The following is a 72,089-nucleotide window of genomic DNA, read 5'->3' as shown; positions in this document are numbered from 1 at the left end:
TACCACACACCCCATACACAATGTTCAGGGGACCATGTACCACATACCCCATATACAATGTTCAGGGGACCATGTGCCACACACCATCCCATCACGCAACATGGTCTAAATCATGTAATAGCTCTGAGAGCCTTCATCAGAAAACCTAATGCCCAAATCCGCTATTACATGGGAACAGGAGCAGCCCATTCAGCCCCTGTCCCACAATTCAATTAAATCACACACGGCTGATCTGCTTCTTAACTCCATCTACGGTACTTGGTTCTATATCCCTTGATACCCTTGCCTAACAAAAATCTATCAATCCCAGTGTTGAAGTTTTCAGTTGACCTCCCTCAACAGCTTTTTGGGGGAAGAGAGTTCCAGATTTCCACTACCCTTTGTGTGAAGAAGTTCTTCCTGACATCACCCCTGAATGACCTAGCTCTAATTTTAAGGTTATGCCCCCTTGTTCTGTACTCCCCCCACCAACCAAAGGAAATAGTTTCTCTCTATCTATCCTATCAAATCCTTTAATCATCTTAAACACCTTAATTAGATCCCCTCTTAATCTTCTATATTTAAGGCAATACAAGCCTAGTCTATGCAAACTGTCCTCATAATTTATCCCTTTTGGCCCCGGTTTCATACTGGTGAATCTGCGCTGTACCTCCTCTTAGGCCAATATATCCTTACTGCAGTATCCAGACCTGACTGCAGTACTCCAGATGGGGTCTCTCCAGAGTTCTGTACAGCTGTAACATATCTTCCCTCCCTTTGTATTCCAGACCTCGAGATAAAGGCCAACATTCCATTAGCCTTTTTAATTGCTTTTTGTACCTGCCCGCTAGCTTTTAGTGATTGCTGTATGGAACCCTAAATCTCTCTGCTCCTCCACAGTTCCCAGCTTCTCGTCATTTAGAAAATACTCTAATCTATCTTTCTTTGGTACAATGTGGATGACCTCACACTTTCAGGTTTTAATGTGTCTGAGCGTGAGTTCTGATATCCGTTTTGTCTGTTTGACTGTGGCAGAGAGTTTCAACGTTCAACCATTATGGAAAGAATTGAGTGAAATTATAGGTTCGATGTATGCGCTGTTCAACATCCTAGAAGACAGCAGTGTATTGACCCTTAAAGAAAGTGTATTGGCCGGGGTGTGGGAGAGAGTAGGGCTGCGATTTTACGAACCTCGGTGACTCCGTGGCGGGCGACGTCAAGCTTTGCACAGATGTGCACCCAGGCTCTCCCATGACTCCCTCCATATGCTTATGGAGGGAGTCACAGCACGCAGGGAGGTCCTCTTCCCTTCCAATGGGCGGAAGAGACCTCCCCAGGACAACAACGCAGCCTGGTTGCACATTGCACAGGAGGGCACAAGCAGGGATGTCGTCAGGAGGACCAGGCTGCCGTGGCGCAATCCTTTCAATGATCTCAGTAGATCACGAAATGTTACTGCAAAGCCACACTCAACCTCATCCTGCTGTGCCACTCATCACATCCCCAGCACTCTGCCTTCCTTACCCTACTCCTGCACATCCTTACTCACACCAACATACCTTGCACCTCCACCCATCCCTCTCTATCTACATTATCACATCCCCATGTCACTAGCCACCCCTCACACTCACCCTCGTCCTAGTGCAATCATACCAACTAATAACACACAAGGGTAGTTACTTGGGTGTTTTATGCAATGTTCATGTAAAGGTTTTGTTAATGTGCTGTCAAACATTGAAATCTTTATTTTCAACACTTTGCGTTCTTGGACAGATCTGTGTGCACCATTGGAAGTGGCTTAGTGAGTTGCAGTGAAAGGTGAGACATAACGGTACCGCCCCACAATGGTGATGAGTGTGGAAGGAATGGCTTGGTCATTGTAGGGATGCTTTATGTTGTTGGTGTGGAGTGGTGCCAACCTGGTGCATCATGTGGCAGCCAGGGTGTACAGCATCAAGTGAAGTAAATGTGGCCATGCTGAGGCCATCCCTGGCCTCCCAGGCAGCAATGTGGTCGGGTGCTGATGCCCTCTGTCCTGTGCAGCATCAGATAATTGTGGTGAAGGTTGGTGTTGTTGTTGGTGCTGCTGGTGTGCCTGGTACTGCTGCTGTTGGGGCTGATCGTGGTGGGATTCTGAGGACCAAGGTGAGAGAGTATAAAGGGTACCCATGCTGATGAAATAGATGGCAGGTGAAGTAGAAATGACAGAAGTGATCTGTCAATGGGGGGAGAGGTAATGAGGTCAGACTGGATGGAGACTTATACAAAGACTTGCACCACCCTGAATCTGTAGTGGAAATGCAGTTTAGAGAAGCTAATGATTAAGGGAGCATATCACAATCAGCTAGGAGCTTTGACTTGACATTTGAAGCTGTCAACTCATCAGCTGATTCAATGGCCACTGACCTCCCGCCTCAGCTTCACTGAAGAGGTCTAGGCACAGCGGGAAACCAGTGGGCGAGCTGTCAAATCCAAAAAGCTGGGAAAAAACCATTGATGAGTGGCTATAAACAAGCCACTAATGATTTTAATTGCCTCCCCCGCCGCTGCCTGTCGGGTCTATTCAGTGCTGGCAGACCCGACACTGGGAAAGTCCAGTGTGCGCGTTTTGATAGTGGGTTCCCGACCCGCTGTCATCTTAAATTTAACAGCTGACCCGCCACCCAGCCCCTCCACTAAGTGCCGGTAAAATTCCGGCCTAGGTGATTGGGGTGGAGGACTGTTGACTGGGAGGATGTAAGTGGAGAGTTGGTCAACAGTTGGTAGGTGGGCGTAGGTTAGGGCTGTAGTGTGCAATTTGTCAGCCATGTAGATTGGGGAGCCTGAGATTAGGGAGTTTCAAGAGAGTAATTTAAGGCCAGAAGCATATTCAAAATAGGAAATATTAGAAATGAGGACACTTGGATCAGACTGGATTTTGGGAACAGTCATGGTGCATTTGGGGAATGTTCCAGGTCTGGGGGTCTGGAAGAACTTGTGCAGAGGATTTTGGGACCTGGACCAGGACAGCGGGCATTCACATTGAGGATTCACTGTATGTGATCGCGCACCAACTGCACATTAAATGAGTGGTAGCCTTTGCGGTTATGGAAGATATGAGGATTGTTAGGCAGTGCCCGCAAAGCCACGTGGGTGCAGTCAATGATGCCCTGCAACATGGGGAATCCTGCTATCCTAGCAAAGCCACATGCACATTCATCCTGCTTCTCTCTGGTGATGGGAAAGGAAATGTAGTCCCTTCTCCTACTGTAGAGAGTCTCTGTGACCTCCCAGATGCAGCGATGGATGGTGAACTGCGAAATGTTAGCTATGTCTCCTGTTGCAGACTGGAAGGATCCCCTGGCGAAGAAATTGAGGGCGACGGTGACCTTGACTGCCATTGAGAGAGCTGTGGTCGCCCTGATCTGAGGCTGGAGGTCTGGTTGCAGGAGGTGGTAGAGTTCTGTGACTACCTCCTTGGTGAAGTGGAGCCTTCTAATAAACTGCTCCTCGCTTAATTGGAGACAGGAGAAGTGCTCTTGGAATACCCTCGGAGGGTAAGGCCTCCTGTTGAGAGCCCTGATGGTCTTCCTCCTCCCTCTGGCCACATGTTCCAGTCTTTCTCGCTGCCTCCACTCCCTCCGCCATAGATCCTGGAGGGCAAGATCGACTGCCAGTACAGCCCCCATTAATGTAACCAAGTGTAGAAGTTTGATTTTTTAAAGAATAAATGTAGCTACTGTTTAGTTGCCACAACACTGCTGATACTAAAAAACCTTGAAATTACAGAATTAGACTGTTGGGCTATTTGAAACTGACAAGAAAGCACTGAAACTCCACTAACCTACAGCTGCGACTCATTACTGATGATCCCTTTAAATAACGTCCTTGGAGCCGGCTTCCTGGTGCCTCAGGCCAGCTCTCCCTGTCGCTGTTTACTCCAGGTGCTAAGGTAGGTGGCGACAATCAATTTTGCTGATTGGGCGGTCAGTGAGCGTTGCACACTCACTGACGTCACGATCCCCCTGACATTGAGGCACCCAGCAATAACTGTTAGCGGCGGCACTGCATGGGGTGGGTGGTGCAGGATTTGGCGTGTGGCATTGGATTCACCTCGCCCTGGCGATAATGCTCTAGCACCCCGTTAGTGCCATCTGCTGGCGCTAATGGGAGGTGCTAAGGTACCGAATTTCTTCCCCATTATTCTTAGCAGTGGGTGGGCAACAAACATGGCCAGTCAAAGGATTTTGCCTCTTTTTGTTGTGTATCTTGGTTACTTTTTATTGAATGGAAGGTATTTTTAAAGCATAATAAAATAAATGTAACTATATAATAAAATAACCAAGTTTTGAAATGTTAACGTGTTAACAAAAGAGAACTCCCACATCTCCATTGCTAAAGTTGCCTTACAAAAAGCTTGGTTTCCACTTTCAACTCAAACGTTTCTTTTCCACCCAACAACTGTTAACTTTCTATGAAGCCTAAAGTGCTTCCAATACTTGAATAGTCCCTAGCTGGCAGATTAACTGCCTGCTCTCTGTACACAAAACCTAAACTCACAAACCAGCTCTTCCAACACCTCTCAGGATAGAATACAAGAAAACAATTTATCATTTGATATGTACTGTAATCCTTCCCTCGCTCTAGCCTTTAACTTTCCTATTATAATGTTCCCTGCCTTTATTTTTATTGATAGCACTGGAGCTAGTGCTCCTCTTCACTTTCCTCTCCTCTGCCTTGTAAGTTTCACTTCCTCCGCCCTTGTATCCCCATTGTGTTGAAATCAAGACTCATCACACATTCTTCCACTGTAACTCATTGATTCCCGGGTTCTCAAAACTCTGCAACTCCTCAACAGCAAGGCAACATAGTTAAAAACCTGACTAAATAGGTACATTGTGGTGTCAGCCACGGCTCAGTGGCAGCACTCTCACCTCTGAGTCAGAAGGTCGTGGCTTCAAGGCCCACACAAGATACTTAAGCACATTATCTAGGCTGACACTTCCGTGCAGTGCTGAGGGCGTGCTGCACTGTCGGAGGTGCCGTCTTCCGGATGAGACGTTAAACCGAGGCCCTGTCTGCCCTCTCAGCTGGAGGTAAAAGATCCCATGGCATTACTTCAAAGAAGAGCAGGGGAGTTCTCCCAGTGCCCTGGTCAATATGTATCCCTCAACCCACACCTAAAAACAGATGACCTGGTCATTATCACATTGGCCCAGAAATTCGGGTCCCAATGCGTGAGTACGGACGGAGTACTCACGCGTGGACCTGATGGAAGTGCCGGAATCTTGCATGCACTACGCATGCACGGGAAACCGGCACTTCCGATCCTCTGAACCAAGGGGTTCAGAGGTCGAATGCGTGCGCGTGGGAGTCTGCGTGTGCGCGTTGAACTTCCTTTTTTTTTTACAGGTTTTAACGTGCGGGTAAGTCTGTACATTTTAGAAATGTAAAAAGCAGCCGTAAGGACTTCATTTTCAAAGGTAAGTGGTCAATTATTTAAAATTAAAACATTTTTTCCACAGGTTTTTTACTTTTAAATACTTTAAAGCAAGGTAAGTTTATTTTTAGCCCCGTTTTTTTATAAAATTATTTTTTTCAAAAATTTAAATTTTTGTTGAAAATAGTTATTTAATGTCATTTATAGTTTATTTACAAAGTGTGATTTAAATTTTTTTTTATTTGAAGGTAAAGTACAGTTTTACAGCCTCAGCATTTATACGTTTTGTCAGGTCTATCTGTCAAGACTTATGAATGGAGCATTCCCTGCTCCGATTGGCTGCCTGTTGCTCACGTGATCCCAGGGGACGCATCGCACTAACTACGCCCCTGGGACACGCCAGCATAGCGCGCCGGCCTCTGGGACAGGCCTCGGAGAGGAATTCCACGCAGGCCAAGAGGTCAACTGCCGGCACGCTAGGTAAGTGTAGGTCGGGGGCTTGCACCCGCGGGAAGCCCCCGACCCGAATTTCTGGGCCATTATGTTTGTAGGATCTTGCTTTGTGCAAATTGGCTGCCGTGTTTCCCACATTACATCAGTGACTACACTGCAAAAGTACTTCATTGGCTGTGAAGCACTTTAAGACGTCCTGAACTCGTGAAAGGCGCGATATAAATACAAGCCTTTCTTCCTCTACTGTTTACTCTTTTCAGCCTTGATTGTGTCCTACAGTTTGAGACTTGGCAGCTTGCTCATCTTAGTTTCTCAATAAACAGATACTTTCAGTAATCATTCATATGATCAAATGTTGGCGACATTCGGAAATGTTTCTACTAAAACGCCCATGCCCAGTTTATATTGGCCCAGAAATTCAGGTCGAGGGCTTCCCGCGGGTGTAAGCCCCCGACCTGCGCTTACCTTGCGCACCGGCCGTTGTGCTGTGGGCCCCCGTGGAATTCTGATCCTGGGCCTGCTCCAACTGCCGGCGCGCAGTGCTTGCGTATCCCAGGGGCGCAGTTAGTTTGATGCGTCCCCTGGGATCACGTGGGCCATGGAGAGCCAATCAGAGCAGGGAATGCTTCATTCATAAGTTTGACAGGAAGAGCTGTCAAAACTTATAAATACTACGGGCCCCAAAACATCACTAAATCTTCAAATAAATTTTTAAAAAACATCACATTTTTTAAATAAACTATAAATTACATGAAATAACTATTTTAAACAATAATTTAAATTTTTGAAAAAAATAATTTTATTTTCTAACGGGGCTAAAAATAAACTTACCTTTCTTTAAAGTATTTAAAAATAATAAACCCGTGGAAAAAATGTTTTAATTTTAATTAATTCACCACTTACTTTGTAAAAAGCAGGCCTTGCGACTGCTTTTTAAATGTCTAACTTCTGGAGACTTACCTTCCCGGGAAAACCTGCAAAAAAACGCAAGTTCGATGCGCACGCGCTGCCTCTCCTGCGCACGCGTTCGAACTCTGAACCCCTTCTTTCAGGGGAACGGAAGTGCCAGTTTCCCACGCATGCGCAGTGCATGCAGGAAACCGGCACTTCCATTGGGCCTACGGGTGAGTACTCCGTGCGTACTCACCCGTGGAGACCCGAAATTCTGGGCCAATGTATTTCCCCCATGCCATGCACTGTTTCCTAGCTGAAAACCCCCCAGCAGCACTGCACCCCCAACCTCTGACACTCTTGAGGTGGAGGGTCGATGCTGGGTAAGAGTGGTCTAGGGGAACATATCTGATTTTCCCTTTTCCACCTAGCACTGTGACCAAGGTTGGATGCTTGCAGTGTGGGAATCATGAGCATAAGCTCACATCTTACTAATACACGATGCCACTACACAGGCTGATTTTTAAAAAAAGGAATTGATGTGCTAATGAGACCTTAATTACACTTGTTTTTTCCTAGTTATCATAGTATTATACAAACAATTTCACTTAGTTAAAATATAGGGAACACGACTACTCTAATATAAAAAACTGTGACAATCAAGATTGAGGTATTGGAAGTGTTAAAGCTCCCATTTAATTGATTTGAGTCCCAGGTGTACATTAACAGAAACAAGCAGATGAAGTGCAGATGCTTTACCCAAATTAAGTTTAAGGTTGACTTCCATCAAATGCTAATTCACTCTGCAGTACTGCTCCCTCCAGTTACCTGAAAGCCACAGGGTTTTGATGCACCCGGCTGGAGAGTTTGGATTTGGGGTACTGAGGGCAGGCAGTTAGCCTGCTCCTGGACTAATACCAATAAACCCCCTCCACCCCATAGCTGGCTCTTAGAAGGGGCTTAATGCTGTTGGGTGTGACTTGCCCTCTCCCTGGACGAAAGATGCTGCCGCCCCCCTACAGTTAACAATGAAAAGTGAGTGGAGTGGTGAGCAAAGATATGGTCGCTCATCCCTTACCCCATAGCTCGAAGCATTTGAGATATAACGCTCAGCCTCACTGTCTGATACTTGAAAAAATGGTGGCAAAATTACTCTCTGAAGGAATGCATCACCATTTCCTTCTGAGACCAACTCCCAAAGAATTGTGACTATCATCACTATTTTGCAGAACAAATATATTAGTTCTCATTTTAAACTGGACTCTATTCATGCTTTCAGGTTGTAACCTGCATGGTCTTGACTATATTACATCCTGGGACAAAATTTCAATTTTGAAAGCTTGTGTTGTACTAAAATTACACACTTAGTTAATTGCCATACAGATGTAAACTAGTTCTAACCTGGTCCCTGACAAACAGTTAAGCATGTTTTAATGGATTGGTTAATCTAAGAGTAAGCAGAGAAAATGATTTAGAACATAAGAACATAAGAAATAGAAGCAGGAGCAGGCCATTCGGCCCCTCGAGCCTGCTCCGCCATTTAATGAGATCGTGGCTGATGCGATTTTGGCCTCAACTCCACTTTCCTGCCTGCTCCCCATAACCCTTGACTCCCCTGTTGCTCAAAAATCTATCTCAGCCTTGAATATATTCAATGACTCAGCTTCCACAGCTCTCTGGGGTAAAGAATTCCAAAGATTCACGACCCTCTGAGAGAAGAAATTCCTCCTCATCTCCATCTTAAATGGGCGACACCTTATTCTGAAACTATGCCCCCTCGTTCTAGATTCCCCCACGAGGGGAAACATCCTCCCTGCATCTACCCTGTCCAACCCCCTCAGAATCTTATATGTTTCAATAAGATCACCTCTCATTCTTCTAAACTCCAATGAGTATAGGCCCAACAAAAGTAAAACAGAGTACAGGACTGTATCCTATTTTCCGGGCGGAAAACGTGGGCAATATTGTGAAGGAATAAGCCATATAACCTATTCAGAAAAATACACTATCTTATGAAAGAACTCTGGCCTTATTAAAACAAGACAAACTGGGTTTGAAAATTTAGAAACCTAACTATGAAATAGCTATGAAAGCATTCTGGCTATTGAGATAAGACAGTTGTTGACCCTGAATAAATAACCTTATTGAAACAGAGGGTGCATGGCTCTGACAAGGTGACCTTTTGGGAACAAAACAATGGTTCACCCTGGATAAGGTGTTCTAATTAAACTTCATAAAGATGGCACATAAGATAAGGAACATCTGCCCTCATAAAGATGACATAAAATAAGGAACACCTGCCTTTCACACCATTCTATAGTGTGACCCTAGAACACCTGGAGATGAGACAAGATTCTGGCTGATGTAACAGTAAGAATTGCAGAGGTCGGCAGAAAGATGAATAGGGATAATTAACTTGCATCAGCAGAAAACCTTAAAGGAATTACCACTGGAAAAGGGTATAAATATTGAAGTTTCAAATGGGATATCAGACTCCCTTTAATCGGGCTAAATGATTCTCGACTACAAAGGCAGGCTCTGTAGTCTCCAACTCTTTGTACCTCGGGGATCAAAGGTATTTGATATTGATGGATATCCTGTCTAAGAAACCTTTAAGAACTGTAATACTGTAGCGAAGTTAAGATTTAAAAGTAAGATTCTCTGTAAAAAAGATCATGGGGGAGAAATTCAGTTGTTAGCGCCAGCCGGTAGCGTCTTAAGAGGGCAATAAGTGGGGCGCGAAGCGGCTAGCGCCCGGGCGCAGCGAGACCTGCGCCTCTCGCGAAATTGAGCGGACATTTAGCAGCGGCGCAAAACCGCAATGCCCGCTTAGCTGCGCGCGCAGATCCTTACGTCATTTCATGGTGCAACGCCCTTGGTGCGCCCTGAACCAGAACTTCAGTGGTGCCCCCCTTCTTTCTGCCTGGCGCTTCCAGCGACTGGCTGACTGGAACGGTTCCCAGTCGCTGTGGGGTTGGGGGGGCGCTATTTAAAGGGGGCTCTTCCTGGCTTCTTAGTGGTAGCCATTTTGGATCACTCCTTTTGTGTGAGAGAGAGAGAGATTTGCAGAGAGACAAAGGGAGAGAGCTTTCTGCATTGAGGCTGCGCTCGTTCCCTGGCCCTCTCCATGGTTCTAGGCGTTAGAATGTGGCAGCAGCTCTGTCCAGGCCAAGAATCAGGGCTCCAATGTGCAGGGCGTGGCTGCAGTCCAAATTGACCCTCCCCCTTTAAGAGCTGACCGGTGCCAGCGTGTCTGCCTGCAATCAATAATTGGCCGCACCTGCGCTGCTCCCGCCCTCAGTGGTAGCACCTCACTTCTCCGGCTTAGCGCCTTAGGACAGTCGTGCAGCGCCTGCTTTAGCGCTCCAAGCACCTCTTGGGGCGAAGCAGGTCAATTTCGCTGAAGGTGGCGATAATTTGCACCGGGCGCTAAACTTAGCGCCCGCTCGACTATAACGCCCCAAACGTGGCGATACTGAATTTCTAGGCCCATATGTTTTCTCTTTTTAGAACTGTTGATGTTGCAATTGACTGATTCACCAACTGTAAATTGCATGTCGGTTCTTTTAATAAATCTCTATATATTTTTAGAATTGTCTCACATAAGTCTTCTGTATCAAAAACTCGTGAACTCAATCTCTGTACACTCTTTGATGAAGAGTTACATTTCTGGGGGAGTTTTCCGGACCCTCGTAATATCCGGGATGTTACAGTCAAGCTAAACTTATTAAAAGCGCTATCTGGAGGATGGTAACATTCTCGGGTTGTTCCTTTCCTTTAGGGAGAGCCCGGACCTTTAGACCCAATTAAGCGTCTTTTTAGGATTCGGCTGCCTCAAACTTTAGTTGAAAGTGAATGTCTGAGAAATACGTCTGATCCAGGGTAGCCCTAAAGGGGCTAGGACTAGTAAATATCCCTTCAATATTACCAATTTCACAGATCTTTGCCTTGTGCCCCAAGGATACTTGAAATACGTTGGACGCCATATTGGCATCAAGCGATTTTCAGGCATCGCGGAAAGCCACCTGAAATATGCATTAGGCCCCTTACGTATGCTACAGTGGGACCTATGGACTGTGTAAGGATTCCTCAGCAAAGTTCTTCAGCCCTGAGCGGAGCAGGCGCCAGGCCTGCTTTGCTGAGGTTTTGGTGGGATTGCTGCAGCTTAACAAGCACCTGCCACCAAAAAGTAAGTTGTTATTTTACGTTATCTTCCTGTGGAACCAGGGAGAGAAGGAAAGCTCCTTCCAGCTCCACTGCACTCCTGAGGGTCGCTGCCGGCATGTGATCACCCCTCCCTGCTCCCGTTCTTCTTCCCTCCCTCCACCTTGTAGGACTTACCTGAGAGACACTGCCGGCGAGGCAGAAGTCGCAGATTGGAGCACTACACTGTGAAAATTGGGGCGAGCCTCAGATGTACCTTCAGAGGCAGATTGCCCCCATTATTAGAGTGAGGCCCAAGGCCCAATTTCAGGTGAGACTTGGACCTTCCAGTTTGGGTGCGCGCTGTGTGCATGCCATCAGCCATGCACCCGAGAATGAGCCATAATTACTTTCCACACCCCTCAGTGTTTACCTACAAAAATCATTGGTTAGGCCTCAGTTAAGATAACGGGACAGGTTTTGCTGAAAAAATAATGGTGTGTGAACAATGCATGCTGTTATTAATGTGCAAATCGTCCAGAAACTTTTGGCGAGGAAGGGATACCCCGTGAATTGCGAATCACCACAAGTTGCTGGCTGATTTGCGCCACTCCGCTGTTAACCTCGCGAAAACGGCATCTTGGGCTTAACCGCCCCGTGATTTTCATGAAGCTACTGCATCTACACCTTAATTGCCCACTAAACTCAGCACAGAAATTTAAGTTTAGTAATTAATAGCGTAAGTATTCTTTCAACAATGTGATAATTGTTAATGACTGCCAATCAACCTCTCCGACCCAGAAAGTAAACAATTTTAAATGTGGAGTCTCATTCCTTCAGTTTATGAATTGTTTTTTAAATGTTTTTTCTTACTTGTCCGTTTTGTCTGTTTTCTCTCTCTCTCTTAATCCAATCTTTCTTTCCCTCTCTTTGGCTGTGATTTCGCCGACCGAGGTGGATCTGGGGTGGCCGGTGTCGCAGTCCCAGCCGGCTGCCTACTGCAGCCCACACTCTCAAAGTGATTTTTTGTTTATTGGGCTTGTTAAGCCTGCCCTGCGAGGTTCCCGGCCAATTAATAGGAAGCGGGTCTGATGACATCATTTGATGATGCACCATCAGTCGGTTTCCTTAAAGGGGCCACATCCAAATTGATCTTGACAGTTCTGCTGTCAGTGTTCTACAGCATTGAGGTGCTGCAAACACTGACAATGACTGCACAGAGGTGCACGGCTGCACCCAGGCTCTCCCATGACTCCCTCCATATGCTTATGGAGGGAGTGACAGCACGCAGGGAGGCTCTCTTCCCTTCCCATGGGCAGAAGAGACCTCCCCAGGAGATCAATGCAGCCTGGTTGCACATTGCACAGGAGGGCAGAAGCAGGGATATCGTCAGGAGGACCAGGCTGCAGTGGCTCAAGCCTTTGAATGATCTGAGCAGATCTCAAAACGTTACTGCCAAGCCACACTCAACCTCATCCTGCTGTGCCACTCATCACATCCCCATCACTCTGCTTTCCCTACCCTACTCCTGCACAATTTTACTCACACCAACTTACCTTGCACCTCCACCCATCCCTCTCTATCTACATTATCATTTCCCTATCTCACTAGCCACCCCTCACACTCACCCTCAACCTACTGCAAGCATACAAACTAACAAAACACAAGGGTAGGCACCTGGGTGGTTTAGCCAATGTCCATGTGAAGTTTCTGTTAATGTGGTGTCAAACATTGAAATCTTTATTTTCAACACTTCACCTTATTAGGCAGATCTGTGCTCACCTTTGGAAGTGTCTCAGTGAGTTCCAGTGAATGTTGAAACATAACTTCCTCCTCCCCCCACCAATGGTGATGAGTGTGAAAGGAATGGCTTGGACATTGTAGGGCTGCTTTATGGTGATGGTGTGGGGTGGTGCCAACCTGGCGCATCATGTAGCAACCAGGGTGTACAGCGTCAAGTGAAGTAAATCTGGCCATGGTGATGCCATCGCTGGCCGACCAGGCAGCAATGTTGTCGGGTGCTGATGCCCTGTGTCCTGTGTAGAATCAGGTGATTGCGGAGAAGGTTGGTGTTGTTGTTGGTGATGTTGGTGTGCCTGGTGATGTTGGTGTTGGGGTTGATTATGGAGGGATTCAGAGGACCAAGGAGAGATTTATTCAAGGGCACCGATGTTGCTGGAATAGATGGCAGCTGAAGTTGAGATGACACAAGCGATCTGTCAATGGTGAGAGAGCTTGCTTCAAGGAGGTAACAGTGGATAGAGAGTTTACTCCAAACACTTCCAAACTGCATAAAGCTCAAAAGTGTCTTCCAAGTCCTGAAGGCTCAAGCTTCTGACATTGGAAAGTGAACAGCTGTGAAATGGTAGCTTTCATACCACTTTTGCAGCTGTCACCCATTCACAGCAATGGGGAGACATAGAGAACCCGACCTACTTACCTGACGTGATCTCCGAATGACGTGAACCCCATTAGGAAAGTGGAAAAATAGAAATAGGCTGGCAAAATCGTAGTTAACAAGCGTTTAACTATCTTAAATGCCACCCCCGCCGCTTAGTGTTGGGTCTGTTCTGAAATCACAGACCCGACACTTTGGAAACTTACATGGAGGCGGGTTCGAAGCGGGTTCCCAACCTGCTGTCAATCATTTTGATTTTGACAGCGGACCCGCCTCCGAAACCGCACTCTGAGTGCCGGTAAAACCGCGGCCTTTATGTTTCTTTCTGTGCCTGATTTGACATTGAATTCACCCACTCCAATTCACCCTCCTTCTCAGTCCTTCCGCTGTTTATTTCTCAATCCTTAAATCTTATTGGTTAAGGAGATGCGCTGTTTGTTCCATTATTCACTAAGGTCCCAGATGCCCTGTTTCCCTCATGGTGGCGTTACCAGCTCGCACTTTCAGCAAATTTGTGGGCAAAATATGGTAAAACCAAGACATGCACAAACAAGGGAGACACCCCGCTCCAGCAAAATCTGGCCCATTGTGTCCCATTTTCTTACTTTAAGAAGGATATCAAGGTCATGAAAAGGATGCAAAAGAGATTGACTACAGTAATACCAGAGATGATCGGCTTTGGTTGTGAGGTGAGACTAGAGAAACTGGGTCTCTTTTCATTACAACAAAGAAGAAGGTTAAGAGGCGATCTGGTAGAGATTTTCAAAATTATGAGAGGTTTTGATAAGATGCATGGGGAAAAACTATTGTCAGTAACTAGAAGGAATAAGTTTAAGATCATCACCAAAAGAATGAAGGTAGAGCTTAGGAGCTTTTTTTTATGCAGTCGGTTGTTCGGACATAAAATGCCCAAACATTTTGGCTGAGCTCGATAAAAATGTTAAATAGGTTCAACTTTTGTGGAAGTAGAATCCATAACAGCTTTTAAAATGGGTTGGGGAATGCACCTAAATGGATAGCTCTTTCAGAGAGCCAGTACGGATGCAATGGGCCGAATGGCCTCCATCTCTGCTGTACAATTCTATGATTCTGCAAAGAGCATAAGGTGTAGTATCTGGCTGCCCGTGTTCTAACTCGTACCAGTCCTGTTCACCCATCACCCCCTGTGCTCGCTGACCTACATTGGCTCCCAGTCCGGCAATGCCTCAATTTTAGAATTCTCATCCTGATTTTCAAATCCCTTCATGACCTCGCCCCCTCCCTATCTCTGTAATCTCCTCCAGTCCTACAACTGCACTCCTCCAATTCTGGCCTCTTACGCATCCCCTAATTTAATCGCTCCACTATAGGCGGCCATGCTATCAGCCGCCGAGGCTCTAAGCTCTGGAAATTCCCTCCCTAAACCTCTCCGCCTCTCCACTTCTCTCTCCTCCTTTAAGACATTCCTTAAAACCTACCTCTTTGTCATTTGTCCTAATGTCTCCTTCTGTGGCTCGGTGTCAAATTTTATTTGATAACTCCCCTGTGAAGCACCTTGAGGCGTTTAACTATGTTAAGAGGTGCTATATAACACAATTATTGTTAAAAGGCGCTATATAACACAAGTTATTGTTAAAAGGCACTATATAACACAAGTTATTGTCAAAAGACACTATATAACACAAGTTATTGTTAAAAGGCTCTATATAACACAAGTTATTGTTGCTGTAGTCAGATAAATGGGTCCTGCCTCACAAATGTATCAGAACATTTTTGAGGATGAAACTAAATCAGTGGAAATAATTCACTGGACTTTTTAGAAAGCATGTGATCAAGTTCATTAAAAGTATTCAGTCAACATGAACAAAGCTAATCGTGTCCTGGGGTGCATCTCAAAGGCATTTCAATGTAAGTAGAAGTGAATTAACAGGAGTGGGAATCCAGGTTGACTTTACCGTCCCTAATCTGAGCCAAACTGTAATTCCCTAACTGCTCCTACAGCTAACATCATTTGACTTAGCAAAGACTGTTGGCGTTTTGAATCCACCAAGACTGCGGGAAGCCATAATTTCCATCTGCCAGGCTGCACTATCCCTGAATAAAACAGCCAACTGATAATATAATAAAAGGATAAAAATTACAAACTGCTCCATGGGGTTTTTTGACACAAAAGATAAGCCTAAGTGGCATTTTTTTTTAAATGGCAGCCAACCACTTAACACTACTAAACTGTTGCTACAGACATTTAGAATAACATTTTACAAGTTAGCACTTCTGGTACAGAGCTTTGGGAATTTGGCCATGGAGGTCACTGCAACTGGTTAGAAACCTGCGTGATTTTCTCTTCATTAGCACTAATTGCATGCAACTCGACATCAGGAGGCGAAATCACAAAATCTACCCTTAGTTCCCTTTTCTCTGAACTCTGATCTCTGTTCTTGCAGGTGTGCTAGCATTGACAGATAATGGTGGCCTGGAATTTGCGGACAGGATGACGGCGAACTGGCAGCGTTCGCCGTCATTCCGCCTTTGAAACTGACCGCAACTTCGGGATTTGGTGCTTCCGGAAATCCTGAAGTTGCGGTCAGTCATTGACAGCTCCGAAACAGGCTGCGCCGTGCCCCCCACTTTCCCCCCCCCCCCGCCCCCGACCCCACAACACAGCCGGCAATCGGTTTAATCACCCAAATCAGGGAGACTGACAAAAACTTCGGCTCTTCCGCAGTAAGTACGCTGTTAAATTCCCCACTAATAGTTAGACCCAAAGGGATTAGGTGTAACTGGGGTTTTAACAGCGTTAGTACTGCTAAACAAATGTTAAGGATCTGGAAACTAATTTAAATTTTGTGCAGTGTGAAATTTGTCCATTTTTTTTTACATTGTTTTAAAGATTTTTCATCTTTATTTCAGGTTTGCCTTTCCCCCCCCATGTCAGAGCCCCAATCTTGTTTTGACGTCACAGCAGTTCGCACAAGGGAATCCTCACTAACTTCCGCTGATTTGAATTGAATGTCGGAAAACCTGAAGTTTTCGACACAGCGACCGCCCTCGCTTCGCTGCTGACTGCAAATTCCAGACCGATCAATGTGTTTACAAGTGTTACTCTTAACATTGTCCTAAAACAAGTGTTAGACCCCTCATTAGCAGATGCAAGGTGCCTAGCACCTGTTTCAGACAGCCGCCCCGGACACCTGAAAAATGGCCCAATATATCAGTCAGACGTCTTTCAGGCATCATAGAGTCATAGAGTTATACAGCACAGAAAGAGGCCCTTCGGCCCATCGCGTCCGCGCTGGCCATCAAGCCCTGTCTAATCTAATCCCATTTTCCAGCACTTGGTCCGTAGCCTTGTATGCTATGGTGTTTCAAGTGCTCATCCAAATGCTTCTTGAATGTTGTGAGGGTTCCTACCTCTACCACCCTTTCATGCAGTGAGTTCCAGATTCCAACCACCCTCTGGGTGAAAAAGTTCTTCCTCAAATCCCCTCTAAACCTCCTGCCCCTTACCTTGAATCTATGCCCCCTTGTTATTGACCCCTCTACTAAGGGAAAAGTTCCTTTCTATCTACCCTATCTATGCCCCTCATAATTTTGTACACCTCAATCAGGTCCCCCCCTCAGCCTTCTCTGCTCCAAGGAAAACAACCCCAGCCTGTCCAGTCTTTCTTCATAGCTGAAGCGCTCCAGCCCAGGTAACATCCTGGTGAATCTCCTCTGCACCCTCTCCAAAGCAATCACATCCTTCCTATAGTGTGGCGACCAGAACTGCACACAGTATTCCAGCTGTGGCCGAACCAGCGTTTTGTACAGCTCCATCATAACCTCCCTGCTCTTATATTCTATGCCTCGGCTAATGAAGGCAAGTATCCCATATGCCTTTTTAACCACCTTATCCACCTGTTCTGCTGCCTTCAGGGATCTATGTACATGCACACCAAGGTCCCTCTGATCCTCTGTCTTTCCTTGGTTCTTACCATTCATTGTGTATTCCCTTGCCTTGTTAGTCCCTCCAAAATGCATCACCTCACACTTTTCAGGGTTAAATTCCATTTGCCACTGTTCCGCCCATTTGACCAGCCCATCTATATCGTCCTGCAGACTGAGGCTACCCTCCTTGGGGTGCAGAAGGTTGGTCCTCGAAATTGGGCCTCGTTATGCCGCAATGAGGTCCAGTTTCTAGGCCGCTGTGTTTGCCAGCATTCATAAATATTACTTTAGTGTGCTTTTAAAAAAAAGTCAAAAGTGACTTCCAGAACAAATTATATTCCTGAAGGATAGATTAAAAAATTTGACACGCTGGTAACACACATACAAAGCTTGATGCAGCTGTTGATTTTAATGTGGTGCTATTACTGTGGTGAATGCTGGAAAAGGTTAGAATTCAGCAGAGTTTGCTTTTGTGAGTCTCATAATTAAGTCTTTGATTTTAGGGTTAAACCCTTAATTTCTACATCAAAAGGCGAATTCCAAAATTAGAGTAAAACCTCAATAAAACATGGATACGTCAACACTGACGTTATGTAATTCAGGGATGATGCACAAGGCAACATTCTCTGTTTGGTGCACGGAAAGGTTCATCTCCTCTCTGTATCGATGGGAAGCTGGGCGCAGAGCAACACTTTAATCACTTGCTTCACTTAAGGATAGCTGAACAATGTTCCCTCGCGCTGAAGAACCACATCAAATCTTTTCAAAATTCTACTTTCTGAATAGAGTTGTGTTTACTGTTTACTTAAAGAAACCTTTTCTTCCAAAATTGTTTTGCTGATTAAACCTGAATTCTTTTGAGTATAAAAACTTCGGTCCAGAAATTAGATGGCCACACGCCCATTTTTCAGGCGCAAAATCAGGCGTCTAGTCATCCAATATGGCGGGCAGGGAGCACACACTCATTAAGTGGCAGAAGTGGGGCACCCGCCATATTGGTAAAGGTAGAAACAGAGGTGTTCAGGGTCCAAGCCTGAAACAGGCATTGGGCTTATTGCATATGTTGGCTGTGTTCAGGAAAACCTGGTCTACGTGCGGTCTAAACGTACCAATGGGGGCCGCCACCAAAAATATGAGTTTAAAAAAAAAAATACTCGGCCACTGACTGACCCCCCTCCATCCCGCTCACGTGCTCCCTCTCCCAGTCCCCCTCTCCTTTCCAATCACTTCCACCCCGCTTCTGATTGCTTCCCCCCTCTGCTAGAAACTATTGGAGGGAAGCTGCCAGTGACACAGCGGCCCAAAATTGAAGTCCTCTTTGCCGGTGAGCTGCCTTGGGGATGCCCAGCAGGTGTCTGCAGCTGGCCGGCCTCATGTAGATGAGACCCAAGTCCAATATCGGGTGTGCCTTGGGCCTACCCGTTCCGGTGTAGGGAACAATCACTGGGCGTGAACTATTTTCTAGGTCCTTGTTTTATTTTTGCCCTGTAAGAAACACAAATCTGCTTCCAGTTGATTTATCTGATTTTTGCAACCAAATTCAGGAGAAAAACAATGAAACTCAGAATCAGGGGACCTACTCACGACCATGTTTGAAAATCTCATCTTCCTTAGGCAAAAATAGGATGCAGCCTCCCTGCCCATTTTCCCCCCCAAAGATGTCCGCCTTAATAATAGAAAGTGCCTGTGTAAACTTGTCACACTGTAATTACATCCTCTCACCAGTGGTGGTGCTATAATGCCTCGGTTTTGCAGCTCACACCTCCTCAGTCTGCACTGTAGAGAAACTCCTATGCTCCATCTTTGCTTCCTAAAATGTCATGCATTTTGCTATTTAACTGTAAATAATATGAAATCAATCAGCCAGAATTTGCGGCCAGCAGCGAAGCGAAGGCGTTCGCTGCTGACCACGGAGTACGCTTCGCACAAGGATCTCGCCATCCCCGTGTCGAGAACTTTGGGTATTCCGACCTTCAATTCAAATCAACGGAAGTTAATGGGGATCCCCTGGTGCGAACTGCTGCGACGTCAACAGGCTGTCTAAGCAGCCAATCAAAACGCAGAATTCTCGCAGACGGCGAACAAAGAAGTGAGCAAGCTCTTAAAATTCTAACTTTTTAAAAATGTCAGAGGGAGCAAAACAAAGATGGCGGCTCTCACATGGGGAATAAGCAAACCTGAAATAAAGATGGACACATTTTTTTTAAATGTAAAAATTATTTTTTTGAAAAATTACTTAAAAATTTAAATTTTTATTAAACTGAACAAATTTCACACTGCACAAAATTAAAATTTATTTTCCAAGCCCTTAACATTTGTTTAGCAATAATAATGCTGTCAAAACTCCAGTTACACCTTTGGGTCTATCTTTTAGTGGGGAATTTAACAGCGTACTTACTGAGGAAGGGACGAAGTTTTCATCCGTTTCAATGATTTGGCTGATTACACAGACCGCCGGCTCTGTGGTTTGGGGTGGGATGTCTGTTGGTGGACCGCACAGCCTGTTTCGGAGCTGCCAATGACTGACCGCAACTTCGGCATTTCTGCATGCGCCAAATCCCGAAGTTGCGGTCAGTTTCTAAGGCTGAATGACGGCGAATGCTGCCAGTCTGCTGTCATCCCAACCGCAAATTCCGGGCCGTTGTACAGGAAACTCATGGGTATCCAGCACCGACGGGACCGGGATGGTGCCGGTTGATTAAAAATTCCGGATGATGGAGAGGGTTATCTACCGAGGCTATTTTTAACAAACAAAAATAAAAAAAATCAAGAAATGTGCAGTATACAGTAATTGGGTACTCACCTACAGAATGTTGTGTTAAATGGATGGTGGAAGATGCTTGATTAAGTACAGTACTGCCAGTTGAGGGTAATCCGTAACTCTTTAATTACTTCCGGCAGCGCCAAGAAGCCGAGCAGTGGCAGTTTGGAGAACTACCCCCACTGACTAACTCGGCCACTGCGGGAGACTCGGACTCGGCAACATTTCCGGTTATTGAGGTGTTATTTTCGGAGTATGAATTTTGCCGGTTAATAGAGAATTCCGGATATTTAGGTGCCGTTTAAACGAGAGTTTCCTGTATTATATAAAAATAAAAAGGGCAAAATATGTGAGTTTAAAATGTGGCCTGAATTACCTCCAATTATACCCCAGCCTCTGACCCTGCTTCAACTGAAGACTACACTTAATCTATGTACAACGTCATGGGAGATGGGTGTGTTTTTTAATTTTAACCTTTTTAACCATCCTCTTCAGCCTTGAAATAGCTTAGGTAATATGACAAAAACCATTGTGTAGGGGCGCATGCCAGCTGTGGGAGGCTTGACAGCATAGTGCCAGTGCTTCGACACATACAAGAATGATTTTCCATTGTACACTTTAACCTCAAGTCTGATTTGGACAGGATAGTGATTTTAAAAAACTCAGTCCTATCGCTCAAGTAGCTCTGTGATATTTCCTGTAGAAAAGGTAAAATTGCACAAGATTCTGTTTCTCTTAAAAGATTACACTGGCACAATCATTTTGCTGTGGTAACCCTATCAAAAGTGATATGAATGAAACGGAAGTCCTTGACAGGATAAAAGGGATCAAAAGAAATTAATCACTGCAGCTAGAGAAACTAGGAAGGAGATTGGCACTGACAATCATTATGATAGAATCATAGGACACTGGGGAGCTACCAGTAGACTGGAAACCGGCTAACATGGTGCCTCCATTCAAAAGGATGACAAAGCAGATACAGACAACCAAAGACCCATTAGACATACTTCAATTCTGTGTGAAAAGACTTGCATTTATATAGCACCCTTAACGACCTCAGGATGTTCCAAAAGTGCTTTACAGCCAATGAAGTACTTTTGTAGTGCAGTTACTGTTGTGATGTATGAAACGCAGCAGCCAATTTTGGCACAGCAAGCTCCCACAAACAGCAATGCGATAACGACCCAGTTTCAGTAATGTTGATTGAGAGATCGATATTGTCCAGGACACCGGGGAGAGCCCTCCTGCTCTTCTTCAAAATAGCGGCATGGGATCTTTTACCGCCACCTGAGAGGGCAGATGGAGCCTTGATTTAATGTCTCAACTGAAAGACGGCACCTCCGACAGTGCAGCCCTCCCTCAGCACTGCACTGGAGTGTCAGCCTAGGTTTTGTGCTTAAGTCTCTGGAGTGGGACTATGAACCCACAACCTACTGACTCAGAGGCAAGAGTGATACCAACTGAGCCATGGCTAACATCTAAAGTAATGGAATAGATTATCAGAAGTAAACTTTAGGATTATGTGTACAACAATAATCTATTAAACTGCAGTCAGCTTGGCTTCACTTCTTTGAGGAAGTGACACCCCATTATTCAACAACAACAACTTGCATTTCTATAGCGCCTTTAACGTAGTAAAACATCCCAAGGCGCTTCACAGGAGTGATTATCAAACAAAATTTGACACTGAGCCACATAAGGAGATATTGGGACAGATGACCAAGGAGGTGGATTTCAAGGAGCATCTTAAAGGAGGAGAGAGAGGTAGAGAGAGGTTTAAGGAGGGAATTCCAGAGCTTAGGGCCAAGGCAGCTGATGGCATGACCGCCAATGGTTGAGCGATTAAAATCGGGGATGTGCAAGAGGCCAGAATTGGAGAAGCGCAGAGATCTCGGAGGGTTGTAGGGCTGCAGGAAGTTACAGAGATAGGGAGGGGCGAGACCATGGAGGGATTTGAAAACAAGGATGAAAATTTTAAAATCGAGGTGTTGCCGGACCAGGGGCCAATGTAGGTCAGCGAGCACAGTGGTGATGAGTGAACGGGACTTGGCACGAATTAGGATACGGGCAGCAGAGTTTTGGATGACCTCAAGTTTACGGAGGGTGGAAGATGTGAGGCCAGCCAAAAATAGCATTGGAACAGGCGAGTCTAGAGTGAACAAAGTCATGGATGAGGGTCTCAGCAGTAGATGAGCTGAGGCAGGATCGGAGTCAGGTGATGTTATGGAGGTGGAAGTAAGTTGTCTTGGTGATGGAGCTGGATGACGGAGGAGGATGGTTTGGTCAACTGTGTCAAAGGCAGTAGAGAGGTCGAGAGGATGAGAAGGGATAGTTTACCACGGTCACAGTCACAGTCACATAGGATGACGAGATCTATCAAGACTTCCAAAAGACATTTGACAAAGGTCCACAAGAAAGGCTATTAATTAAACTCAAAATTGTAGGACTTCAGAGTAAATCCTAGGAATGGAGGGGAAAAAGCAACTGAAAGGTAGGAAACGAGTACTTATTAGAGGAATTATGTCAGGGTGCGAGAAATTATTGAGTGGCCCAGGACCTGATTCAGAAAATCAATACAAAGTCATCAGGTTTGAAGAAGATACAAAAGTAAGATGGCATTGGATTTAGAGGAGGCAGCTCTGAAATGGCAGAATTAGTCAGATAAAATATTTAAGTAGGCAAAGTAATAGGAGATCAAATTTAATGCAGGCAAATGTAAAGTACTGCACAAATAAAGGAAAAATAAGGAATGATGTTGAAATAGCCAACGACAAAGACAAAAGAGAACTTGGAGTCAAAGTAGAGTTGATGCTTGACATGCCCAACCAATGCAGAGCAGCAATCAATGATGCCCATGTAATGGGGAACTACATAGCTAGAACAGTAGAATGCATTCCCATCGCCAAAACCCCCACCATCAACATCCTGGGGGTCACCATTGACCAGAAACTTAACTGGACCAGCCACATAAATAATGTGGCAACAAGAGCAGGTCAGAGGCTAGGTATTCTGCGGTGAGTGTCTCACCTCCTGACTCCCCAAAGCCTTTCTACCATCTACAAGGCACAAGTGTGATGGAATACTCTCCACTTGCCTGGATGAGTGCAGCTCCAACAACACTCAAGAAGCTCAACACCATCCAGGACAAAGCAGCCCGCTTGATTGGCACCCCCTCTACCACCTTAAACATTCACTCCCTCCACCACCGACGCACCGTGGCTGCAGTGTGTACCATCTACAGGATGCACTGCAGCAACTCGCCAAGGCTTCTTCGGCAGCACCTCCCAAACCCGTGACCTCTTCCACCAAGAAGAACAAGGGCAGCAGACGCATGGGAACGCCACCACCTCCACGTTCCCCTCCAAGTCACACGTCATCCTGACTTAGAAGTAAATCGACGATCCTTCATTGTCGCTGGGTCAAAATCCTGGAACTCCCTACCTAACAGCACTGTGGGAGTACCTTCACCACACGGACTGCAGCGGTTCAAGAAGGCAATTAGGGATGGGCAATAAATGCTGGCCTTGCCAGTGACGCCCACATCCCATAAAGACGAATTAAAAAAAAACAAGTCAGAGGACGTTGTAACCAGCTGTCCATTGCTCTGGTCAGACTGCACCTTGATCACGGCATCCAGTTCTGGTCACTGAGACAAAAGGGTGCTCTTGAAGCACTGGGCGCAGTACAGAGAAGACCTACGAGGCTGATTTCTCGTGTCAAAGGTCTGAGCTATCAGATGAGACTGGAGAGGTCTGGCGTCTCAGCCTGGAAAGGAGACATCTGCGAGGTGATCTGATAAAGGAATATAAGGTGAATGGAAAAGGTAACTGTGGATGTTACTTTAAATTAAATTGAGAGAGTAGGACAAGGGGGAAACAGGTTCAAGCTAGTAACAGTAAATTTAAGACTGTTAGGGAATTCTTCACACAAAGAGTGAACATATAGAAGAGATTTCCGGAAAGAATAGTAGAGGTGAAAACTCTGGATGCTTTTAAGAAACTATAACATCTCTCTGGATGGGTGTATTAAGATGGGCTGAATAGTGTTTCTCATCCATAATTATCCTGCAATCTGGTGAACAGGGAAAGAAGGGGGAATGAGAGTACATCGTGGAGCTGAGTGCTGGATAAGAGGCAATCCAAGCGCATCATTTAGCAGAAGCTGGTGGTGCAATTAGGAAACCATATTGTTCTGAATATGGGCTCCTATTCAGAACAATAACTAGACAACTAAGGTGATCAGGGTTAGGATATAGCTGGATGCTACAAAGTGGTTGACAGAACCTCTTGCAGTTCCCTCATATCTAAAATATTAAACCCTGTGTTTTGAAGTCTGCCTGTATTTACTGTAGCGTGGTTCTTTGGGCTCCAACCTCGTCACCTCCCCACATGCTGCATCTTAGAATGGTGAGGTTTTTGAAGACAGAAATGTCATGTTTACAGTCAATCTCAGACAGCTTTGATTTATGAACCCGCCTCAGACTAGATCCAGCATGATACCTCTGGCCACAAGCGTGCCATACCTAAGAAGATACAAACATGGCCGTAAACAGAAAGGTACGAACGATAAACACCCACAAGAAGCTGAATACAGGATCAGAAGTATGAGCTTTAGTTTCCCGTTAAAATTTCCCTGTCTAATTCTAATAGGAAAAGATATGAGAATGCATAAATGTTAATGAGGAACTAATCCCATTTTGATTAATGAGATGGCAAAAACCCATGGTTGGACACATAACTTTCCAGCACTGATTTAGGTGCAGGTAAAACAGAGTGCAAAAAATTAGAAATTTGGTATAAGCGCTTTCCCCAAATTATTATAAAATCATTTAATCAATCCCAACATATTAATTGGGTATAAAGTGCTGTCGACAAAATAGAAAAAGAACATACATCAAACACACCTTTAATGCTAACTCACGTAGAGTTGCACAGGAAGATTTGAAGTAATGAAGACATTAATGTAAAGCTTTGACAGTATTGATGTGACAATGTGCTTACAGTGTACTTTTTTATCCTGCAACATTAAACGATCACAGGCAGTTTACTCTCACCCGAAAGGCTGAAGGTAGCTGCTAATGAAGTTCAATTTAACTCTTTGTCAGGAGACAGAATTCCTGGGTTTTGAAGTGATTCCCAAAAGGAAGTCCCTAAGCATTTCAAAGCATGACAGCTGAGAAATAAATTTTGAAATTAAATAGTTAGAGGGTCACCTTGCTCCGTCTCCCTGGCATATCCAAATCAGTGCTTAGGGCAAGTGAACCAGACTGTGCATTGCAAGGATTAGCACAGAATTCATGAGAACATTCAGAACCTACCAAAACTCAGCCTCCTTTTTGCTTGGAATAACCTGCGATGACGAGAAGGCGAGCAAATGTAAATGAAACAAAAAAAAAACTCATGATGGCCCTCCTGATGTCTAGTGAGCAACAACACCATTTGGATGTAGAAATAAGCAATGTTGATTTTTTTTAAATTCGTTCATGGGATGTGGGCGTCGCTGGCAAGGCCAACATTTATTGCCCATCCCTAATTGCCCTTGAGAAGGTGGTGGTGAGCCGCCTTCTTGAACTGTTGCAGTCCGTGTGGTGAAGGTACGCCCACAGTGCTGTTAGGGAGGGAGTTCCTGGATTTTGACCCAGCGACGATGAAGGATAAGCGATATACTTCTAAGTCAGGATGGTGTGTGACTTGGAGGGGAACTTGGAGGTGGTGGTGTTCCCATGCGCCTGCTGCCCTTGTCCTCCTAGGTGCAAGAGGTCGCGGGTTTGGGAGGTGCTGCCGATAAAGCCTTGGCGAGTTGCTGCAGTGCATCTTGTGGATGTCAGATGGGGAACAGAATTTGGAGTTTGCTGTAATGACTTCTATAGATGAATAGCCTGCTGCTACTCATTGTTGAGACTCACATATGAAAAAAGACACCTTGGGTGAGCTGCCACAGGGCTGCCAGCACCTGTGGAACTATAATTCAGTAGAAGTCAAGCCTTTCAGAGGAAAAGAGAAGATTAAAAAAAAAGGAACGCTTGGATGGACGGCACTGCTAAGAGCACTTACGGAGATAATGGATAAATCTGCAATCCAGATTGCCCTGTCCTGTCAGCTGCAAGAGGAACGAGTGACAGTGCAAGTGCGCACGGGGGCAAAAACAGTAAAGTCTTAGGAAACAAATTCAAAAATAACTCGAACTTCATTCATAATTATAAAAGGAAGAAAAATAAACCTGTGTAGACTAATTCACAGAGAACAAGACAGTTTATATATTACGATTATGTTGTGCTTTTTACATACGCACAAAAACTATTTGAATATTCTGTGTCTACGGTGCTCATTCTTGATTAACTGTCATCTGGGTTACACTCTTGGGAAGTGTCATAGTCGCATGAGACCTTCCAAATACTTCTGTCTGAAGGTCAAAACCTGATTATGACTGATAAGGCAGCTGTTAAAAGTAATTAGACTGAAACAATCATTCTAACAAATTACACATGGAAATCAATTTTTATGATAATTCATCTATGCGGAACACATCCTTGAAGGTTATACCCAATCAAATCCATCTAATGTAATTGCAGTGTTTATAACCAAAATAATTTAGCTATTTGTCATAAAGCTCTATCTGTAAGTGGCTGCACCATACGAGATACCAAGGCACAATGGGATCATAAGGATTACTGAGCTTCAGCGCATTTGGCCTTGATCAACAGGACTTTCATAGTCCTGCAGTGGAGAAAGGCTGTTGTATTTTTAACAGTTCCAGGAAAAATGCACATGCTCCCTTACAATTGCTCTTGTCTGACTATCTCAAGCTCTATAAAAATGTTAAAACCAAACGGTATGTATTCGTTCTGCCACCATGTGACCCGCGATGAGTGTATTTCTTCTCACCCAACCCGAGCACGAACTGATAGTTCAAGAAAGTAATTGGCTTCAACCCACCATATCTGGTACGGTTATGGATCTACCAGTACTATACACCATTCCCTGGCTTAAAGACCAGCAAAGGCTTGTTACTAGCATGTAGTTAAAGTTGTTCTATAACTGACCACATCTTGGATTTTTCGGATTCAACCTAGCGGAAGATCCTGGCCTTTGCTTAACACCTTCCTCAGTTAACAAAACAGAGATTGGGAACTCCGCCTAATGGGAAGTCACAAGTTTCAACTCACACACCATTATTTTCAGGAAGCCTTTGATACAGTGCAGCATAGATGGCTATTGGGAAAGATTGCATCATGTGGTAATGTCAGCCAGATATTATGACATAGGAAACTGGTTGTAATCTCATTAGCAAAGGTTCCTCTTCAATAGCAATAGATCTACATGAGGCAAGGTTATAGGTGGAGTCTCTCAGGACTCCATGTTGGGATCATTGCAAATTATCTGGTCATTATCGCATTGCTGTTTGTGGGAGCTTGCTGTGCACAAATTGGCTGCTGCGTTTCTTACATTACAACAGTGACTACACTTCAAAAGTATTTCATTGGCTGTGAAGCGCTTTGAGATGTCCGGTGGTCGTGAAAGGTGCTATATAAATGTAAGTCTTTCTTTCTTATCATCTTCATTAATGATTTGGATGAGCACTAATTGAAGTATTCAGGTTTGCAGGTGAAATAAAAACAGGCATCGGAATTGAGAACTGAGATAAAATATGTACAGTAGGTTATAGGCGGATTTAGATAAGTCAGGGAAATGGGGCTTGTGTGTCAGATGTCCTTCGATCTAGATAAGTGCAATGTTTTGCATTTGAGTCTGGGAAATTCCAGCCATGGGAAAAGTGGACCCAAATTTTATGGAGCAGGAGAGGGATATGGCAGTCATAGGCCCTGATTTTAATTCCCCAAGCTTGGCGGAAACCAGATGGGGTGGGGGGGGGGAGAGGGGGAAGGAGGTAATTAAAATAAGGCCAGTCACTTATCCCTTCTGATCCCACTGCCTATGCACCATGCCCCAATCTTAATCTTCTCTTTTGAGGAAAGAAGCAGGGTCCTTCTTTAAATCTGCAGATCTAGCCCGATGTCATTAGGACCAGATCTGCAATTTTAGGTGAAGGCCTGAGCGGAGTGGGGGCAGTGATGGCTCCCCCTACAAAGCAAAAACCTGTCGGGAGATGGAGCGTGGGCCAGAAGAGGCACGGAAGTTAAGTTTTAAAGTTGAATTTTAGATTTCCTTATGGGCTAGGAAGGGCAGGTGTGCTCCTCCAGGCCTCACAGGGAAGCCTTCAGCCTCCCTGGGGGTGTATGTACACAAATCTTTGAAGGTGGCAGGACACGTTGAGAAGGCTGTTAAAAAGGCACACCGTATCCTTAGCTTTATAAACAGAGTATAAAAGCAAGGAAGTTATGCTAAATCTTTATAAAACATTGGTTAGGCTCCAGCTGGAGTACAGGGGGGGAATTTTAACATAGGTGAGCGGGTGGAAGTGGGCACGGGTCGGGGTTCAAATGGGGAAAAATTGGAAGTGTGTCGGGAAGCTGGTTCCAATTTGCCGACTTCCAGGTTTTACGCGAGGCGGGACGCGAGGCGGCAGCCAACCCACGCCCAGAAGTGGGGTTGGCACTTTAAATATGATAATGAGGCTGGAAGCTTTGGCTTTAACCTGCTTTGCATACAAACCCCCCCTCCCCCCGGGATCAAAATGCCCCTGGGGTCGGGGATCGGACCCCCCTCAACAGCGTGCGGGGAAACCCAGACTTCCGGGTTTCCCATGCGCTACCGGACTCCCCCCACCACGCTCCCAATGGGTCTGCAGGTAAAAATTCCGGTCATTGTGTCCAATTCTGGGCACTGCACTTCAGGAAGGATGTCAAGGCCTCAGAGAGGGTGCAGAGGAGATTTACTCGAATGGTACCAGGGATGAAAGACTTTAGTTACATGGAGAGGCTAGAGAAACCGGGGTTGTTCTCCTTAGAGCAGAGAAGGTTAAGAGGGGATTTGATAGAGGTGTTCAAAATCTTGAAGGGTTTTAATAGAGTAAATAAGGAGAAACAGTTTCTTCACAGAATCACAGAATCACAGAAACCCCACAGTGCAGATAGAGGCCATTTCGGCCCATCGAGCCTGCACCGACACATATCCCACCCGATCCCCGTAACCCCTACACCAACACATATCCCACCCTATCCCCGTAACCCCACGTATTTAATCCCCCTAACACTAAGGGTCAATTTATCATAGCCAATCATCCTAACCCGCACATTTTTGGACTTTTGGACATTCTTGTGGCAGAATGATCGGTAAGCGGAGGACACAGATTTAAGGTAATTGTCAAAAGAGCCAGAGGCATGATAAGGACATTCATTTTAATGCAGCAAGTTGTTATGATCTGGAATGCGCTGCAAGAAAGGGCGCTGGAAGCAGATTCAATAACTTTCAAGAGGAAATTGGATAAATACTTGAAGTGGAATAATTTGCATGGCTATGGGGAAAGCACAGGGGAGTGGGACTAATTGAATCGCTCTTTCAAAGAGACGGAACAGGCACGAGGGGCCATATGGCCTCCTTCTGTGCTGTATCATTCAATGATTCTAGAAAGGTGACCAAAATGATAGTCAGTATTAGGGCTCTTGGTAATTGTGATAGGCTCAAGGAGTTGGGGCTATTTTCATTTGAAAACATAGGAGATTTGATTGAGGCCTTTGAAATGGTGAAGGAATTAAATTATATCCAACTGGATAGGTTCTTTGCAATGGATAAATTTAGGAGAACTGGGGGCCTATATATAAAACACATAGGCAAAGAGTTAGGCTAGATGTTAGGAAATGTTTATTTTCACAGAGAGTCAAAGTATGGGGGAAGTATGGATTTCCTACCATCCTTCGGAAGGGAGCTGACAGTTCCTGAGAGAGGAGGTCATGTCAATATATAGAGGGCAAGATGTAGGGTAGCTGGGAATAATAGGACTCTTAAATTACAGCAGTCTCCTGGAGTTTGTTTGATTGCTTCAGGGGCTTGGAGAGACGTACTTCCCAGAGGTTTTTTTTCCTTATTTGGCCTCAGGTCTTTGCTTCCCCCCAGGAGATTTTGCGATTGGGAGTAGTTGGTGTGGGGTGGGGGTAGGGGTGGGAGGGGGTCAATGGTGTGTGTAGCTACATCATGTCTGGATGGAGCAGGCTTGATGGGCTGCATTCTGTTGTCCCATCCTTCCTTTTATATGAATGTTCATTCGTGTGTTCTACTACTTGTGCACCAAGTCTTCTAATGTATCGGGCTACCATCCTCATATAGGAAGGAAGAAAAATAAACTGGGAAAACCATGATTGGTAGAAGGGACCTTATGTAGTATAAAAGACCACATACTCCAGGTTTAGCCACATACATGTCAACCATCAATGTTTTAAGCTAACAGTCATTATTTCAACCCATGTGTCAAGATGGCACTGTTTTAAAAGAGAAATCAGCTTTTTTTTCATTGGAAGTTGAGAGTATCAACCAATCAGATCTTTTGAAGGGGAGGAGTGGAGCCTGTGAGAACCAGAGTGAATGGAGAGTGGTTTTTGAACCAATCACACATTGGGCCAGAAATTAGGATCGGGGGCTTGCCGCGCGTGCAAGTCCCCGATCTGCACTCACCCTGCGCGCTGACATCTGAAGCCTGGGTCTGCTTGCATTTCCTGTCACTGGCCCGGTTCAGATGTCGGCGCGATGTCCTTACCTGGTCCAGCGGCGTAGTTAGTGCGATGTGCCGGCTGGGATCAGGTGAGCACTCTGCAGCCAATCAGGGGAGGGGAAACTCATTCATGAGTTTGATAGTAAAGCCTGTCAAACTCATGAAAAGTACGGGCGCCCAAAAGACTAGTTTAACTTTAATTAAAATTTTAAAAAACATCCCAATAATTAAATAAACTATAAATAACTTTAAAAAACTATTTAAAACAATTAATAACATTTTGAAAATAAATTTTCTTTACGAAATCGGGTCTAAAAATAAACTTACCTTACTGTAAAGTCCTTAAAAACAATGAAGCTGTGGAAAAAATGTTCTAATTTTAAATAATAGACCACTTACCTTCAAGAATCCACTCCTTACGCCTCCTTTTTTCATTTCTAAAAAGTTCAGGCCCTTGCACACGCGCAAACCTGTCAAAACGAAGGAAGTTCAACGCGTGCGCGCAGAGTCCTGCGCGCGCGCGTTGGACCTCTTAACCCCTTGGTTCGATGGAGAGGAAATGCCGGTTTCCTGCGCATGCGCTGTGCATGCTGAAATCCGGCACTTCCAACGGGCCCATGCGTGAGTACACCGTCCATACTTGCGTTGGGACCGGAATTACTGGCCCATTACTTTCTGCTACTGTTGGCTTCCACAGGAACTTGAGACAGCAAAGCTTGGTGCGCTGATGGTTTGTGGAAGTCATTTACAAGTGTGTTTATTTATTGTTTTCCGCTCCTTAAAGAAGTTATACATAACAAATAAGCTGCTATCATACCGCTTTAAACAGCTTCTGAAATTGTCATTTTGGCAGGAAGAATAAAAAAGAAGCATATTATCTAAATGGTGGGAGATTTCAGAGCTCTGAGATGCAGAGGGATCTGGGTGTCCTAGTGCATGAATCGCAAAAGGTTAGTATGCAGGTACAGCAAGTAATTAGAAAAGCTAATAGAATGTTATCGTTTATTGCAAGGGGAATTGAATACAAAAGTAGGTAGGTTATAAGAAGTAGGAGCAGGAGTAGGCCATACGGCCCCTCGGGCCTGCTCCGCCATTCAAAAGGGTCATGGCTGATCCGAACCTAGACTCACGTCCACTTCCCTGCCCGCTCCCCGTAACCCCTAATTCCCTTATCAGCTAGGAAACTGTCTATCTCCGTTTTAAATTTATTTCAGTTATACAGGGCATTGGTGAGACCACATCTGGAGTACTGTGTACAGTATTGGTCTCCTTATTTAAGGAAGGATGTAAATGCGTTGGAAGCAGTTCAGAGAAGGTTTACTAGACTAATACCTGGAATGGGAGGGTTGTCTTATGAGGAAAGGTTGGACAGGCTAGGCTTGTATCCGCTGGAGTTTAGAACAGTAAGAGGTGACTTGATTGAAACATATAAGATCCTGAGGGGTCTTGATAGGGTGGATGTGGAGAGGATGTTTCCTCTTGTGGGAGAATCTAGAACTAGGGGTCACTGTTTAAAAATAAGGGGGCGCCCATTTAAGACAGAGATGAGGAGAAATTTTTTCTCACAGAATTCTTTGGAATTCTCTTCCTCAGAGGGCGGTGGAAGCAGAGTCTTTGAATATTTTTAAGGCAGAGGTAGATAGATTCTTGATAAGCAAGGGGGGTGAAAGGTTATCGGGGGTAGGCGGGAATGTGGAGTAATCAGATCAGCCATGATCTTATTGAATGGCGGAGCAGGCTCGAGGGGCCGAGTGGCCTACTCCTGCTCCTAATTCGTATGTTCGTAATTTTGCTCAAAGGAACTTTCTTGGCATGTCTGGCTGGTGCCTTACATAAAGGGTTATTTTCTTCAAGATGTGTTGCAGTTGTTTTTTATAATGAGGATGTTCCCTGCTGTGATTGCATTAACTGGCCTTAGTCACTGCACAGTGGAATTGCCACAGTTTGAAGCTAAATAGGGAGTGGCACTGGAGTGATGATGACTTTTACTTAATTTTTAAAAAAATATACAGATTCCCATATTTAGGGCTTTCTTGTAATGTACCACTGTGATGTAGACAGTTGGCCGATTTATGGGTTAGTTGTAGCGCCTGGTTACGTTCGGCAACATTGAAAGCTGTTTTCAGTTAGTTTACATGCTCGTGGCAGAGGTCTAGAGTTGCCAACGCTCCAGGATCTCATTGAAACTTATAAAATTCTAACAGGAATGGACAGGCTAGATGCAGGAAGGATGTTCCCGATGGCGGGGGAGTCCAGAACCAGGGGTCACAGTCTAAGGATAAGGAGTAAGCCATTTAGGACTGAGATGAGGAGGAATTTCTTCACCCAGAGAGTGGTGAACCTGTGGAATTCTCTACCACAGAAGGCAGTTGAGGCCAATTCATTAAGTATATTCAAGAAGGAGTTGGATATATTTCTTAAGGCTAAAGGGATCAAGGGGTATGGGGAGAAAGCAGGGACAGGGTACTGAACTTGGATGCTCAGCCATGATCTCATTGAATGGCAGAGCAGGCTCGAGGGGCCGAATGGCCTACTCCTGCTCCTGTCTTCTATGTTTCTATGTTTCTAGGATTGAACTGGAGTCTCCAGGACTTGTGGATTAATCTCCTGGATGCTGCTGCAAGCAACCCTGGAGAAAAAAACCACAGGGCCATTGAAAGAGTGGTGTGATTTTTTTTTCATTCTTTTGAACATTTCTGTTTATTGGTTATAATAATCTCGGAGACACAAAAGAAAAGATTGTTTGACGCTGGACGAGGCAGTTGGATACGGGAGGTCATGTGATCAAACTTCCATAAATACATCCAACCAGAGTTGGTGAGCCAAGTGTGTTACTGTGCAGCGGGGCTGTACCATATCTATTGGAGAGGTCAATACCTCAGGGAAAATGTGAGGATTGGCATTCAAAATCAATCAGTGCGTAAGCGATTAAATTGCAAACCCCAGACTGGAGGGGGTTAGTCAGGTCCACCTGACAGCACAGCATGCCGTTCCCCATACCTGTTCCTGCAACTCACATTTTCCTGCACTTAAAGTTTTTTTTTTAAATCATGGCGGTGTTCTGGTACAAGAAAATAATCTTTTTTGACAATCAAAGGAGCAATATAGACCAGACATTCATATGAGATGTCAAACCAAGGACCTGTCTGCCCTCTGAGGTGGGCGTAAAAGATCCCACATCACAAGTTGAAGAGCAGCATGGGAATTCTGCCAGAATCGTTCCTCAACCAACATCACTAAAAAAGATTATCTGGTCATTTATCTCATTTCTATTTGTGGGTCCTTGTTGTGCGCAAATTGGCTGCTGTATATCCCTATTCTTCTCCTCTTAGGCAGTCCTTCAGAACCGAGGATGACTTGCTTCCACATTAAAAATGAGTTCTCAGGTGACTGATGAGTCCAGTGCGGGACCTACAGTCTCTGTCACAGGTGGGGCAGACGGTGGTTGAAGGGGCGGGTGGGTGGGGGTGCTTGGGTTGACGTGCGCTCCTTCCGCTGTTTGCGCTTGGCTTCCGCTTGCTCCCGGCGAAGAGACTCGAGGTGTTCGGCGCCTTCCCGGATGCTTCTCCTCCACTTAGTGCGGTCTTGGACCAGGGATTCCCAGGTGTCGGTGGGGATGTTACACTTTTTCAAGGAGGCTTTGAGGGTGTCCTTGAAGCGTTTCCTCTGCCCACCTGGGGCTCTCTTGCTGTGCCGGAGCTCCGAGTAGAGCGCTTGTTTTGGGGGTCTCGTATAGGGCATGCGGACAATGTGACCCGTCTATCGGAGCTGATCGAGCGTGGTCAAAGCTTCGATGCTGGGGATGTTGGCCTGAGCAAGAACACTGACATTGGTGCGCCTATCCTGCCAATGTATATCCCTATATATATATTGCAACAGTGACTACACTTCAAAAGTACCTCATTGTCTGTGAAACACTTTGCTAAATAATGGAAGTTTATTCTTCATTCTTTTAACTGTTAATGGTCCAATGGTCTAGATCTAGACCTGGGAAAAGCCATAGCACTGTGTAGGGCTACAGAGACTGTGAAGTTGCAGGCAAAGCAGCTGTTCAGTGACAGTAGCTGCAACGTGGATGCAGTGAGAAAGAACGGATACAAACCGTTTAACAAAAAGAGCGCCAATGTGAAAAAAGAGGCGTGGCCAGCGAACGAAAATGAAAGGGACAATCGAAAGACATGCAGTCGATGCGGTACACAGCATCCACCAAGAAAGTGTCCAGCATATGGTAAAACATGCAATAGTTGCAACAAAAACAACCATTATGCCCGTTGCTGCAAGAACCAAGTGCAACAAAGCAAGGTCCATGCAGTAGATGAAAGCGACATAGAGGAGTTCTATGTAGATGTTGTGTCTGAAAACAAAAAAGAAGAAAGAGACTGGATGTTGACACTAAAAGTGAATGACATACACATTCCATTTAAATTGGATACTGGAGCACAAGTTAATGTGATATCAGAGACTGGTTTTAAGAAAATTAGACCCAGACCAAAGATACATGGAATAAAAGTGAAAGTGACAGGATACTCAGGTACTGATATACCAGTGAAAGGAAGATGCATTGTCAAAGTAACACACAAGGACAGAGAGCACATGCTAGCATTAATCGTGGTGCCAAAGGATGTGCAAGCCATACTAGGTTTAAAAGCCTGTGAGAGACTGAACCTGGTAAAGAGAGTCCTCGTTGTGGAAAGCGAAGGAGAGACAGTCTATGATGAACTCATGAAAGAGTACAATGACCTATTTAAGGGTCTAGGCTGCATTCCAGGAGAACACACGATCAGAGTAGATAAAAGTATGACACCGGTCATACATCCATGCAGAAAAGTTCCGTTTGCTCTTCAGAAGCAACTGAAGGCAGAGTTGGACAGGATGGAAAGCCTGAACGTGATTCGGAAGATAGATGAGCCAACTGAGTGGGTGAGTTCCCTCGTCGTAGTGGACAAAAAGAATGGAAAGCTCAGAATTTGCCTGGATCCAAGAGATCTAAACAGAGCAATAAAGAGAGAGCACTTCAAGCTTCCTACACGTGAGGAAATCATGGCACAGTTTGCAAATGCAAAGTTTTTCAGCAAGTTAGATGCATCATCAGGATTTTGGCAGATGAAATTGGACGAAGCAAGTTCAAGACTGTGCACGTTCAACAGTCCATTTGACAGATACAGATTCCTAAGGTTACCATTTGGCATTGCCTCAGCTCCTGAAGTGTATCACAAAACTATCCATATGATCTATGAGCACCTGGAGGGAGTTGATACATCAATGGATGACATCATAGTATGGGGAACCACGAGAACTGAGCATGACGAGAGACTGAAAAAAGTGCTGGAAGCAACAAGGAAAACAAACCTGAAGCTGAATAGAGAGAAATGCCAGCTCGGGGTGACAGAACTGACATTCGTGGGAGATATCCTTAGCAGTGAGGGCATCAGACCAGATCCCAGAAAGGTGTCCGCCATTGAGAATATGCCAAAGCCACAATGCAAAAAGGACGTGCAGAGGTTTAATGGAATGATCAACTACATGGGGAAATTCATATCCAACCTCTCAGAAAAGATGGCGCCACTGAGAGGATTAACTGAAAAGAACATAGAATGGGAATGGAATCATGAGCATGAGAAGTCATGGAGCGATCTAAAGAAACTGCTCACAGAGGAACCAGTTCTGAGGTTTTATGACCCAGCGAGACCCATCAAGATATCATCAGATGCATCACAGAGTGGGCTCTGTGCCGTTCTTCTGCAACAATATGACTACTGGCAACCTATTGCATATGCATCGCGCTCAATGACAGACGCGGAGACGCGATATGCTCAAATAGAAAAGGAGCTGCTCAGCATCACATACGCCTGTGAAAGATTTCACCAGTTTGTGGCAGGACAAGCAATCAGTGTAGAGACTGACTATAAGCCCTTGATTGCATTGTTCCAAAAGCCACTAAATAGCTGTCCGCTTAGAATACAAAGAATGATGATCAGGCTGCAACGCTATACACTGAATGTTGCGTACACACCGGGTAAACTGATGTATACAGCAGACACGTTGTCCAGAGCTGTTGACCCAAGTGAGCCCGCAAACACCACAATGGATGAAAAAGTGAACGCCTACGTGGACATGATCACAAGTGCACTGCCCATAGCAGATGCAAAAATGGAGCTCATAAAGACTGAGACAAACAAAGATGAAACAATGAGACGACTGAGAAAAAGCATCTTGGATGGATGGCCCAACATGAAGCAAGACTGCTCACCTGACATGGCAGAGTACTGGAACTGCAGGGCGGAACTATCAGTGGTCGAAGACATCATCTACAAAGGAAGTAAAATAGTTATCCCAAAGAGTCTGAGAAAAGAGATGTTAAAAAAGATCCATGGAGGACATCTGGGAATCGAAAAGTGTAAGAAAAGAGCACGAGAGGTGATGTACTGGCCACGAATCAACCAAGATGTGACAAATGAGGTGTCAAACTGCACAATATGCCTGAAATATCGAGCAAGCAATCTGGTAGAACCACTAAAGCCACACCCAGCGCCAGACAGACCTTACCAGAAGGTAGGCGCTGACCTATTCATATGTCAAGGGAAGGACTATCTTGTAGTCACAGACTATTACTCCCTGTATCCAGAGGTTTGTAGACTGTACACCACCACTGCAGATGCTGTGATAACATGTATGAAAGCCATATTCTCCAGACATGGCGTGGCAAGCGAGGTCTTCACAGACAACGGACCCCAGTTTTACAATGCAAGTTTCCGACACTTTGCCAAAGAGTGGGACTTTGTCCACACAACGTCAAGTCCTCACTTTCCACAGTCCAATGGTCTAGTGGAAAAATCGGTCCAGACAGTGAAAAGACTGATGTACAAGGCAAAAGACAGTGGAACTGACTTCTACCAGAGCATGCTTGTATACCGCACAACACCGCTCGAGTGTGGTATGTCACCAGCCCAACTCCTGATGGGACGTCGGCTAAGGTCAAACCTACCCATCCCGGACAACCTACTGAAAACAAAAGAGGGGGAGAAAGTGAGGAAGTTCAAAGAACAACAGAAAGAAAAGCAAAAGTACTACTATGACAGAGGAACACAAAACCTACCTGAACTCCACACTGGTGACCAAGTAAGGTTGAAAGACAAAACAAACACATGGACTCAGAAGGGAACTGTCCTGAGTGAAGTTCAACCAAGATCATACACCATTCAGACAGATGAGGGTGCTGTTCTGAGAAGAAATCATCGAGATCTTCTCATGGGACCAGCCACAGCAGGTCAAGAGACTGATACTGTTGAACAACCTGATCACACAGCTGAGAACACATCATCTGAGGCAACAACTCAGATTCAAGGACAATCAATCAGAAAATCCTCAAGACACGTGAAGCCTCCTGAGAGACTCATTGAGCAAATTTAAGGACTATTGTTATAGAAGGAAGTAATGTTATCTTATTCTTTCTTCAAGTTCTAGTGTATTGACATATTTCATGTGAACACACAAAGCAAGGTTAAAAAACCTTGATCATGATAATGATAATGTAAGTTTATTAAGTGTTACAGTTAAAATGCAGATTAATACAAAGAAAACATGTTGTTAGTTAAAAGTAAAATACTTTTGTTTTAAGAAAAGGAGATGTAATGATATCAGCAAATAGAGATGGTATTTGCCTGTTCGATTAGGATGCCTTAATAGCATGATTGCATGTATTGATTGCTTGTGCCTGACCAGCAGAGGGCATGTGACCGAGAGAAGCAAGGCAGTTAGTTTTAGTTTCAGTTTCGTTCTAGATGCATCACTAGCATAATGGTGTCTCCTGAATGCTGTATAAAGAGTTGAACAGACTTTAGATTAAAAGACATTGGGCTAGAAATTAGGTATAGCCCCGCCAGCTCGCTTGCGCCCAGAATTTACCGCTGGGCGCGGAGCCACTCGCGCCCATCCGATATTCAGTTTTAGCGCCCAAAGTCGAGGACGGCCGCTGTTCAAGGGTGTGGCCGCCCCCGCTTGGGGCGCTGAAACTGAATATTGGCGCGCTAGTTGCCGCAGCGCCACCCGCAGCGGAGCGGCAGGCTGCGGTACTGCAGGCCTTCCTCCCTCTCTTAAGGGGGAGGTGCCTGCAACAGCCGGAGCCCCGATCGCGAGTGCCGGCAAAAGAGCCCGGCACAACGGAGAAGTGCCGGGCTCCCGGAAACCAGCCGGCAATGCCGCGGGGGGGGGGGGGGTGGTGTGGAGGAGGCCGGGGAAGGAGGTGCGGGCAGGCGGCCGCCGAAAAAGCGGCCGGCCGCACCTCCACCTTAAAGCGCCCCACTAAGGCTGCAGTACGGACCCGGTCTCTGAATGTTATTAGCGGCCGCCACGGAAGAGGCGGCCGCTACTGAAGATGGGAGTCGGGCCAGTGTCAGGGCGGAACCGGGGCACTGCGCACACCGATGACGTCATTGGTGGTGGCGCAGCGCTACCGGCTACTGCCGCAATTAGCGCGTCACTGAATTTAGCCCGAAGTTTCCAGACTGGCGCAGAAGCCCTCTTTGGGCGGTAACTGGGCGCAAAGCCCACTGAATTTCTAGGCCATTCTCTTTCATAAATGTCTCGTCATTGAACCCACAAAGAAATCAATACAGATTTTAGAGACGGAAAATGTTTGAAAAGCACAGCAGGTTGATAAGGATCTAAAAGAAGAAAAGACAGGCTAATGTTTGGGTATGCTCCTTCATCGGAACATGATTCCAAAGTTTTGATTCAATGACTGGCTCACCCTTATGCCTTCTGAAGCTGCTAAACAAAATGCAAATTTAAAATAGTTAAATCAACATCCCCTGAATCCAGGAAATCCCCTGCCCGCCTCCAGGTTGCCATGGAGTGCAGACAGATGCGATAGTAAGCCAGTTTTGCCTTGTGAATGTAGAACGTACTGCAGGTTGAGGATATTGTGGGTGCATCATGTAAATAGGTTTCAGTTCACACATCAACATGTTGTATCTGAGGTTAGATCTGCAAAGAAAGGAACTGGACCCTTCAAAGTTGTACTGAAGTCCCGACAAATACTTTTATTTTCACTAGTCACAAGCAACGGCACTATAACAGATTATCTGGTCGTTATCACTTTACTGTTTGTGGGAGTTTGCTGTGCGCAAATTGGTTGCCACGTTTCGTACATTACAACAGCGACTACATTTCAAAAGTACTTCATTGGCAGTAAAGCGCTTTGGGATGTCCTGAGGTTGTGAAAGGCGCTATATAAATGCAAGTCTTTCTTTTAATCAATCTCCTGTGGCATTGCACAGGGAGAATTGTAGAATTTGGTCTATCTTGCCTGTCTTTGCGCAGTTTTGTTTTCTCTCGCTCTTCTCTCCTACTACTCTCCCTGTAACTCTTTTTGTTTCTCTCTCTGTCATTTTCTGCTTCTCTTTATCTTTTTCTTTTCTTCTTGCTTCCGCATAGGAGGTGGTGGCTGGTGCGTCACGGTGTAGCGGGAAACGTAGCCAGCAATGTCTGCGTTTGGGGTGGGGGTTGTAGGGAAAATGTGACCCTTTACAGCTTTCTCCCCATCTCCTCCCACAATCACTCTTGCTTCCTTCCACCCCCTCACTCCCATTATGTCCCCAACCTCTTCACCTTCCCACTGCTCCACGCCTTCACTCTGAACAAAGGCAGGTGGTAAACGGCCTCAGGCTCCCTCAATCAGTTTCCCTCCTCCCCTTCCTTCCCACTTCCGTTAAAGAGGGCTTATTTACTTTCAAATTCTTTTTTTAAATTAAGAAATTGCCTGTCAGACTTTGTCTTCCTCACCCTCTGTGTTACAAGGTAGAATCTCTCTCTCAAATGACGCTCCAGTGCAGTGCTGAGGGAGCACTGCACTGCTGGAGGTGCCGTCTTTTGGATGAGACGTTAAACCGAGGCCCCGTCTGCTCTCTCAGGTGGACGTAAAAGATCCCATGGCACTATTTCAAAGAAGAGCAGGGGGAGTTCTCCCCGGCGTCCTGGCTAATATTTATCCCTCAACCAACATTACAAAAACAGATTATCTGGTCATTATCACATTGCTGTTTGTGGGAGCTTGCTGTGTGCAAATTGGCTGCCGCGTTTCCCACATTACAACAGTGACTCCACTTCAAATAGTACTTCATTGGCTGTAAAGTGTTTTGAGACATCCGGTGGTCGTGAAAGGCACTATATAAATGCAAGTCTTTCTTTCTTTCAAATGTAAGCCATTAATGTAGACCTATTCTAATTGTCAGTAAGCCACTGGTGAGATAATCAGTTGGCTCCAAAATTTAGCTGGTGTTTTTTGAAAATTGAAATAACATACAATGGTGGAAGATCTCTCTCTGATACCGGTCTGTCTTTCTCGTTAAACATTCTGTATTTCTCTCTCTTGCCCCCTCTTTCATTCACACACTCTGAGTCCTGTCTCTCTCTCCCTTTCTCTCTCAAATGTAGGTGTAAGCAATAATTAGGAACTTTGGTTCCACCAGGTTTCCATCCCTTTCTCTCTCCGATCCCAACTTCCAATGACATCACAGAAAGAGGTGGGACTGGCAGGATGACATCCTGCACCAGAAATCCTATCACTCCCACCTTTCCTTCAGCTGAGGGAATTACTTTACAGCTGCGGAACTGGGTGTCTAATGCCAGACTCCTAATGAGCAATCGATTAATGTTAGGAAAGCAGCAGCAGGGACATTGCAGGCTTCAAAAAAAAAATTCTTCATACGTAACAGCCAGCCGCCCCAGCCCCCCAGTCCCAGTCCCAGCTCCAGCTCCATCCCCCAGCTCCAGCCCCCAGTCCCAACTCCAGCCCCCAGCTCCATCCCACAGTCCCAGCCCCCAGCTCCATCCCCCAGCTCCAGCCCCCAGTCCCAACTCCAGTCACAGTCCCAGCTCCATCCCCCAGTCCCAGCCCCATCCCCCAGCTCCATCCCCCAGTCCCAGCACCAGCTCCATCCCCCAGCCCCAGCACCCCAGTCCCAGTCCCAGCTCCATCCCCCAGCTCCATCCACCAGTCCCAGCCCCCAGCCCCAGCACCCCAGTCCCAGTCCCAGCTCCAGCTCCGGTCCCAGCTCCAGCCCCCAGTCCCAACTCCAGCCCCCAGCTCCATCCCCCAGTCCCAGCCCCAACTCCAGCTCCGGTCCCAGCTCCATCCCCCAGCTCCATCCATCAGTCCCAGCCTCAGCTCCATCCCCCAGTCCCAGTCCCAGCTCCAGCCCCATCCCCCAGTTCCATCCCCCAGTCCCAGCCCCCAGCTCCAGCCCCCAGTCCCAACTCCAGTCACAGTCCCAGCTCCATCCCCCAGCTCCAGCCCCCAGTCCCAGCGCCAGCTCCATCCCCCAGCTCCAGCCCCCAGTCAAAGTCCCAGCTCCATCCCCCAGTCCCAGCCCCCAGCTCCATCCCCCAGCCCCAGCCCCCAGCTCCATCGCCCAGTCCCAGTCCCCAGCTCCATCCCCCAGTCCCAGCCCCCAGCTCCATCGCACAGCTCCATCCCCCAGTCCCAGCCCCCAGCTCCATCCCCCAGTCCCAGCCCCCAGCTCCATCCCCCAGTCCCAGCCCCCAGCTCCATCCCCCAGTCCCAGCACCCAGCTCCATTGCCCAGTCCCAGCCCCCAGCTCCATCCCCCAGTCCCAGTCCCCAGCTCCATCCCCCAGCTCCATCCCCAGCTCCATCCCCCAGTCCCAGCCCCCAGCTCCATCGCCCAGTCCCAGCCCCCAGCTCCATCCCCCAGTTCCATCCCCCAGTCCCAGCCCCCAGCTCCATCGCCCAGTCCCAGCCCCCAGCTCCATCCCCCAGTCTCAGCCCCCAGCTCCATCCCCCAGTCCCAGCCCCCAGCTCCATCGCCCAGTCCCAGCCCCCAGCTCCATCCCCCAGTCCCAGCCCCCAGCTCCATCCCCCAGCTCCATCGCCCAGTCCCAGCTCCATCCTCCAGCCCCAGCCCCCAGCTCCATCCCCCAGCCCCAGTCCCAGCCCCCAGCTCCAGCCCCCAGTCCCAGCCCCCAGTCCCAGCCCCCAGCTCCAGCCCCCAGTCCCAGCCCCCAGTCCCAGCCCCCAGCTCCAGCCCCCAACTCCAGCCCCCAGTCCCAGCCCCAGCTCCAGCCCCCAGCTCCATCGCCCAGCTCCAGCCCCCAGTCCCAGCTCCGGTCCCAGCTCCAGCCCCCAGCTCCATCCCCCAGCTCTAGCCCCCAGCTCCATCCCCCAGCTCCAGCCCCCAGCTCCATCCCCCAGCTCCAGCCCCCAGCTCCATCCCCCAGCTCCATCCCCCAGCTCCATCCCCCAGCTCCATCCCCCAGCTCTGGCCCCAGCTCCAGTCCCAGCCCCCATTCCCAGCCCCAGCCCAGCCCCAGCCCCAGCCCCAGCCCCCATTCCCAGCCCCAAGTCCCAGCCCCAGCCCCCATTCCCAGCTCCAGCCCCAGCTCCATCCCCCAGCCCCAGCCCCCATTCCCAGCCCCAAGTCCCAGCCCCAGCCCCCATTCCCAGCCCCAGCCCCAGCTCCTTCCATCAGCCGCAGCCCCCATTCCCAGCACCCAGCCCCAGCTCCAGTCCCCAGCTCCAGTCCCAGCCCCCAGCCCCCAGTCCCAGTTCCAGTCCCAGCCCTCAGTCCCAGCTCCAGCTCCGGCCCCAGCCGCATTGTTTGGTTCAGAGGATAGAGAATTGGCAGAGAATTTTATTTGGCAAGGCTCCCACTCAATTTAATTTGTTCTAACACTATCCAATTTATTTCTATTATCTCTGGTGTTACGAAGGCCTGAGAGGTTTGCATTAGTTCAGTTCAAAGAGGCAGCTCCTTATGAAGTGAACACAGCTATGATTGGTCTGGAGCAGTTGGGCAAGCATAAAGACGTTCACGCATTCAGTTTGAAATGTAGAGCCAGCCACATTGATATATTTACCTTGACTGCATGGAGTGAGTGGAGAAAATCTGTACTTTTTTCTCTGGTTTGATATAATTGCAGGTTTTGCAAATGATAACATTGCACAGTTGTGCAGTGCCATTATGCACTCAGCATTCATGATAAGACACCATAAACCGGCCAATTTAAATATGTGAATCTGGCATCATTTTGATATTACTGCAGTCAATCAAAAGCAGTAGGAGTTGTTAGAGCAAAGCAAATGTCATGTCACTTTTGGTTGACACCAGGACTGGATTTGAGAGATCCTTCAATGGAAAATGAAAATAGTATTTATAGAAAGAATAGTACTCAGGGAAAGATTTAGGGGGAAAAATTGAGTCGCGCCCCCTTTGGGGTGCTAGCTTCGCCAGGACGCTACTTTTAGTGCCCCGAAAAAATTAGCACCACCACGGCCGAAATTCATCGGTAGCGCCCCAAGAGGGAAGCAGGATGCTACTAGAATATCACGGTGCTACGTGCAGCAGCATCACACGGTACTGCAGGCCTTCCTCCCCTTCTTAAAGGGGAGAGGCCTTGCACAGCGCGACCCGGGGCCCAGCTGGGCCACCAGGGATCGGAGTGACGGCAAAAGAGCCCGGCACTCCAGAGAAGTGCCGGGCTCACGGAGCGCAGCTGGCACTCCGCGGGGTGGCTGCAGAGGAGGCCGGGGATGGCAACGGGGGCAGGTGCTGGCAGGTGGTCAGCAACCAAAATGGCCGCCCGGCACCTTCCCTTTAATTAGCGCCGCCCTGGCCGCAGGTAGGCCCCCCTGACCCCGTCGGACATAGTGTCCGGTGGTAAGTCAGGGGGCGCTACCGAAGATTGCGGCCGGAGCGCTGTGCATGGTGATGACGTCATCGCCAGCGGCACAGCGCCGCGGGGCGCAAATGGTTACCACCGCCACTAACCTCCCACTGAATTTCGCGGGAGGTGTTGGTGGCGCCGCGCCCGGGCGCTAGTTACTTTGTGCCCCATTAGTGCCCTACCGAATTTTTAGGTCGTAAGGTTTTCAATTGTAAATTTTTATTTGAAGTCTGATTTAGACAGGATAGCTTTTCTATAGAAACACTTTAGACTAATAAGGGCTGATTTCCCTGTCCAAATTGCACAAACAATGCCTAGTTCTCAGGTGCAAAGGCAAGGAAAAGGGCATGGTGACCTGTGACATCGGCTCGCCATCCCCTTTACATTGCCCTGGGATTTTCAGGATTTCTCCTGATATGGGAGCAATTTTAACTTAATCCACCTGTTGGCAAACTGACAGGATTGGGTGCAATGCTGTTTTACACCCCACCTGATTTTATTGGGTGGGCTGTAAAATCAGCCTCCCACCCGATCCTGGGGGTTTCCCGCCTGACAAGGTAGGTCAAAATCCTGGAACTCCCTCCCTAACAGCACTGGGGGAATACCTTCCCCACATGGACTGTAGTGGTTCAAGAAGAAGGCTCACCACCACATTCTCAAGGGGAATTAGGGATGGGCAATAAATGCCTTGCTAGAGGCGCCCATATCACTACAATGAATATTTAAAAAAATCTCTAAGTTCATTAGATTCCTTTATTTGTTGATTTATTAGCGTGTTACTTCTGTATATAAACAAGCAAAAACATATTCTGTACCGATAGCAATGTTTTGTTTTATGTATCTGACACTGGAACTGAAAATCCTTGATCAGTAGAACAAGCTGCCGAAAGTGCTGGGGTGCATCCACTGGTGATCGCCATTGCTGACTCTGTCAGAGTTTACAGGGTATGGGGAGGTCACTCCATTTACACCCCTTGGGTGGATAGACCTTGGGCTCCTGTCACCCTCAACATGCCAGAAAATCTGCAATGTCTTGTGGGGAGGCGGGGAGAGGTGGGGGGGGGGGGGCGGTGGTGGGAGGAGGTGTGGGGAGTTGTCAAAGTGTCTCCAGAGCCCCCTTTGTTCTGGGACTGTCACAATCTCAGCTGGGACCCCTATGTGGAGCCTACTTGGCGAGCAGGTAACTCCTAATCTGGGGGTGTCCCCTCCCCTGCCCTATCACCTCTTGTGACTTGTAAGGGGTGGATTAGGATAGACGCCTCCCTGGGAGTGTGCCAATATTAGCAGGGAATTCCTCGCACAGTTTAAAAGTTTGAAAGCCACTAACTTTGAGTGAATGATGACAGAGCTGGTTTGGTTCTTTTCTATTATGAGCTGTACTACTAACCCACTTATCCTCTGTCATGCTTGAGTCGGGGATTCACAGGTCTGTAATATAAAGCTTTTAGGAACAGAACGCACTGTAGAGTTTTCACCTCAGCCACAGCAAGAATAATCTCAAAGCTCCCAGCGGCTCGCTCTGTTACTTTGCTAGACTGAACACTCGAGGTTGACCATGCTTGAGGTATATATTTTTCTCCTTTTACTAAACTGTCATTATAAACTAAGAAAGCAAATTTTTCTTTAACTTTACAAATAAAATACAGGCCCTTAGGTTTTACACGTATATAGTTTAGGGAAGGAACTGCCCGCTATTTAGCCACAAATAAAATTATACAAATATCACGTACTCTTCATACTCCAAATATCTGGCCACAGCACCGTGGAACGGGGGGCCATTCAAGTGGGGGGAGTAAAAAGAAATGTTGTAGTGGTAGGGGATAGTATCATTAGGGGGATAGATAGGGTTCTTTGCAGCCAAGAGCGAGAGTCCCGAAGGCTGTGTTGCCTGCCCGGTGCCAGGGTTAAGGACATCTCCTCTGGGCTGGAGAGAAACTTGGAATGGGAGGGGGAAGATCCAGTTGTCGTGGTCCATGTTGGTACCAACGACATAGATAGGACAAGGAAAGAGGTTCTGCTGAGGGAGTATGAGCAGCTAGGGGTCAAATTAAAAAACAGAACTACAAGGGTAATAATCTCTGGATTATTACCTGAGCCACGAGCAAATTTGGCTAGGGTAAATAAAATCAGGGAGTTAAATGCGTGGCTCAAAGACTGATGTGGGAGAAATGGGTTTTGCTTCTTGGGACACTGGCACCAGTACTGGGACAGGAGGGAACTGTTCCGTTGGGATGGACTTCACTTGGCCAGTGCTGGGACTAGAATCCTGGTGAGTCGAATAACTAGGGCTGTAGAGAGGGCTTTAAACTAATTAGTGGGGGGGAGGTTTCAAGAGAGCAAAAAATAAAAATGTCAGCGGAGAGAGCAATAGAGCAAGGTAGCAGTGGGGGAATTAAAAACCAGAGCATGTCAGGAAGGGACAGAATGTATAAAGATAAAGGTAAAGTAGTAAAGGGGGTAAAAGCAGGAATAAATTGTCACAAAACATATTTAAAAGTTCTTTATCTGAATGCACTCAGCATTCGTAACAAAATAGACGAGTTGACGGTACAAATAACTACACATGGGTATGATCTGGTGGCCATTACAGAAACATGGCTGCAAGGTGACCATGACTGGGAATTAAACATCCAGGGGTATTTGACAATTAGGAAGGACAGACAGAAAGGAAAGGGAGGTGGGGTGGCTATGTTAATAAAGGATGGAATCACTGCAATAGTGAGAAATGATATTGGGTCAAAGGATCAGGATAGTGAAACAGTTTGGGTGGAGATAAGGAATAATAAGGGGAAAAAGTCACTAGTGGGCATAGTCTATAGGCCTCCTAACAGTTGCAACTCTGTTGGTCGGAGTATAAATCAGGAACTAGTTGGGGCTTGTAATAAGGGAACAGCTATAATCATGGGGGATTTTAACTTTCATATTGACTGGACAAATCAAATTGGGCAGGGCAGCCTCGAGGAAGAGTTCATAGAGTGCATTAGGGACCGGTTCCTTGAGCAGTATGTTACTGAACCAACCAGGGGGCAGGAAATCTTAGATCTGGTCCTGTGTAATGAGACAGGATTAATAAAAAATGTCCTAGTAAAGGATCCCCTTGGAATGAGTGACCATAACATGGTTGAATTCCAAATTCAGTTGGAGGGTGAGAGAGTTGGATCTCAAACCAGCGTACTAAGCTTAAATAAAGGAGACTATGAAGGTATGAGAGCAGAGTTGACTAAAGTGGACTGGGAAAATAGATTAAAGTGTAAGATGGTACATGAGCAGTGGTGTACATTCAAGGAGATATTTCACAACTTTCAAGAAAAATATATTCCACTGAGGAAAAAGGGGTGTAAAAGAAAACACAGCCATCCGTGGCTAAGTAAAGTAATAAAGGATAGTATCCGACTGAAAACAAGGGAATATAAAGTAGCCAACTCTAGTGGGAGGATGGAAGATTGGGAAGCATTTAAAAGCCAGCAAAGAATAACTAAAACATTAATTAAGAAAGGGAAGATAGATTATGAAAGTAAACGAGCAAAAAATATAAAAACAGATAGCAAGAGTTTCTACAGTTATATAAAAAGAAATAGGGTGGCTAAAGTGAATGTTGGTCCCTTAGAGGACGAACCCGGGAAATTAGTGGTGGGGGACATGGAGATGGCAAAAACGCTGAACAAATATTTTGTATCAGTCTTTATAGAAACATAGAAACATAGAGATAGGAACAGGAGTAGGCCATTCGGCCCTTCGAGCCTGCTCCGCCATTCAATGAGATCATGGCTGATCTTCGTCTGAGATCATAGCTGATCTTACCAGTTCAGTACCCCGTCCCCGCCTTTTCTCCGTAACCCTTAATCCCCTTAGCCTTCAGAAATATATCCAATTCTCTCTTGAAAATATTTATTGAATTAGCCTTCACAGCCCTCTGTGGCAGGGAATTCCACAGGCTCACCACTCTTTGAGTGAAGAAATTCTTCCTCATCTCTGTTTTAAATGATTTGCCCGCTATTTTTAGACTGTGGCCCCTGGTTCTGTGCTCCCCTGCCATTGGAAACATTCTCTCTGAATTCAGCCTGTCCAGGCCTGCCATAATTTTATATGTTTCGATGAGATCCCCTCTCAATCTTCTAAACTCCAGTGAGTACAAGCCCAAACTATTCAATCTCTCCTCGTAGGTCATTCCCGCCATTCCAGGTATCAGCCTGGTGAATCGCCGCTGCACTCTTTCCATGGCAAGAACATCCTTCCGCAGATGGGGCGACCAAAACTGTACACAATACTCCAGATGCGGTCTCACCAGCACCTTGTACAGCTGTAGTAAGGTATCCCTATTCCTATACTCGAACCCCCTTGATATGAAGGCCAACATACCATTTGCCTTCTTAATCGCCTGTTGCACCTGCATGCTCTCCTTCAGTGACTGGTGCACAAGAACACCCAGGTCCCTCTGCACTTCCCCATCTCCCAATCTATTGCCATTTAGATAATAATCCACCCTCCTGTTTTTACCCCCAAAGTGGATAACCTCGCATTTATCCACATTATAGTGCATCTGCCACGTATCCGCCCATTCCCCCAACCTGTCCAAATCGCACTGTAGCCTCCTGACATCCTCATCAGAGCCCACCCCTCCTCCTAGTTTAGTGTCGTCAGCGAATTTGGAAATATTGCATCCAATTCCCTGATCCAGATCATTTATATATATTGTGAACAGCTGGGGTCCCAGGACAGATCCTTGCGGCACCCCGCTGGTCACTGCCTGCCACTCCAAAAACGAGCCGTTTATTCCAACTCTCTGTTTTCTATCCGCCAGCCAGTTCTCTATCCACGTTAATACTTTGCCCCCAATCCCATGAGCCTTAATTTTGCATGATAATCTTTTGTGTGGAACCTTATCGAAGGCTTTCTGGAAGTCAAGGTACACCACATCCACTGGCTCTCCCCCATCTATTTTACCAGTTACTTCCTCAAAAAATTCCAGCAGATTAGTCAAACACGATTTACCCTTTGTAAATCCATGTTGACTCTGTCCGATCCTTTCCCCATTTGTCAAGTGCTCCGCTATTTTATCCTTAATAATGGACTCTAGCATTTTGCCCACAACCGATGTAAGGCTTACTGGTCTATAATTCCCTGCTTTCTCTCTACCCCCCTTTTTAAATATTGGGGTAACATTAGCTACCCTCCAATCCACGGGTACTGTTCCCGAGTCAATGGAGTTCCGGAAGATGATCCTTAGAGCATCTGCTATCTCCAGGGCCACCTCCTTAAGTACCCTAGGATGTAGTTTATCAGGCCCCGGGGATTTGTCGGCCTTCAGTCCCCTCAACTTACCCAACACCATATCCCTAGAGATACTAATTTCTGTCAGCTCCTCCCTCTCATTAGTCCCTATGTTTGTCGATATTCCTGGGAGGTTATTTGTGTCCTCCTTTGTGAATACAGAACCAAAGTATGAGTTTAATTGGTCTGCCATTTCCTTATTCTCCATTATATATTCTCCCGAATCGGACTGCAAGGGACCGACTTGGGATTTTACCAGTCTTTTCCTCCTGATATACCGATAAAAGCTTTTGCAGTCTGTCTTTATGTTTGCTGCAAGTTTACTTTCGTATTCTATTTCCCCCTTCCTGATTAATCCCTTTGTCCTCTTTTGCTGTATCCTGTACTGCCCCCAATCTTCCGGTCTGGTGCTTTTTTTTGCCAGTTGATATGCCCTTTTTTTTGATTTTATGCTGTCCCTAATTTCCCTCGTTATCCACGGTTGAGTCACCTTTTTAGGTTTATTTTTATGCCAAACCGGTATAAACATGTTCTGGAATTCTTCCATTCTATCTTTGAATGCTTGCCATTGTCTATCCACTGTCAATCCCCCCAGAAACACCACCCAATCAATCTTACCCAATTCCCGTCTCATACCCTCGTAATTCCCTTTATTTAAGTTCTGGACCTTAGTCTCTGATTCAATTTCCTCACTCTCCATCTCGACTGAGAGCTCGATCATATTATGATCGCTCTGACCCAAGGGGCCTCGTACAAGAAGATTGCTGATAAGTCCCTTCTCATTGCACAATACCCAGTCTAAAATGGCCTGATCTCGAGTCGGCTCCTCGACATATTGGTCCAGATAACCGTCCCGAAAACATTCCAGGAATTCCTCCTCCTCAGAATTTTTACTAATTTGGGTATTCCAATCAATATGTAAATTAAAGTCACCCATGATGAGAGGACACTAAAAATATCCCAACACTGGACAAACAGGGGGCTATAGGCGGGGAGGAGTTAAACACGATTAAAATCACTAAGGAGGTGGTACTCAGTAAGATAATGGGACTAAAAGCGGATAAATCCCCTGGACCTGATGGCTTACATCCTAGGGTCTTGAGAGAAGTAGCGGTAGGGATTGTGGCTGCATTAGTGGTAATTTTCCAAAACTCCCTGGATTCAGGAAAGGTCCCAGCAGATTGGAAAACTGCTAATGTAACGCCCTTATTTAAAAAGGGAAGTAGACAAAAGGCTGGAAACTATAGACCAGTTAGCCTAACATCTGTGGTTGGTAAAATGTTGGAGTCCATTATTAAGGAAGCAGTAACAGGACATTTGGATAAGCATAATTTAATCGGACAGTCAGCATGGTTTTATGAAGGGGAAATCATGTTTGACAAATTTGCTCGAATTCTTTGAGGACGTAACAAACAGGGTGGATAAAGGTGAACCAGTGGATGTGGTGTATTTGGACTTCCAAAAGGCATTTGACAAGGTGCCACACAAAAGATTACTGTACAAGATTTAAAAAAATCACGGTATTGGGGGTAATATACTGGCATGGGTGGAAGATTGGCTATCTAACAGAAAACAGAGAGTTGGGATAAATGGTTCATTCTCGGGTTGGCAATCAGTGACTAGTGGTGTTCCACAAAGGTCAGTGCTGGGACCCCAGCTCTTTACAATCTATATTAACGATTTGGAGGAAGGGACCGAGTGCAACGTATCCAAGTTTGCTGATGATACAAAGATGGGAGGGAAAGCAGTGAGTGAGGAGGACATAAAAAACCTGCAAAAGGACATAGACAGGCTAAGTGAGTGGGCAGAAATTTGGCAGATGGAATATAATGTTGGAAAGTGTGAGGTTATGCACTTTGCAGAAAAAATCAAAGAGCAAGTTATTATCTAAATGGAAAGAAACTGCAAAGTGCTACAGTACAAAGGGATCTGGGGGTCCTGGTGCATGAAACACAGAAGGTTAGTATGCAGGTACAGCAGGTGATCAGGAAGGCCAATGGAATCTTGGCTTTTATTGCAAGGGGGTTGGAGTATAAAAGCAGGGAAGTCTTGCTGCAGTTATACAGGGTACTGGTGAGGCCACACCTGGAATACTGCGTACAGTTTTGGTTTCCATATTTAAGAAAGGATATACTTGCTCTCGAGGCAGTTCAGAGGAGGTTCACTCGGTTGATTCCGGAGATGAGGGGGTTGACTTATGAGGAAAGATTGAGTAGGTTGGGCCTCTACTCATTGGAATTCAGAAGAATGAGAGACGATCTTATCGAAACATATAAGATTGTGAGGGGGCTTGATCGGGTGGATGCGGTGAGGATGTTTCCACTGATGGGTGAGACTAGAACTAGGGGGCATAATCTTAGAATAAGGGGCTGCCCTTTCAAAACTGAGATGAGGAGAAACTTCTTCACTCAGAGGGTAGTAAATCTATGGAATTTGCTACCTCAGAGAGCTGTGGAAGCTGCGACATTAAATAAATTAAAAATGGAGATAGACAGTTTCCTAGCAGATAAGGGAATTAGGGGTTACGGGGAGCGGGCAGGGAAGTGGACATGAGTCTAGGTTTGGATCAGCCATGATCCTATTGAATGGCGGAGCAGGCCCGAGGGGCTGTATGGCCTACTCCTGCTCCTACTTCTTATGTTCTTATGTTCTAATCAAAATTACAATGCTATGATTATTATATATTTCCTTGAATAGTATACCCAAATTAATTACGTAAATGGCCACCTGGAAAAACTAATGTCAGTGTTAAATTGAACATTCCACAACTGTGCATAAGTAATCAGTTATTACCAGGATGCTAATGGGCTAAATCTTGCTGGAAAAATAACAGCGTGTTAACACAAAGTGTTATTAATGCGCAAATTGGCCATCAAGTTCAGGGGATTAAAAGATATGCTGTGAGTGGTGAATTGCCAGAACATGCTGGTTGATTTCAGCCACGCCGTCATTTGCTTCACACAAACGGCATCTTGCCCTTCTCCCCCGTTATTTGTAAGAACTTGCTCGATTTTCACATTGATTGCCCATTAGACTCACCACGGAAAGTTAGGGCTGCTAATTAAGAGCTTAAGTACCTTTCTAATGATGTGATAATTGTTAATGCAATGCCAATCAACCTCTCTGGCCCAGAAAGTGAACAATTTAAACTGTTCCGTCTCATTCCCGCAGATATTACATTTTTCTTAGTGATTTAAAACATTTAAAAAAAATTTAATTTTTTTCTTACTTTACCTTTCTGTCTCTTTTTTTCTCCCTCTCTTAATCTAATCTTTCTTTCCCTCAACGTATTTCTCTTTCTGTACCCGATTTGACTCTAATTCACCCTCCTTCTCTATCATTCCCTCTGTTTCTTTCTCAATCTTTAAATCTCATTGGTTAAGGAGATGGACTGTTAGTCCTGCCATGCACAAAGGTCCCAGATACCCCGTTGCCCTCGCCAAACCGTTATCAGCTCGCACTTCCAGCACGTTACGGCACAAACATTTTTCAAGCTGAAGGATGCTGTTAAAAGTCTAGCTAACGGTGCACACCGAGAGATGCCCCGCTCAAGCAAGATCTGGCCAATTATTTTTTTCTCTGATCTATAATAAATGCACAGTTTGTTATTAAAGTAATGGATTGCTATAAAGTTTGTGCTTGTTCCTGCAGCTAGGAAGCTGAGCAGGAGGTCACTCATATAGTTCATATGATTTTTACGAGTGTGAGGAAATGTTGATTTTACTGTACCACTATCACAAAAATACACTGATACAATTAGTACTAATAAAATAAGCATTGTGCGTGGCAAACCCTGATGTATTACAGGCAATATAATTCCATCGCACGGTTGCCAGTTGTTGCACATTGACTTGCAGAATTAACACTTTGCAGGAAATGGTAATTTTTTTTTACACTTTTATAGTAGTTTGGCATTACAGTGAACTCCGATGGAAGTCCACCAAAATCGGGTCTTGGCCTTGCGAGATTATTCCCACTAGGCCTTGTAAGGATTGAAGCCTCTGCTTTCCCCTTACAAGCCCAGAGATCTGGAAGGGATGGGACCTAAAAGGCTGGAGTTCTTGCACTGTGACCCTTAGCTGGGCCATGGCATGTGGCCACACAGATGAGACAAAGCATACTTGTGCTGACTGTGGGAGGAACTCATAGAAGCTGGACCCTTTAAGAGGAGGACTGAATTTTATTTTTATGTATTTAAAAGAGCCCCCCTTCACAAAGGCAACTTCTATCAGTTTCTGGGGAGAACCTTGGCACCCACCCCCTCTAAACTAGCTATTCACTTCCGCGGCAGTATGTTGGGGGTATCCTGGATACAACCCCAAGCACAAAGACCCTCTTCTTTTGGGCCCCTCCTCATCAGCAGCTGCTTTTTCTCCTTTTGTATGGTAGTAACAAAGCAAATCAAATGCCAATATCTAAGTCAGATATCCAGGCCAAAGCTTCTGGTGTAACAGTGTGGATAGCTTGTAGGCTGCCTGCCAATTTCCTCTGAGGGCAGTGCTCAATGATGTGCTCAAGGGTCTGGTTAGGAGCTCCACAGTCGCATGATGGGGATGCTTTAATCTTCCATCTATGGAGAAGGTGGCAGCATCTACCGTGACCAGTTCTGAGGCGGCTGATGGTTGTCCACTGTTTGCAAGGAAGGTTCGATCCTTCAGGTTGTACTGTGGGGTCCTCTATAAGGAATCCATTCCATATGTCGCAGTGGAGTGTGCGAGAGGGTGCCCCTCAGCACTCACACCAGGCTGCGCGCACGACCACCCACCCATCCGCAGATTTTCGGAGCCAGTGACCTCCCACGCTGACTTGATGATAAATGCACTGTGTGCAATGGTGTGTTATGCAGGCCAGGAAAGTCCCAAGTTCAATCCCCAGTCTGCGGTTAAGTGAATTTACCTGGGTCAGTGGATAGAGGTTACAAGTGGCTTTCAACAAGGAAGGGGGAGAAAAGATCAGCCACAATTCCTGCTTCTGATTGCTATCCTGTGACCCTTGCTGGAACATGCATGTGTGTGGACGTCAGGTGAGACTAGGATTGGACGCAGATGTGGTCACTCCTGTGACCCAAATTAACAGTACACCAAAACACATACCTGGAAACAGGTCACTTTGGTATGTTGCTAGCTGTGGATCTGTACTCTAACAAGGAGAGGAAAGGGGAGGCAAATATTCAATCTTATTTATCCATAGCACTGGTTGAAGTGAGCCAGAACACTTCTAAATGAGATTCCAGCCTTTTCATTTGAATCCCCAGTATGCCAATGGCCCTGAATCCCTGAAACCACAAAGTGCTGCTGCCAATTCCCTGACTTGTGCTAAAATAAGTGTAGTGTAAAACATTTATTACTTTTGGAACACCAGTCCAATGCAACTACTAAGCTGTAGCAAATGTAAACTGCAAATATTATTTGGTTGTGTTCCAAAACCCAAGAGCTGAAATTGTATTTTTGTAATAAAGTTAATTCCTGTCAAGAATTGTTTTCATCTTACATTCCCACAGCCTTTTGGCCACCAATTTGTATATCACCTGAAGTGAGATTAGGTTCGGCAGTTTAAACTCTCTCATGACCCTTGTATGTTGCTTTTTATATTTCAACAGAAGAAAATCCCCAAATCATCTGCTGCTGAGTCCCTGACCCCGAGCTTCTAATGATCTGTTGTATTCTCAGAGTCCCAGGTGATCGACATTACAAAGTTGCCTCAGACAGTAGGGGTGTTGGAGGCAGCACTGTTAGAAACGGCGATGAAATTCCAATTGACTCTGCCTCTGTTGGTGCTGAAATCGCTCAATTTACACTGCAGGCAACAATAAAGTTTTCCGCCGCCCCGCAACCAACGATGAAATGACATAATGTTTGGGCCTGAGAGCCCAAATCATTTAAGCTCAATAAAGGTGAGTTGGTTCAGTTGGTAACACGCTTGCCTCTGAATCCATAGGTTTTGGGTTCAAGTCCCCACTCTACGACTTGAGCACATAATCTAGTGCAGTACTCAAGGGTTGCGGCACTGTCAGAGGTGCCATCTTTCAGGTGCGACATTAAAAACCTATACGTGTCCAGGTAAACAGAAAAAAATCTCACGGCACTATTTTAAGGACAGCAGGAAGTCTTTCCTGTGTTCTGGTCTATATTCGTCTCTCATCCAAAACAAATTAATTGGTCTTTTATCTCATTTATTGTTTGTGGGACCTCACTCTGTAAATTGATGGCTACATTTGCCTAACCACTGCACTTCAAAAAAGTAAATCAGTGGCTGTGAAGCACTTTGTGCCGTTTTGAAGAAGTGAAAGGTGCTACATAAAATGCAAGCTCTTTCATTTGTCAAAGAAGTTTACAATATAGACAATATAGCCACTTCACTTAAGGATATGTCAATTAAGTCCTTTCGGAAAAAGCGCTAGATAATTATTTAATTAGAGTTCCACTAATAGTTTAGCTGGTTAACCATAAAGAGCAGCAAGGTCACAAGCACCAAGTCTGTGCTGAGTTAGCTGATTTCAGCAAGGCAGTGGTGGGTGGGTGGGTGGGAGGGAGGGTTAGGGGCAACAAATGGGCTTCGGTGTCCCAATTTAGTGAAAGATAAAATGGCAAGACTTGCCGCTGCTGTCCAACCCTCCCGCTGGAAAATGCACGGGCATTGGGTGTCAGCTGAGGGCAGCCTTGACCACAGCTCTCTGTCAATTAGCTTGCTGGCACTCTTCATCTGATCTCACGCATGAAGCACAGCCAAGTGACCCTCCAAGGGGCTGGAAGGAGACCAGCAGTTGTGGAACTGCACCCCAGCACCAAGGAAGGGGGAAGGAAAGAACGCTAATGGAATAAGCTGGAGGAGAAATACCTTGTTAGAATATTTTATTATTTAAAAAGAATTCTCTCAATATTTAGTTGTTTTAAACCTTTATACAGGGTACCCCGCAGTTACGCCATATAAGCTATTAATGGCACAGAAAATTATTTCCCCCATTTATAGCTCATTTGCTGTACTGAGGAAAAATAGATTTAAAATAATAGGGAGATATTCAAGCAAATAGGTGGGAGGGGGGACAGTTAATGGCAAATAAGGAGTGAATTCTATGGACACCAAAAGCCAGGGATTTAATCCCCCATTTTCTAGTCTGTTACATATTACAGGAAACTCTCGTTTAAACGGCACCTAAATATCCGGAATTCTCTATTAACCGGCAAAATTCTCACTCCGAAAACAACACCTCAATAACCGGCAATGTTGCCGAGTCCGAGTCCGAGTCTCCCGCGGTGGCCGAGTTAGTCAGTGGGGGTAGTTCTCCAAACTGCCACTACTCGGCTTCTTGGCGCTGTCGGAAGTCGGAACACCTCAATACCCCTGTAACAGGAGTCTGACTCTCCCGCGCTGCCGGTAGTCTCTTCTGATCCGCCATTTTACAGGGGTACTGTGTGTCTCCCACGCTGCTGGTAGTCATTGCATTGCATTACCCTCAACTGGCAGTACTGTACTTAATCAAGCCTCTTCTACCATCCATTTAACACAACATTCTGTAGGTGAGTACTCAATTACTGAATACTGCACATTTCTTGATTTTTTAAATTTTTCTTTGTTAAAAATAGCCTCAGTAGATAACCCTCTCCGTTATCCGGAATTTTTGATCAACCGGCAAAACGCCGGTCCCGTCGGTGCCGGATACCAAAGAGTTTCCTGTAAATTTAGTACATGGAGCACACTTTGCCTCGGAAGCTCAATATAAGCACCTGCAGTACCTGTTATCCCTGCAGCTGCCACCGTGATATTGATTTTCATGTTATGCTTCCCTGTCAGTACATCACCTTGTAACTGAATGAGCTGGTCAACTAGTTCCCAAAGACTGTTCAAAATGCTTTCTGAATCGTTTTTTCATCTACCATTTTTTTTCTTAGTAATGTCCAAAATAAGGGTTTAAAGAAAATTAATATCAAAGCAATATTAAATATTTGTGTCAGCTGTGGCTCAGTGGGTAGCACACTCGCCTCTGAGTCAGAAGGTTGTGGGTTCAAGTCCCGCTCCAGGGACTTGAGCAAATAAAGCTAGGCTGACACTCCAGTGCAGTGCTGAGGGAGCGCTGCACGGTCAGAGGTGCCGTCTTTCGGATGAGACGTTAAACCGAGGCCCCGTCTGCTCTCTCATGTGAATGTAAAAGATCCCATGGCACTATTTCGAAGAAGAGCAGGGGAGTTTTCCCCGGGGTCCTGGTCCATATTTATCCCTCAACCAACATAACCAAAAACAGATTTATCTGGTCATTATCACATTGTTTGTGGGAGCTTGCTGTGTGCAAATTGGCTACCGCGTTTCCCACATTACAACAGTGACTACACTTCAAAATTACTTAATTGGCTATAAAGCACTTTGAGACAGCCGGTGGTCATGAAAGGCGCTATATAAATGCAAGTCTTTCTTTTTTTTCTTTTTATTTCACAATAACATGAGTACATTTTTTCAAATGAATTGTCTTTTAATGCATTCGTTAAAGTTTTTACTTGAAGGTTACACCCTCTTCCAAAAGCCTGGGCTTGATTTTTTTTTGCCGAGAGCTGTGATTTGTGAGCTGCATTTGGAGTTCCCAATCTGAGCACGTGCAGTGGGTTTAATTTCCCAGGACACATCAATACTGTTCAGTTCCTGCACTGATGGAATATTCGAGCAGTTTCTCTTCAAAAGCTTTTCCAGAATTATTTGAAGAAAAGCTAGAGGACAAACTTTAAAATCTTTCTTCAAGTGAAATTCATATCGGGTACTATTTTTAAACAGTGAGGCTGTGTGTGTGTGAAAAGTCAGAAGACTGATTATACCACCTCTGGCTGGTTTTGTTTTGTGTTCTGTAAATGTCAGAAAGTGCATTAAGCTCAGAGAGAGATGCTTTTTTCTCATTGTGATTGAGCTTATTTTTCAAAATAAAATAAAATTTTGCAGTAAACAGCCTCTAATTATCTCAACAGATTATCATCTGTTCTATTGACAGTTAGAAAATGTAAACATTTGAATTACTAAGAGCTACCAGCACAGAGACAGAGACACACACACATAGGCTGAAATTTTCTGAGGTAAGAACTGCTGGGTTGGAGGCGTTGGTGGGGTGGTGGGGGGAAGTGAAAGTTGTAAAAATGTAACACCCGGCCCCAACCCGCTCACTTTCACCTTTCACTCAGGCGGGACGGGTGGGCGGGGGGGGGGGGGGGGAGGGCGCTGGCCACCCGCTGCCAGGAGGCAGCTTGGCAATTTAAATATTATAATGAGGCCTGAAGCCTCTACTTTAACCTGCTTTGCCGGTTTTACTGCTGGTGGCCGGGGATCCTGAGGCTCAGGATTCCCGGTAGCTGCAACAAGGTGGCCTCAGCCTTGGCGAGCAATCCTTGTGGACCAGGAGGAGCAGAGATGCTTCCTCCCGGTCCCCCAAGTTCCCCCACCATCAGCCTGCTCCTTCCCCAGGATCGGGAGTCGGACACCGCCCTCCCCTCCCAGGCCTGGAGCCCCCGCCGGGGATCACGACTCCGGCCCCGGGGTCGGGGGATCGGACCCCTCCCCACCCGCAACCATCCTGGGCCCAGCACCTACCTGGTCCTGCGGCCTCCTGGTCCGCGTTCCCCGCATGACTGGAAGCCAACCTGTCAATCAGGCTAACTTCTGGGCGGGGAACCTGCCCTTTACGTCGCACACACACTGTGGTGTTGAAACTCCACAGCGTGCCGGGAAACCTGAACTTCCGGGCGGGTGGGACCCGGGAAAATCTAGCCCATACTGTCTTTCCACATTTAGTTTCTTTTTTCAAATTAAAAGCAAACAAGTTGACTTTTGAATACCTATAATTGTTGATAGTAATTACATTTTCTTACATGTGTGTAGTAGGTGTGTGTGAGATATATACAAAACATCAAATTCAATGTACAGAGAAATCCTTTATAAAGTCACAAACCAGTGCTGTTAGGATCTCCCTCGAACCAATGCCGTCAGGTCCATGCCCTGACCTTTCTTCCCACTGACAAACCCCCAGGACTCCACCAGTGAGCCAAATCTCACATTAAACCCCTAATTGTGCAAAACCCCAGTTTTCCTTCCTCAGGGATCAGAGATCCCTTTGCCTCCATGTTGCCAAATTCCACCAGTCCCAGTCCTAGGATCATTCCCGAGTGCCACCAAACTCCAGGATTGCCCCATCACTACCAATGTACTGGACTGTTCCCTCCCAAGTGCATCTAAACTGTACATGTACGCTGACACCCAGCTCTACCTCACCACCACTTCTCTCAACCCCTCCATGCACTCTACATCGTCAGACTGCTTGTCCGACATCCAGTTCTGGATGAGCAGAAATTTTCTCCAATTAAATATTGGGAAGTCCGAAGCCATTGTTTTTGGTCCCCGCCACAAACTCTATTCCCTAGCCACCGACTCCATCCCTCTCCCTAACATCTGTCTGAGGCTGAACCACACTGTTCGCAACCTTGGTGTCATATTTGACCCTGAAATGAGCTTCCGACCACATATCCGCAACATAACTAAGACGGCCTATTTCCACCTCCGTAACATCGCCCATCTCTGCCCTTGCCTCAGCTCATCCGCTGCTGAAACCCTCATCCATGCCTTTGTTATCTCTAGACTTGACTATTCCAACGCACTCCTGGCTGGCCTCCCACATTCTACCCTACGTAAACTTGAGGTCTTCCAAAACTCGGCTGCCCGTGTCCTAACTCTCATCAAGTCCCGTTCACCCATCACCCCTGTGCTCGCTGACCTACATTGGCTCCCCGTTAAGCAACGCCTCAATTTCAGAATTCTCATCCTTGTTTTCAAATCCCTCCATGGCCTCACCCCCCTCCCTATCTCTGTAATCTCCTTCAGCCCCACAACCCCCACCCCGAGATCTCTGCGCTCCTCTAATTCTGCCCTCTTGAGCATCCCTGATTATAATCGCTCAACCATTGGTAGCCGTGCCTTCTGTTGCCTAGGCCCTAAGCTCTGGAATTCCCTGCCTAAACCTCTCTGCCTCGCTATCTCTCTTTCCTCCTTTAAAACGCTCCTTAAAACCTACCTCTGTGACCAAGCCTTTGGTCACCTGCCCTAATTTCTCCTTATGTGGCTTGGTATCAATTTTTTTGTCTTTTAATACTCCTGTGAATCACCTTGGGACGTTTTACTATGTTAAAAGTGCTATATAAATACAAGTTGTTGTTGCTGTTGTAAACACAATTTCTCCTCCCTAGTACTGCTCTCCTTAGAGAAGAGAAGGTTAAGGGGAGATTTGATAGAGGTGTTCAAAATTGTGAAGGGTTTTGATAGAGTAAATAAGGTGAAACTGTTTCCAGTGGCAGAATGGTCGATAACCAGAGGACACAGATTTAAAGTAATTTGCAAAAAAACCAGAGGGGAGGTGAGGAGAATTTTTTTCATGCAGCGAGTTATTATGATTTGGAATGCACTGCCTGAAAGGGTGGTAGAAGCAGATTCAATACTAACTTTCAAAAGGGAATTGGATAAATACTTGAAGTGGAAAAAATTGCTGGGCTATGGGGAAAGAGTAGGGGAGTGGGACTAATTGGACAGCTCTTTCAAAGAGCCGGCACAGGCCCGATGAGCTGAATGGCCTCCTTCTGTGCTGTATCATTCTACGGTTCTATAATTCTAAATACTAGATATATCTACCTCCAATTTGTTTATAACTTGCTGTGTATTTTCAGTTTTAAAAATGGTAAAGGATTAAAATTAATTACATAGGTAAAGGAATGTATAACATATAAAGACTACTCATTTATAGTTTTCACAGATTAATATGACAACAAAAGCAGCTTGCATTTACATCGCACCTTAAACATAGAAAAAGTCCTAAAGCACTTCACAAAGGCGTAATCAAAGGGCAGCACGGTGGCATAGTGGTTAGCACTGTTGCCTCACAACGCCAGAGACCCGGGTTCGAATCCGGCCTCGGGCGACTGTCTGTGTGGAGTTTGCACATTCTCCCTGTGTTTGCGTGGGTTTTCTCCGCATGCTCCGGTTTCCTCCCACAGTCCAAAGATGTGCGGCTTAGGTTGATTGGCTATGATAAATTGACCCTTAGTGTTAGGGGGATTAAATACGTGGGGTTACAGGGATAGGGTGGGATGTGTGTTGGTGTAGGGGTTACAGGGATCGGGTGGGATATGTGTTGGTGCAGGCTCGATGGGCTGAAATGGCCTCTATCTGCACTGTGGGGTTTCTGTGATTCTGAGAAATGGATCTCAAGCCAAGGAAAGAGCAATTAGGAGGGGTGGTCAAAGAGGTGGGTTTTAAGGAGGAGAGGGAGGTGGAGAGTAGGAAGATTTAAGGGAGGGAATTCCAGAGCTTTGGGCTTGGTGGCTTGAAGGCACAGAGGGACTTAAAGAGATGAGAATTTTAAATTAGAGGTGCTGGGACACCAGAAGCCACTGTAGGTCAGCAAGGACACAGGTGAAGGTAAGCAGGATAGGACAGTGTAGAGTTTTTGGATGAGCTGATGTTTACGGAGGGTGGAGTATGGGAGACCGGCCAGGAGACCATTGGAATAGTCGAGTCTCAAGTCTAATAATGGACAGAGTTGTACAATCCATTTTACAAAGCAACGGTATAAATCCCAGATTACATTTTTTTTAAATGGCATTTGATTTAATGACTGCACATCATTGGTCCTGGTGCTATCCCCGACATTGCACACACATCCCTCAACAATGAATCATTGCCCACCACAACAGATCTACCTGCAATCCATCCAAACAATAATAGTTCATCTAAAACTGCGCATTTAATGTTGCTGGGGCTTTTCATTAGCTGTGAGCTGGGCAGTTGATGAAAATTCTTCTTACACGGCATCACCTACATGGCAGTGAGCTCCATTGAGGGAAGGAGGGAGAAACAAGATAACAGCCAGTGTGCACAAGTACTCAATGGGATTCCCTTTCGCCATATATTGGGGAACGTTTGGCAGCCAGAAATACAGTTGCAAAACATGGCTCCCAAGTAATGTAACTGAAGCAGTTTCCAAAGCACTGGAAGCCCCAGAGTATTACAGAGGCACTTCTTGAAGGTAAGGTTTCTCAGGATGTTTTATGCTTTTTGATTCCGTTTCTCTTTGATTTTGCCCACTGACAATGCACAGTCATTCACGACGTGAATTTTAAAAACAAGCTGACAACAAAAGCCGGAAGTCAAAGGTTTAAAAAAGCTAGGCAAGGGAGACTATTAAGCCGTCATTGCAAATTTCACTTTAATTACTGATCCACAATATGTCTGAATTTTTTGAGCCTTGTATTTGACTGTACATCAGTGGCCCTGGTGCCATCCCCGACATTGCATACACATCCCTTAACAGATAAGTTCTGCTCAAGCAGCTTATAAACTCAACCATGCGAGTGAGTGTTGTTGGGTGCTTCATTAGTTCTGAGCCCAGTAACTGATTAGAGCACCTACATTGCAGTGAGGTGTCTTTACTAGGTAAGGATGGAGAAACAGATTGTCACTCAGCATGCCCATGGCTTACTGCCAGGTGAGCACAACAAAGCATCAGTAACTGGGGATTCATCTGCAGTCCTCAGCTATCTCCGCTGTCGGAAGATTTGGGGCAGTGAGTGAGAAGCTTTTAGATGAAGACACAAGGAAAGAAGTTGGTGGGGAAAAATATCATATTCTTAAAAAGAAGCACATTTTAACATGAAACGTTACTTAGAATGCCAAGGTGACACTGCCACATTTTCCCCACAATGTTAATTATCGAAGTGTGCCAAAGTACAGTGAAAGTGATACTCACAGATTTAATTGATCAACAGTTTTTATTCACAGTCTACAGGAGATCTCAAAACGACTGTCTTTGTCAGAAGTTCACAAACTTTATTTGGAGATTCACACCCCATGTGCAGCCCCCTCTTTTTAAGAAACAGTAAGGGTGAAATGAGACTTCGCCAGTAGCGCAAAATGGCCGATAATAACTCGGCAGCCCGTTTCATGCTCCGCCGGGTTTCCTTTTCCATTGAAGTCAATGTTCAGGCACGGTGTAAGAAGGGCTGCTGATTCGCTTATAAACCCATTCCTCACTAATGCTGAAGACCATTTCCACCCCTGTATTTTTGCATAGAACTAGAGGATTTTATTTTCTCCACTAATATAACATATTGCTTAAGACGGAAAGCAACATAAATAGCCCAATACCAGTACTACACAACTGGATAAGCTTGAACCTAAAAGTATACTTGATGACTCACCCCTACCTCAGTGAGTATAGGGTGAGCCTGTTTGCTAGCACACAATTTGGGGAATCGGTTTGATTTTGGAACGTTTCAATCACAAGTTGATTCAGCGGCTTCCATACGATAGCAAAATACTGCGGATGCTGGAAATCCGAAATAACAACAGAAAACGCTGGAAAAACTCAGCAGGCCAGGGAACATCCGTGGAGAGAGAAACAGAGTTAACTTTTCAGGTCGAAATCCTTCTTCAGAACTGAGAAAAAAGCAGGAAATGAAACAGATTTTAAAAAAAGACCAGTTTGGGGGCTGGGAAATGGGGGAGGGAATGAAACAACAAAAGGGAAGGTCTGAGAGGTGAGGAGACATTAAGAGATATTCAAGGCGAGACGAGATGGTAATAGGACAGGTAAAGAGACAAAGGATGGCTCTAGATGAAGTGTGAAATGCGCTGGCAGAGTGAGAGACAGCTGCCATGTGGGAGAGAGAAAAAGGAAAAGGCACAAACCAAAGGTGTGGATAAAAAATATATAAAAATATAATAGGGGCCGAGGTTATGATCTGAAATTGCTGAACTCGATATTGAGTCCGGAAGGCTGTAAAGTGCCTAATCGGAAGATGAGGTGCTGTTCCTCGAGCTTACGCTGAGCTTCTGTGGAACAATGCAAGAGGCCGAGGACGGTGAGGTCCGAGTGACAGCGGCTTCCGTACTTGTTTTCGATGCAACGAAGTGAAGAAAATCTCACCTCACGCAGATCCGTTGAAGCAAAATGGTCGAGGATTTAAACAGCTCTTTGGGACAACTCAGGGAACTCTGAACTGAGAGCCAGAACTGAGCAAGGGACATGACTTTAAAATTGTCTCTCAAAACAGAGTGAGTAGCACCGTCGATTAAATTTTCTTTTAGACCCACAGCATTCTTGATCTTTGCTATAAAGTGCTCTGGCAATGGATTTCGAAGCCAGGCAAATTCATTTGTGTCTCTTTCAGGAGAGTTTGTGCAAAACTGAGACAAATGCTCTGGAATTACACCTTTAACTTCTGGGACCAATATGTCACAGTCCACGATAACAGAAGACAATGTCATTGTTACATTGTCATTGCAGAACATAGCTACTAATCAATAGCAAAAGGGTTATTTTTGGCAAAGCATGATGAAAACGTAACAGTGCTTACCTTTCAAAGTCATTAAGCCTGTCAAATAGGCCCGCCAAAAATCTAAAAGCTGGAAGCACTGGTTGAGAAATGATGGTGACGTGGTGATTCAGAGTGCAGCACTCTTCCCTGACCGCACAGATTTTTGCCAAATCTCCACCATGAGATAGCCATCCAACTGCTTCCATTAACTTCATCCGTTCTTTCAGATGAAAGAGCTCTCGTTCGAAAAAAAATCTTGTGGTTTATCTTTGAGGGCAGAATGTTTGGTCTCTAAGTGGCATTTCAGTTTGGCATGGCTTCAAGCTATCTTGAATAAGAACTTCAGCACAATTATCAAACATCAAACGTCGCAGTCACATCAGTGATATAGCGCGCGGGAGCTAGCAACACTTTCATTTGAAATGGTGAATCAGTGCCGATATCAGATCAGGCAAAGATCACCTGGACTGGTAGCAAACTCTAATACTGTGGAAAGCCACTGGTGAGCTGGTGGGTGATTGCAGCTGCCACCGATGGAGCCTCGCCCCCCACCTCCCTGCTTTGCTCTAGTCGACTGGCAATCAAAAGTTTAAGTTTCTTTAAATTTTGAAGAACCTGTAACTTTAAATTCAAAGAACGCGAGATGTTTGAATTCCAGCTGATTTCTAAAAGTGGAAGTTCCACCAATCAGGGCTGCTTTTGGTGTACAGTAACCAATTCAAACATCCATTATGAGATTGCCCCAAGCAAGGCCTTTTTATTATTCGTTCCTGGGATGCGGGCATCGCTGGCAAGGCCAGCATTTATTGCCCATCCTTAATTGCCCTTGAGAAGGTGGTGGTGAGCCGCCTTCTTGAACCGCTGCAGTTCGTGTGGTGAAGGTTCTCCCATAGTGCTGTTAGGGAGGGAATTCCAGGATTCGGTATATAAACTTGAAACTTAAATTTGCTCAATTTATTTTAAATTTAAATTTAAAGGAGTTCAGACTCCTCTGGCTATGCGAGCTTGCATTGATGACCCTCTTTCTTGGCCAGCCTGTCCGCCTCGCACCAACTTTCACCCCCCGCCCCCGCCGCCCCCCTCCGATATCCTTGTCATCCCCCCAGTTTGGGAACCTCTGGTCTATGCGAATGACAGCTGTGAAAACGAACTTGAGTACTCACCACTGGACACCTGGATAACCTTTCAGCTGCACAAAGCTGTATTTATTTTCAATTTAAATGCATTCTGGAGAGGATTAGCCTCCGGTATACCCCAAGCTACAACGCCATGTATGCACTTCTATGTAATCAATGAAATGCTGCAGCTGTCTGCTGTATCACTTCAGTGCATTGGATCAGTGGTGAGGCGGCTCTATGGGCACAATCATCGGGGATTCCTGATTGCAAGCAAGACATTGCTGATGTAAACAAATTACACACTTGACAGTATACTGCAGTTTTGTTAAAGAGGTTTATCATTCTGCAACATAAAAACTTCCCGGGGCCGTACTGATGGGTCACAGCTTTTGAAAGTTCAAAAACAAAACTCTGCGACCATCAACAACAACAACTTGTATTTATACAGCGCCTTTAACATAGTAAAACGTCCCAAGGCGCTTCACAGGAGTGTAAGCAGACAAAAATTGACACCGCGCCAAAGAAGGAGATATTAGGACAGGCGACCAAAAGCCTGTACCACGAGGTAGGTTTTAAAGAGCATCTTAAAAGAGGAGAGAGAGAAAGGTGGAGAGGCGAGAGATTTAGAGAGGGAGTTCAGAGCTCAGGGCCGAGGCAGCTGAAGGTACGGCCACCCTCGTGTTCGACACCCCCTTGGAATTTTCATAGCACTTTGCGACACCAAATAATTCCCTTAAAGGCTCATTTTCTCATTTCCAATAATCATTATTATTTTCGAAACAAAACATTAAAAGTGCTGCAACTTTGGGGCTGATTCTGATCCCTGCACGGCTCAATTTCTTTTGGCCGGAAAGGGTGGTAGCGAGTAAAAAGAAAACGTTAAAAAATACTAACTGCCCGGTGATGTAAGAAAACTCACTAAGCACTTGGTTGAGTATAAACAAGGCTTTAATCAACTGTTTCACAACCATGAGATTTTAGTTACATCACTAGTTCCTGGTTACAAAAACATCCTGGGCAAGCTGGGCCCACGCCCGAGTATTTATACTCCTTGGCCGCCCAGTGTTATTTCATGAGTCATTTCTTCATGAATGATAAGATTCATGACACCCGGTTGCTGCCGACATCTGTCCCGCTCCCATTTTGGTCTGGGCTGGAAAGTAGGCAGCTGAGGCTTCTCAATTTATGTAAATTGGAGTGCGTTGATGTACATAGAACCCTGATGCTATTTTAGAGTTCCAATGGGCAGCGTACATGCTGTGCAAGCCCTGCCCAATGGAACTCTACATAGAGCGGCCTAACCAGTGGTCCTTCAAGGGTTTCCTGGAAGCTGCTCCTAAACTGCTGCAATTGAGATATTTTTAGAATTTTTTGTGGGGCCAGGAGAAGCACTGTGAAGATCTTCTTCCAGGGCCATTCACACTTCATCTAGAGCCATCCTTTGTTACTTCAATATCTCTTAATGTCTCTTAATCTCTCCTGCTTTCTATCCTATCTCTGACCTTCCCTTTTGTTCTTTCATCCCCTCCCCCTTTTCCCAGCCCCCACTTGCTTTAAAATCTATCCCTTTTCCTGCTTTTTTTCCCCCAGTTCTGACGAAGGGTCTTCGACCTGAAACGTTAACTCTATTTCTTTCTCCGCGGATGCTGCCCTGGCCTGCTGAGTTTTTCCAGCGTTTTCTGTTGTTATTACGAAGATCTTCTTGCCTGATTCCACAACCCCCAGCCCCAACCCCGCATATGCATGGACCTCCCCGTTAAATGGGCTGGCTGGCTCAGTCCTGCAGAGGAGCCACTGGATTTACCAACCATCCCCCCTGTTATAAATCTCATCATTCATCAAGAAACTACTCATGAAATAACACTGGACGGCCAGCTGGTGGTGCCGTCCAAGGAGTATAAATACTTGGGCGTCGGCCCCAGCTTTCCAGGGACATTTTGTAAGACAAGGAACTAGTGAAGTACAACTAGACTTCCATGTTCTGAAACAAGTTGATTAAAGCCTTGCTTTATACTCAAACCAAGTGCGTAGTGAGTTTTATTATGTCACCCCCCTTCCTCCACCCCCACCGCCCCCCCGCCAGTCGGCGAGCTGCCAACCAGCACTGGAAATACATGGGCAGCTTGCCTGCCAGATATAAATGAGGCCCAGCCATCAAAATGATTCGGGGCCTCTCGCTGGTCCATCCCGATCAATCCACACCCACAGCCCGCTCAATGTGTACCACGAAAATATAGCCCGTTCTTTCTGCTTTGAATTATTTAACGATGTACAGAATTCACTGAAACATTTATCCAAAAATCTGATCTTCAGTGTAAACCTTATCCCCTACTGATGCCCCCTTCTCAATATCTAATTATCCTTCCCCCCCTTACTATCCGCCCGTAGCCAACTTCCATAAATCTTTAATGCATGAAAGACCCGCTGTGTCTGCCTTGGCTCAGTGGGCAGCGCTCTCGCCTGCTGAGTCAGAAGGTCATGGGTTCAAACCCCTCTCCAGAGATTTGACCCCATTATCCAGACTGACACTTCGCTCACTCGGGCGAGACGTTAAATCAAGGCCCCGTCTGCCCCTCGCAGGTGGACGTAAAAGATCCCTGGGCCATTTTTGAAGAAGCGCAGGAGAGGTCTCCTGGTGTCCTGGCCAAAATTTATTCCTCAACATAACATCACTAATTTCATATTCATGATAAACATATAGAGGCAGAATCAATGGCCCAGATTTGCTGAAGAAATAACGGCGTCTAAACGACGCACGCCGTTATTAATGTGCAAGTCGGCCAACAACATGTGGTGAGGAGGCGATAACCCAGGAATTGCAAATCGTCACAAGTTGCCGGACGTTAGCCTCACGAAAACAGCATTTCGCACTGAAGCTCCCCTCATTTTCATGAAGTTTCTGCATTTGCACATTAATTGCCCATTAAACTTAGCACGAAAAGTTAAGTCTAGTAATTAACAGCGTAATTACCCTATTAACAACGTGATAATTGTTAATAACTGTCAATCAACCTCTCTTGCTCAAAAATCTCCACCCCCCCACAGCACTGCGATTTCCCCAACTCCCCAGCTCCCCCACAGCACTGTGATCTCCCCAACCTCCCCACCCCCCACAGCACTGTGATCTCCCCCAACCCCCCTCCACCCCCCACAGCACTGCGATCTCCCCAACCTCCCCACCCCCCACAGCACTGTGATCTCCCCCAACCCCCCTCCACCCCCCACAGCACTGCGATCTCCCCAACCTCCCCACCCCCCACAGCACTGTGATCTCCCCCAACCCCCCCACCCCCCACAGCACTGCGATCTCCCCCAAACCCCCCACCCCCCACAGGACTGCGATCTCCCCCAACCCCCCTCCACCCCCCACAGCACTGCGATCTCCCCAAACTCCCCACCCCCCACAGCACTGTGATCTCCCCCAAGCCCCCTCCACCCCCCACAGCACTGCGATCTCCCCAACCTCCCCACCCCCCACAGCACTGTGATCTCCCCCAACCCCCCCACCCCCCACAGCACTGCGATCTCCCCCAACCCCCCCACCCCCCACAGCACTGTGATCTCCCCAACCTCCCCACCCCCCACAGCACTGTGATCTCCCCCAACCCCCCCCACCCCCCACAGCACTGCGATCTCCCCAACCTTCCCACCCCCCACAGCACTGTCATCTCCCCCAACCCCCCCACCCCCCACAGCACTGCGATCTCCCCCAACCCCCCCACCCCCCACAGCACTGCAATCTCCCCCAACCCCTCCACACCCCACAGCACTGTGATCTCCCCCAACCCCCCCACCCCCCACAGCACTGCGATCTCCCCCAACCCCCCCACCCCCCACAGCACTGCGATCTCCCCCAACCCCCCCACCCCCCACAGCACTGCGATCTCCCCCAACCCCCCCACCCCCCACAGCACTGCGATCTCCCCCAACCCCTCCACCCCCCACAGCACTGCGATCTCCCCCAACCCCTCCACCCCCCACAGCACTGTGATCTCCCCAACCTCCCCACCCCCCACAGCACTGTGATCTCCCCCAACCCCCCCCACCCCCCACAGCACTGCGATCTCCCCAACCTTCCCACCCCCCACAGCACTGTCATCTCCCCAACCTCCCCACAGCACTGTGATCTCCCCCAACCCCCCCACCCCCCACAGCACTGCGATCTCCCCCAACCCCCCCACCCCCCACAGCACTGCGATCTCCCCCAACCCCCCCACCCCCCACAGCACTGCGATCTCCCCCAACCCCCCCACCCCCCACAGCACTGCGATCTCCCCCAACCCCTCCACCCCCCACAGCACTGCGATCTCCCCCAACCCCTCCACCCCCCACAGCACTGCGATCTCCCCCAACCCCCCCACCCCCCACAGCACTGCGATCTCCCCAACCCCCCTACCCCCCACAGCACTGCAATCTCCCCAACCCCCCCACCCCGCCACAGCACTGTGATCTCCCCAAACCCCCCCACCCCCCACAGCACTGCAATCTCCCCAATCCCCCCTATTATGTCCGTGAATGATTGAGACACGGACAGCAGGAGTTGAACAAAACAAGTCTTTACTGATGGAAGTCAATAGTGAAACTGAAAACAACAGAGGCTCACTAGCGCCTTTTATACAGGGGTGGTCACTGCCGGTACTGCAGTCTGAGACCAGTTATTCTCTTAAAGGTACATACACAGCAATTCCTCCCCTTTTAGATAAACAGTACATAACATTCATTTAACAACTAAATGATAACTAATTACAATCACAATTACGGTTGCTAGATACATTGGTTAAGTTTAAGCAATTATAAGTTCAGTCTTTGAGGAGGCTTCCTGATTCTGTCTGGACAACGCCTCTTTGGGGTATCAGGTTCTTCTGGCAATGTTGAGTCGGGATCAATGTCATTGTTTGGTTCATCTGCTTCCAATATCACCGGTTCTGCGGTAGCTGCAATTGCTACGTCGATTTCATTGCCAGGTGTATCAGATCGTGGTGTGGAGTTGACGTTTGCCAGTGACTCTAGAATCTGGTCAGCATGGCATCTTACAATGCTCTCTCCAACGTCCACGGTATACATGAGAGGTCCTTGCCGTGTACAAATCGTTCCTGGCTGCCATTTCTCAGTGTGGTAGTACCGGGCCAAAACTGGTTGACCTATCTTAAAACTCCTGGTCGGCCTTTCATTCATATTCTGAAACTGCCTGTTCTCCACATCTCTTCGGACGTTTGGCTTAACCAAATCCAAGCGGCATCGTAGTCTTCGATTGAAGAACATCATGGCTGGAGTTTGGTTGGTAACCGCATGTGTCACATTCCGGTAGGCAAACAAGAAGTTGTCCACCTTGTGTTGTAGGGGTATATCTTCATTACACATTGCCTTGATAGCTTTCTTGAATGTTTGGACAAACCTCTCGGCCAATCCATTAGTGGCTGGATGATATGGGGCAGATGTGTAATGCTTAACACCATTGTTCTTTAAGAACCTCCGGAACTCTTCAGACACAAACTGTGGTCCATTGTCAGAGCAAATCTGTTCAGGCAGCCCATTCCTGGCGAATGTGGTTCGTAAAACTGTGATAGTTTTTCCCGTGGTGGTTGAGGACATTTTTATTACCTTTGGCCACTTTGTGCATCCACCGCAATTAAAAACATCGAGTCCATGAAGGGACCAGCAAAATCAATGTGCACCTTTTGCCATGGAGATGAGGGCCACTCCCATGGCTGCAGAGGAGCTTGTGGTGGGGCGTTTTGGACCTTCTGGCATCCTGCACAGCTCTTGGTCATCTCTTCGATTTCTCTGTCGATTCCCGGCCACCACACAAACGCTCTGGCTAAGTTCTTCATTTTTACCCCACCCAGATGACCCTCATGAAGCTCATTGAGCACTCTATCCGTCAACTTAGGTGGAATTACTACTCTGGATCCACACATCAAGGTTCCTCTGCACACTGACAGCTGTTCTCTTCTCGGCGAGAATGCTGGCAGCAGTGGTTCGCCATGTGCTGGCCATCCCTTCACCGTTAAATCATAGACCCGTGATAGTGTCGGGTCATTCCGTGTTTCCTTTTCTATGTTTGCATTCGTCACAGGGAGACATTCGACTATGGTCGAGTGGAATAACTCCATTGGATCCACTGCAAGGTC

This window comes from Somniosus microcephalus, chromosome 9 (genome assembly GCF_052327205.1).
Source record: "Somniosus microcephalus isolate GS21.2 chromosome 9, FLI_Smic_1.0, whole genome shotgun sequence".
NCBI lineage: Eukaryota > Metazoa > Chordata > Chondrichthyes > Squaliformes > Somniosidae > Somniosus > Somniosus microcephalus.
This window is presented reverse-complemented; position numbering follows the sequence as displayed.